This window comes from Cyprinodon tularosa, unplaced genomic scaffold, assembly GCF_016077235.1.
Source record: "Cyprinodon tularosa strain WSP-4 unplaced genomic scaffold, ASM1607723v1 ctg683, whole genome shotgun sequence".
Classification (NCBI taxonomy): domain Eukaryota; kingdom Metazoa; phylum Chordata; class Actinopteri; order Cyprinodontiformes; family Cyprinodontidae; genus Cyprinodon; species Cyprinodon tularosa.
Genome location: NW_024039433.1, coordinates 105,217 through 171,180, shown reverse-complemented (window position 1 = coordinate 171,180; position 65,964 = coordinate 105,217). Strand labels below are relative to the sequence as shown.

The 65,964-nt window shown below is 39.0% G+C and overlaps 1 protein-coding gene across 2 annotated transcripts; it reads left to right on the top strand.

The window, feature by feature from the left end:
• Positions 1-42,836: 42,836 nt before the first annotated feature.
• fgf17 (fibroblast growth factor 17) lies at positions 42,837-53,891 on the top strand. Of its 2 annotated transcripts, none has more exons than XM_038267762.1 (5): positions 42,837-43,210; positions 43,357-43,393; positions 43,604-43,748; positions 49,656-49,762; positions 53,482-53,891. In XM_038267762.1, exons 1-5 carry the CDS (start codon positions 43,179-43,181, stop codon positions 53,767-53,769), a joined length of 609 nt encoding a protein of 202 aa, XP_038123690.1. In that variant the 5' UTR covers positions 42,837-43,178; the 3' UTR covers positions 53,770-53,891. The 2 variants fall into 2 exon arrangements, with proteins under 2 accessions (XP_038123690.1, XP_038123689.1); XM_038267761.1 differs by having other exon boundaries at positions 43,571-43,748.
• Positions 53,892-65,964: the final 12,073 nt, after the last annotated feature.

Here is a 65,964-nt window from a genome sequence, read left to right as displayed (position 1 = left end):
AGGAGTGCCTTGGTATTCCTTCAGCAGAGCTGGAGGATGTGTCAGTGTAGAGGGAAGCCTAAGAGTCTTGGTTGAGACTGCTTCCCGCATGTCCTTATCCGGTTCTGGGTAAAGACTAGAAGAACAATATGTGTGAATTAAACTACAATAACAGCATCATTAGCTCAACTGGATACAGGATTGAACCTCTGCCATCGACGGGATCGCTCCACTGAGGTCACCATCTTCTTCATTCTTCATGTGAGTGAAGGCTGTTCCTGGACTTCAGTTCAGCTTTCATCTTCCCATAGAATCTGATAGTAAAGTTGGAACATCTAGGTTTAGCATAACCCATTGCAACTGGCTGCGTGACTTCCTCACTAACCGATGCCCAGTCAGTCTGGGTCAAACACAACACCACTGATGTCATCATTCTAAGCACAAGCTCCACTCAGGGCTGTGTCCTGAGCTCCCTGCTGTTCACTGTAATGACACATGACTGTGTCCCCAGGTTCATCACCAATCATGTCATGAAGTTTGCAGATGACATTATCTCGGTGGGCCTCTTTAGAGAGGACAAAGACCGCAACTACAGAGAGGAGGTGGAGCAGCTGGTGGGCTGGTGCAGAGACAAAAGCCCAATCCTGAACGTGGAAAAGACGAAGAAAATCATCGTCGACTTCAGAAAGAACCGGTCTAACCATGCTCCACTGCTCATCAACCGCTCAGCTGTATGGTCAGCAGCACCAAATTTCTGGGGATGCACATCACAGACACCCTCACCTTGACTGTGAACACCAGCTCACAGGTAAAAAGGGCTATAGAAGTGATTGTACTTCCTGTGGGGGATGAGGAGAGCCCACCTGCCCCTGCCCATCCTCACAACCTTCTACAGAAGCACCATAGAGAGCATTCTGATCAGCTGTCTCACTGTGTGGTGTGGAGGCTGCAGCACTTCAGATTGCAAGAACGTGACAAGAGTGGTGAGAACAGCAGAGAAGATCATTGGGGCTCCTCTTCCCTTCATTAAAGACATTTCATCCCAGCAGTGCATGTCCCAAGCATCATCAGTGACCCCTTACAGCCCCTACCATGGACTGTTCTCCTTGCTGCCCTCTGGGAAGAGGCTTTCCAGCATCCCCTGCAGGTTCAGCAGGTTCTGCAACTGCTTTTCCCCTACTGCCACTGTAGAACTGATGAAACTCTAATCTAGACTCAGCATCATACTCGCAACATCATATTTAAAAGGCAGCTCCCTAAGGAAGTCTAAAGTTTGTCTAAGTCTAGAAGTACGAAATGTTCTGTAATATAATCCGCTTACTATGTGGATGACATAGGGTAAATAGGGGGAGGTTAGTAAATCCACTGATCCACTAGTTTATCATGATTTATTCAATGAATCATTTCAGCCCTAAAATTAAAACACATTAAAGCATAAGGAAATTGTTGAAGGGAAAAGTGAACCAGCAACAGGGGAAAACTGCAGACTTGAGATTATAAAATAAAATGTTGGGTACTCTCACAAGGCAAAGACTGATACTGCATTCCTACACACTCATGAGGCTCTCTCTCACATGGGAGAGATGTTGTATTGGCAGGGTTTGTAGTGTGACATCTTTGGATGGTTATGTCTGGATATGTCAGAAGTGGCATATACTGTAGACATCTTCCCTGTGTTATTACAAATGTACCATGGCTTATCAATTCAGCAATCTTGGGATGTGTCAAGATCATCACTGGATAACCCATAGTGATAGTGGCAGCTTTTTCATAGGCATGATAAACTGCTGTTAGTCTCTGATAACATGGTGGTCATCCTTGTACCACATTGTCCAGTTTAGTGATATAGTAGGCAATCACCTGTTTACGATTACCCTCATAGCTCTCCTGCATTAGCACTGCTGAAAAATACAGTTGTTGTCTGTTAGCCACATAAAGGCAAAATGGTTTTTTGTGGTCTTCAATACCAGCATTGATGCTGTCTGCATGTCTTGTTTTAGTGTTTTAAATGCCATTTTTTGATTCTGGTGTCCATTTCAGTAAAGATTTTAGTGATTGGTTACCTGACTCCTTCATGAGTTCTCTAAGTGGTGCAGTTTTCTCTGCATAACCATCTATCCAGTCTGCATTGAAACCTGTCATTCCCAGGAACGTCATCATCTCACCGACCGTTCGTGGGCATCAGGCTTTACTCACACCTTACAGCTTCCAGCTGTCTTCATCATTGAGGTGTCATGTGTTTGAAATATTAGTGGGTTTTCTGTCTCTCCCATTTTAACTCAGATGTGTTTTTCATCATAGCTCCCAGATCTTTTGCATGACGATTTTTATTTACGAACAGTGTGATATGTGGTACAGAATCTGGTACCTGGTACCATTCATACCAATGTAGCAGGATGAAGCCTGCTTCAGGATTGAAGACACCTGGCACCTAATCACCTGAGTGGGTGGGAGCATAAAGGCAGACTCCCTAGCCTTCTCTCTTCATGCCTGCATTTGGTCACATTTCAGTTGAATGTCTTCTTGGTTAATTTGCAGTGGTCAAACTCAAAATCTGAAATAAAGCTGCCTGAAGCCTCCTGACTATACTGGGTTATGGCAGTAATTTACCCTTCCCAATGCTACTTGGCAACATAAAAAGATTACAAGATTACAATTATTTGTACATAGCTTGTATTGACAAGTGGATCCTCCTGCTGTGGGGCCGGAAGAGGCTCTCTGGTTGAGGTGGAGTCATCCAGCTCTGGTGGGTGACAATGGTTTCCTCTGCCTTGCGCCATGTTCCTGAAAATACCTATTAATCTAACTTAATTTCAGGTCTGAAGCTGCTGCAGCTCGCTGGAAGCCCTGCTGCTTTGTTTTTGCTTTGTTTTTGCCTCCAGCTTGGCTGGGTGTGACTGCTGTGGTTGTTTTAGACATTTGATCAAACTGCTGATTTTAATAACTGGCTGTATCAGAGGGTAACCTCATTTTAGCACCCATGTGTAAATTGTAGTTTCTTTCTTTCTGTTTCGTATTTGCTTTGTTCAACCCCACCCTTTTGTTTCCAGGCTGGGAGCTGAAGGCAGTGGGGGGGGGGGGGGGGGGGGGGGGGGGCATTCAGAGGGACTGGACCAGTGTGCTGTGCGAGTGACCGGTGTTGGGGTTTCTTCACGGATTGAGTGTTTATTCACAAGTGTTTGGGGTGAATTATTTTGATTTATTAATTTGTTTATGCCCAGTTTCCACATTTGGATTGCCCTCCCCCCTTGCTGGTAGGCCCCAGCACTGCACTCCCTTTCCTATTGTGCTCCTTGAATTTTACTGGTTGTTTTTAAAGAGAGAAAACAATTATTAATTATTATAAAAAATTAATTATTTTTTTGCATTAAAAGTGTTGTTCTCCTTGGGTACAAACCAATCTATTTCCTTGGGCGCAATTCCCAAGGTGGCGCTGTGACACCCGCTGGCTACCCTGCTTTGAAGGGCAGAGTAGCAGCTTCACCCTCTCTTGCTGCCACACCAAGTTATTTGGTGCAACACTGTCACCGTCTCCTGATTACTTCTTCAGTAAATCTGGAAAGGGGGCCCCAGCAGCTCACTCCTGCCGGCTGGAAACGTCCTCATGACAAGGTCTTGATTCTTTTCAAATAGTCCAATGTACCACTTTGTTGGAGGCTCAAATGGTAGAATTCTCAAAAATCAAGACGCCTTCAGCGGAATATCTCATTTGCCCACAGAACGGGGGAAAAGCTTTTATTTTGACAGATCAAATTCACATGCTGTCTTCAGTAGACCACTGCGATTCACATCACAACAGGTGATCCCAGCTATTTTCCAACTGTCTTTTAATTTCAAGCTACCTGTATAGTATTGATATTGCACTATGTAGATGCAAATGCACAACCGGATGTTCTTTCAAGAACTTACTGAAATGTATGTGTGGTGGTCAAGGCCAGAGTTGGCTCCGACACTTAAACAGGAAAAAAATGTTCTCTGTTTATCCCAAAATCTCTTTCTTTAACCTGAGTATGTGTGAATCAGCAATTATGCATCTTGTTTTTGCCAAGATTCATACGTGACCTCAAGCATGTACTGTTTCTGTGTGCTAGGGTTCAGACACCCTGTCCACTGCATTCTCTGTGTTGTTAAGTAAGTATAAGGCCATAAATAAGGCTATATGAGGCAGTACAATTGCTTCTATATTACAACATCTATAAACAAATGTGTTGATGGCAGCAGCACAGCTGATATTTATCTCCAGGATGGTGTAACAGCCAAACAGGAACAGACCAGATGAAGCTACTTTGATGAGAAAAGGCAAAGAGAGCATAAAGTTAGAGATTTAAATAAATGCGGCAGAATAAGAGAAGAGAGATAAAATGAATCCGAATAACGAAAAGGTCTCCCTATGTTCTTAAGCATTCTAAACCTATAGCAGCATAACTATGCAAAGGTTTTAAGCTTTGCCTTAAAAGTAGACGAATGAATGAAAACTGGTAAGTAGTTTCATAGGAGAGGAGCCTGATAATTAAAAGATCTGCCTCCCATTCAACTTTTAGAAATTCTGGGACCCACTAGTAAACCATAAGGAGCAATCATATCTCTGCTATAAGATGGAGCTTGGCCATTTAAGGCTTCATATGTGAGAAGGAAGAGTTTAAATTCTATTCTGGATTTAACAGGAAGCCAATGAAGAGAAGCTAAGATAAGAGAAATATGACCTCTATGTAGGCGCCATATGCCTGTTTTATGTATAGTTTGAAATTATTTGTATTATGAGAATTTGATATTTCATTTACATTAATGAGTGACAATAATAATTTGATTTAAAAATACATACAAGTTAAAAAATGTTAATTTAAAATATTTACAGGACGTTGCTTAGTGTGCCTTTTGATGACATCATTTTTCTGCGCCAGGTGCCCAGTAAGGTAACCGTTGTAAACAGACACGGGAGGAGGAAGGTTGGTGGCTCACGGTTTTCTGACCGTGTTTTGCTTGAGCCATGCACATATTATTACTCTGTGGAACCTCAGATTTTAGTTTTGTAAAAGTTTAAGAGGTATATTTTTGTACACGTTCGTTTTTTTTTGTTATCGCCTTTGATTTAAAATAAAAAAGGCAAAACGTGACGTCAGTGGAGGCTATTGTTTTTTTTTGGATCCTGGAACACGCGTCAGCCACAAAACTCCAACCTAACACGGATTTAATTGAAACTCTTGGATTTACCCTACATTTGTCAGAAAACCTTGGCTCTGTTTCGCGTTGAAAAGGACTAAGGAAACTTTGGAAACCGTGGACAACGATTATCAAGGTCGGACTTTTACCACAAACACATGGATGTAAGGTAGCTAACCACAGGAAGAGTGGATGATCATTCTGGTAAGCTGCAATTTGTTTGGATATTACGGAAGCTGCCATTATGGAAGAAGTTACTGAACAATTAACTAGTGGAAAAAGAGAATCTAAAATGACTGAGAAAGCCTATGAAGATAAGCTACATCGCTTAAGACAGTCAAGAAAAGCTAAGCTAGGACAATTAACTAGCCAGCTTAAACAGATTGAAACACTAATGGAATTCGACAATAACGTGGATGCAGTTAAAAGGAAATTACGTGTGGGTTTTCAAGATTCATTTGGAGAGTTGTGTAAGATAAATGAATGTCTGCAACAATTCATGGATGAGGAAGAGTTTGAGAGGGATCAAAACTCGTGGTTTATTCCCAATGCGAAGCGAATGCAGGGCTTCGTTGATCACGTGGAAATGTGGATTAAAATAGTAGCGGCTCGCGCTGAAAAAGCTAGACGCTGTGACGCCGAAATTAACCCTTCGGACAGTGCATCCGCTGTATCTGTTGCCTCGAGTAAGAGGAGTAAATCACAAGAGACAGTATTTGGAAGTAGGCTGTCGACCACTTCCTCAAAGCTTAGACTTAAAGCAGAGATGGAGAAAGCTGCATTGCAGGCAGAGGCAATAGCTTTGCAGCAAAAACAGGAATTAAAACGCCAGGAAGCTGAAATAAAGGCAAAAAAGGAATTGGATTTGCAAACGCTCATTGCAGCTTCAGAGGCAAAATTACAAGTGTTGAAAAATTATGAAAATGAATGTTCTTCTCAAATGAGCCAGTCATCACGTCATTCATCATGCCGCTCAATGACACTTGAGTCAGGACTTATTCAACTGCCTGTAAGTCGAAATCTAGTCACTGACAATAACAGTACTCATGGTTATTTCATGCCACTGCAGCCTCAGCCTATTGCTGCACAGCAAATTCTATCTATTGGTGCACAGCAGCCTCAGCTTACTGGCAAATGGCAGCCTAAAGCTACAACTGTAGCAGATAACCATACAGTTGAAACACTCTGTAGTGTTATGACTCGTCAGAATACAATAACCGAGTTGATGGTGAAGCAACAAAAAATGATGACACTGCCACCATTAGATATTCCCACTTTTAGTGGTGACCCCCTAGATTACAACACATTTGTACGGGCATTTGAACATGGTGTAGAATCACGCACCGAAAGCCCTAAGGATCGTCTCTATTTCTTAGAGCAATATACTAGTGGGCAGCCTAAAGAGCTAATAAAGAGCTGCCTTCAAATGAAGCCAGAAGAAGGCTACCAGAAAGCAAAGGGGTTGTTAAAAGAACACTTTGGCAATGATTATAAGATTGCTGTTGCCTACACGAACAAAGTGGTAAACTGGACGCCTATCTAGCCAGAGGATGCTGAAGGGCTGAATGCCTTCTCACTCTTTCTGACAGCATGCCTTAACACCATGACAGAAGTCAGTTACATGGAGGAGCTTGACAATGTGGCGAATTTGAAGGCTATTGTTATGAAGCTTCCATACAAGCTACGTGAAAGGTGGAGAGGTGTTGTATTTGGTGTGCAAGAGCAGCCTGACAAGAGAATCAAATTTAAAGATTTGGTTGAGTTTATTAACAAACAAGCCAAAATTGCACTGCACCCAATCTTTGGAGACATAAAAGATAATACATCTGTTAAAGCACCTCCACCCAAGCAAAACATTAGCAAAGAGCAGAAGAAAAGCATAATTAAGAAGTCATTCACAACAAGTGCTATACAGTTGGAAAAACAGCAGGCAAACACAAAGCCAAAGGAAAACATAAATTCAGAAAAGAGTGCAACAAAGACGTGTCTCTTCTGTGATGGTGAACACAACTTGGACATGTGCTTCAAGCTTAAAAGCAAGTCGCACAATGAGAAGATCGACTTTCTGAAGGGAAAAGGATGTTGTTTTGGTTGCTTAAAGCAAGGCCACATGAGTAAATTCTGCAAGGCAAAGGTCAGCTGTCAGGTGTGTTCATTAACGCATCCAACGTTGCTGCACATCAAGAAAAAAGACACCGTTGCTGAAACAGAAAAGGAGACACAGAGTTGTGAGACACAAACTATCCTCAGCGCCTTCATTGCTGCAGAGTCCGATGGTGGTGAGCTGACTGGGGCCGGGGAAGACGACTGTACGTTGGCGATCGTTCCTGTTCAGGTTAAAGCCAAGAAGGGAAACGCGGTGGTACAGACATACGCCTTCTTGGACCCAGGAAGCTCGGCCACTTTCTGTACAGAGGCATTGATGAAGGAGTTGAAGCTCACTGGAAGAAAGACCGACATACTCCTCAGAACCATGAACGAAGAGAAACCAGTTCGAACTTATGTCGTGTCAGGCTTAGAAATCAGCAGTTTGTCTAGTGAGGAGTTCATTGATCTACCAGACGTCTTCACACAGAAATCCATACCTGTGGGCAAAGAAAACATACCAAAACAAAAGGATCTTGAAAGGTGGACCTACCTTAAAGAAATACACTTACCTCATATCGAATCCGACATTGGATTGCTCATAGGAGCAAACGTACCTAGAGCTATGGAGCTATGGAGTGTTGGTAATGGGCCATATGCTGTGCGAACCAAGCTAGGCTGGACTGTGAATGGACCTTTGAGGGAAACAAACAGCCACGAAGACAAAGGAGGGCCAAAGAGGAAAACTGCAAACCGCATATCAGTCAGCAGTTTGGAGAACCTGTGGTTACAACAGTTCAAGGTGGATTTTCCAGAAAGTGGAAAACATGAAGAAGTGGAGATGTCCAGGGAAGACCACCAGTTCATGGATATGGTCACGGAATCTGCTGCACTGATTGATGGTCACTACTCCTTATGTCTACCCCTTAAGAACAGATCGGTTCATTTGCCAAACAATCGACCAATTGCTGAGCAGCGCGCACAAAACCTAAAACGGAAGTTTCTCAGGAACAAGATCTACAGACAGGAGTATACAGACTTTATGGAAGAACTGCTAAAGAAGGGCTACGCGGTGCAACTCTCAGAGGATGAAAAGATGCACAAAGAAGGGAAGGTATGGTATTTACCACACCACGCTGTATACCACCCTGTCAAACAGAAGCTAAGGGTTGTGTTTGATTGTGCTGCGTCCTATCAAGGCACATCCCTGAATGACCAACTCCTTCAGGGTCCAGACTTGACCAGCAGTCTGATTGGTGTCGTGATTCGGTTCAGACAAGAGCCTGTCGTGATCATGGCCGATGTGGAAGCAATGTTCCATCAAGTTAAGGTGTCTGAAGAAGACTCTGATCTGCTCAGGTTCCTCTGGTGGGAAGGCGGTGACTGCAACCAGGCGCTGACGGAGCACAAGATGGCCGTGCACATATTTGGGGCCACATCCTCACCCAATTGTGCCAGCTTCGCTTTGAGGAGGTGTGCGGAAGATCAGAGTGGGCAGTTCAGACCTGAAGTGGTTCAGACCGTCCTACAGAACTTTTATGTAGACGACTGCCTTAAGTCCGTCGCTACTGAAGAGTTAGCTGTTTCAATGTGTCAAGACCTGATAAAGATCTGTGCTAAAGGAGGCTTTCGCCTCACCAAATGGGTGAGCAACCGACGGAAAGTGCTTGACTCCATTCCCAAGTCTGAATTGGCAACAGAAATGAAAACCTTGGATCTGGATCATGACGAACTACCTCTGGAAAGGGCTCTTGGTGTCAACTGGTGTGTTGAGTCAGACACATTCAAATTCAAGATCACCATAAGAGATCGCCCATTCACCAGGAGAGGACTTCTCTCAGTCATCGGTTCAGTCTATGATCCATTAGGCATTTTGACACCCGTAGTTTTGCCAGCTAAAGCTATCCTGCAAGAACTATGTAGATTGAAAATTGGGTGGGACGAAGACTTACCGGAGCATGTGAAGAAGCAGTGGACAGACTGGCTAACTAGTCTTCCTGCTTTGGAGCACTTCTCAGTGGCCGGATGTCTCAAGCCTGAAGAATTTGGAAGTTGCATATTTGCACAACTACATCACTGCGCAGACGCGAGCGAGGATGCGTATGGATCGGTCAGCCACCTTCTCCTGCGCAACACAGAGAACAAGACACACTGCATGTTCATGATGGGCAAGTCCAGAGTAGCACCTCTCAGGCCTCCTACTATTCCACGGATGGAGTTGATCGCGGCTACGGTGGCCATTAAGATGGATGGTGTCCTGAGAAGAGAGCTACAACTGGAACTTGCAGAGTCAATTTTTTGGACTGACAGTACGGTGGTGCTTAGGTATCTACAGAATGAGACCACACGTTTCCGCACATTTGTGGCAAACAGAGTCTCCACTATCTTGAAGAACTCTGATGTTGAGCAGTGGAGACATGTCAGCACTGACGTGAATCCAGCCGACTGCGCCTCTAGAGGACAAAGAGTGGATCAATTCCTAAAGAACACCCCATGGGTGTCTGGGCCTGAGTTTCTACATGGTCCTGAAGATAGTTGGCCCAACACTCTGTTGAGCTACACACAACTTACATCAGACGATCCAGAGAACAAAAGGGTCACAGTGAATCGAGTGGAAGTGGAAGAGAATGTCACTCCATTCAAAGGACTAATCAACCACTTCTCATCCTGGATCAAATTGAAAAGAATAATGGCGTGGTTCCTGAAGTTGAAGGCCATACTGAGAAGCCTCTGTCAAAAGCACAAAGAGCTGTGTGCAGCCAAGACCGGAGACAGTGCAGTTCATAGTGAACAGCTGATCCAAACCCAGATTGACAGCTTCAAGGCAAGCATTAGACCTACTCAGCTTTCAGTAGAAGACCTGGAGCAAGCAGAACTCGACATAATCAAATTCTGTCAGAAAGAGAAATACTCAGAGGAGATTGCGGCTTTGCACAAGGCACAGAGTGTGAAGCGCAGAAGTCACTTGTACAAGCTAAACCCAGTACTTCAAGATGACCTGTTGCGAGTCAGCGGAAGGCTGAGTCGGGCAGCTATGCCAGAAAGTAGCAAGCAGCCAGTCATTCTGTCCAGAGACTTTCACGTAACAGACTTGATCCTTCAACAGATTCACTTAAAGACAGGGCACGGAGGGCGCAATCACATGCTCTCTGAACTGCGCCAAAGATTTTGGGTTCCAAGTGCCAACATGGCCATTAGGAAAGTTATTGGAAAGTACATGACGTGTCGCCGACTGCACGGGAAAGTTGGAACCCAACGTATGGCTGATCTTCCACAAGATCGTGTAATCCCAGATGATCCGCCTTTCACTCGAGTTGGCGTGGATTATTTCGGACCACTGGAGGACAAGCGTGGAAGAACCATTTTGAAGAAGTACGGAGTCATATTCACTTGTTTGGCCATTCGCGCAGTGCACATAGAGGTAGCCTCATCATTGGACACTGATTCGTGCATTAACGCGATTCGGCGCTTCATATCACGAAGAGGACAAGTGAAAGAGATTCGCTCGGATAATGGGACGAATTTCGTTGCTGCCAATCGCAAGCTGAAGGATGCCATTGCTGATTGGAACTCATCACCATTTGTGCATCTGTTCCTCCAGCATGGTATCAAGTGGACGTTTAACCCCCCCCACCGCATCGCATCACGGTGGAGCATGGGAGAGGTTGATACGATCAGTACGAAAGGTGCTGAATTCAACTGTGAGAGAACAGATCCTTGATGAGGAAGGCCTTCATACGGTCCTGTGCGAGGCAGAGTCGATAATCAACAGCCGTCCGATCACTAGGGCATCCAACGATCTGAATGATTTAGAGGCTCTGACGCCTAATCATTTACTGCTGCTCAAGACGACACCCTCGTTGCCTCCAGGATTGTTTGACCGAAACGACCTCTACTCAAGGCGCAGGTGGAAACAGGTACAATACCTGTCCAACTTATTTTGGAAGAGATGGACCAAGGAGTACCTGCCTCAATTACAAGAGCGCCAGCGCTGGGTCACAGCATCCAGGAACTTTGCAGTAGGAGACATCGTTCTTCTCGTGGACGACTGTGCACCGAGAAACTCCTGGATTATGGGCAAGATCATTGAAGCTGTTCCAGATAAGAATGGTCTGGTCCGCAGAGTCAAGATAAAGACAAAGACCAATGTTTTGGACAGACCCATTACGAAGATCTGCCTGCTTGTGGAGTACGACCGGGCTAGTGGTAAAGACTAAGCCCCATCGATGAGACATGTGCTAGCAACCTCTGGCTCTGCTCTCTCTTTATTTCTTTACCTATTTTCTCTCTGTCTTTCTTTCTTCATTGCAGATGGAGTGATTAAGGACTTTAAAGTTTGGACGAAGAACAATGGACATTTTAGCATACTTAATTCATGGCATCCTGGTCATGCAACAGTGATTTGCATATTTCTTGGTTTGGGATATGATTCATATTTTATTTAGTGAAAGAAGTTTGGTAATTGTTCTTTGTTACTCTGTTATTAGAACAATTAGGGGCCGGTAATGTAGGCGCCATATGCCTGTTTTATGTATAGTTTGAAATTATTTGTATTATGAGAATTTGATATTTCATTTACATTAATGAGTGACAATAATAATTTGATTTAAAAATACATACAAGTTAAAAAATGTTAATTTAAAATATTTACAGGACGTTGCTTAGTGTGCCTTTTGATGACATAATTTTTCTGCGCCAGGTGCCCAGTAAGGTAACCGTTGTAAACAGACACGGGAGGAGGAAGGTTGGTGGCTCACGGTTTTCTGACCGTGTTTTGCTTGAGCCATGCACATATTATTACTCACTGGAACCTCAGATTTTAGTTTTGTAAAAGTTTAAGAGGTATATTTTTGTACACGTTCGGTTTTTTTTGTTATCGCCTTTGTTTTAAAATAAAAAAGGCAAAACGTGACGTCAGTGGAGGCTATTGTTTTTTTTTGGATCCTGGAACACGCGTCAGCCACAAAACTCCAACCTAACACGGATTTAATTGAAACTCTTGGATTTACCCTACACTCTATTTCTACATTTTCATAAGACTTTGGGCGGCAGCATTTTGGATCAGCTGAACGCTTTTAACTAGTTTGCTGACCTAATAGTAAGGAAACACATTAGTCCAGCGTTGAAGTAGCAAATTTATGGACTAGTTTCTTAGCATCGCCCCTGGAAATATTTGAAAATTTTTGCAATATTACGGAGATGAAAGACGGAAACTCTAGAAACCTCTTTTATATGGGATTTCAATGACAAGTGCTGATCAAAAATAACATCAAGATTTTATAAATATACACAAATTTATATCTATATATATTTATAAATATATATAATATTTACCATAAACAAGAGCAAGCTGAAATCTGTCACATAAGTAAGATTTCAACCGGCCTATTGCTGCTCCCTTAATTCCTAAGTCTTTCTAAAAGGATATTATAATTAACTCTATCAAATGCAGCTCTGAGATCTAATAGGACAAGTACAGATACAAGTCCATTATCTGAGGGCATGAGAATATCAGTTGTGACTTTGTCTGGAATTGTTTTGGGGGGGTTTTCACTGAAGAAGATCGCAAACCTTTGCAGGCTTTAATATACCGAATTCAGCTGCTTTAGTCATAACAGGGTTTGTTAACCTGTCGGTTGTGGCAAATAAGCCATGAGCGTCCAGAAAGATTAGAAGACAGATTATACAGCCAAGAGTCCCTGAACTGAACCTTGAACACAGTACGGTGAAGCACCAGGACATTGACTTTACATCAGCTACAAGTAAACTAGTTAAAGTCTGGACTCAGAGAAGCAGTGGTTTGACATTAAACAGTGTGCTTATGCCATAAAATACTTAATCTAAGTTAGTTAAGTTTAAAAGTATTACAAAAAAAAAAAAAAAAAAAGCAAATTGAAATAATTCAATCACAATTTGAATTCAGTAAGTTGCATGAAGGTTAACAAGAAAGCAGTTTTGCATTTTTGACAAAGTCCCATCTATGTGCTGGATATTGGTTTGAACATATTCTGGATTCTCAGATCTGGCTGCAGTTACAGCTTCCAGGGATTGCTTCACCTTTGTTTTGAAATACATTTCCATGTTTTTGCTGTGCATGCCAAAGTGCAGTTAACTGCAAAAAGGAAGGCATAGCAAGGTGATTAAAGGAACATAAGCCAGGTGATACTTAGGGGTAGAGGGGGAGTTGGTATGTGAGAATGGACTTATTGAGACAAATAGGGTGAGTGGTGAAATCCCAGATCTGCAAAGAAAAGTATGAGGCTCAAACAAGACTCGGAAGAGGCACCTGTAATCCTGTACCTCTATGTCATTGTTTTGCATGCTTGGTTTTCAGTTATTTGTGTCAACCACCTATCACTCACACATACTTAGATCAGAGTAAGGATCTAGGTTATTGTGGCTCCTGTAAGAATCTTGTAGTAAAAGACTGTTATGATCCTGTTTTGATTCAAACTTACTGATATTTGCAGGAAAAGAAACACTGCACACCTCCATCCATCCATCTTATTCATTAGGGTTGCGGTGGGGCTGGTGCCTATCTCCAGCAGTCTACGGGCAAACGGAGGGATACACCCTGTACGGGTCGGCAGTCTGTTGCTGGGCAATACCAATCACATAACCATTCACACACACTCATGCCTGAGGACAATCTTAGAGACACCATTAAAAAAATATTTTGGACTGTCTGAGTAAGCTGTAGGACATGAAGAGAACCCATGAATGCATGGGGAGAACATGCAAACTCAATGAAGAAATTGAGCGCAGGATCTTCTTGCTGCAAGACAATAGTGCCAGAAACTGCACCATCATGCAGCCACAGTGCACATTTTTCTTTTAAATATCTTAACTGAATATCATTTAAGGCAAAAAAAACAAGAATGACAGCATAGGTCTAAATAGAAAAAAAGGATTGATGAAGAAATACCATCCATGATTAAAATGTACATATGTGTAGGTGTGGGTTGTTTTGGTTTTTGCCTCACCGCTTCCTTTACCATGTTGTTGTTGGTAAGTTTATCAAGAGGAGACTTGAAAAAGAAGTTGAAACCTTGGAATGGATGCTATACTGTTTGTTCACCTCAGCAATAATTATCTCCAGCTTCAGATTTGTTTTTTGTTTTTTTTTTCCTCATCTGGATTTTTGAATTGTTTTTGTCCTTCTTGGATTCTCCCACTGGAAACGCTGCTGTTTGTTTTCTTACACTCAGCTTTGTGTGTTTAGCTTCAGTTGATTGTGAGTATACCACCTTCTGTCTGTAAGCAATTTTGTGATTGTCCTGGTTCAACGGCATCCTTCAGGAATTTTTCAGATGGTTCTTCTGTGTGTCAAACATTTGTGACAGAGAAAAGTGGAGTGGGGAGCGAAAACACCTGTGAACAGGGTGCTGGTATTAGTGTTTCTTGAGTTAAAGACGATGCCCCCCTAACTCGCTAATAGCTGCCAGTCAATGAGAAAGCTTATGATCCACTGAAAGGTAAAGGCTGGCTGGGCTCTGTAGGCTTTAAACAGCCATCGTTGCATTAGGTGAGGGTAAATTCTTTATTTTCTACTTTGTAGTTGTTGACGTGTGATAATGTTTTTGATTTTAACCATGCTATTGCCCCCCCGACACAACACACACACACACACACACTGTTGTGGACCCCCACTCAGTCTGTTGACCTGCAAGGGCTGAAGAGAGATACAGGTTGACATTTTCTCAGGAATGCTGTGAGCTATCAGAAGTGACATGTAACCGTATCCGCTGTCAGATCTCTGGCTTTATCTCTGCTCTGCTGTTGATTGCTCCTGCTGATGTCTCCTGTCTGAACCTAAGAGCCCCACTGGAAGCTGATGCTCCTGCCTTCAACCCACAGAAAGATTTTGAAAAGCTCATTTGGATGAATAAACATTTGTCAGAACCCCTGTAGTTTCACTATAAAGGGTGGGTGGATATGCTAGAGAATTTCCCTGGTGATCTTTCTGAAAAAGAAATGTTTATTTTCATTGCATGTTATCTATGCAGCTAGGCTGCAATTAGGTGTCAAAAAGAGAATAAGTGACCAACCTTTTACAATTCAAATAAAATAGTCCAGAAAAAAAAAAAAACATCATAAATGTAGATTAAATAAATGTTACAAGCACCCATTAGTGCTGTGATATTGTACAGCATAGTGTAGCACTGGGATAATAAGATGTAAACTCTTAATGGGGTTAATAAACGGTAGTAACGGAGTACCAACAATCAAATACTAAGAAACTGTTCAACTCTTCAACACGTTATATAAGCAAGCAGTTATATTAGACACTGAACGTAGGGTCCTTAGTTTCCACTGGGGCGTTCCCGTTGTGTTATCTGCTTAGAATGCTAGAAATCTAACTTTTGACAATGAACAAAAAAATACAAGAACATATAATACAATTAACCCATGTAATTTGTGTCACATTTACAATTCTGTTTTCTTCCCAAGCTCTTCAGGTAATATTTACTTATATTCTATGTTGTTTCTTTTTATGCTATGATGCTAGTTTGCTGTAAACATGGCTTGGGGCTCTGTGCTCATTAGGAGTGGTTTTTGTGGTTTTCAGTTCCTGTATTTTCTTCGGTGATCTTCTCGTCTTCTGTGTGCTGTGATTATTGATTTTCTGTGTAACTGTTCTTACGGTTTCTGAGTTCCTTTAGCATGTTTTGGTTATGTTTCTCGAGCTACTTTTGTTCTGCTTCGTGACAGTTTAGTTAATTTGTTTTCTTGTAAGCCCTTGTTAGTCCCATGCCTATTGTATAAACAAATTGTATATCATATATTAATTTTACATTTCACCAAGTGTGTGTCAGGTACCATTCAAATCCCTCCTCCCTTCCCAGAAAACCCATGCCTAAATATATTTTATGAAGTACTTGTACAAATTTACATCGGATCAAACACACAAGTTTACCGAAACTACCAAATTAATAACAAATTACCTGAAGTTTGCTTGTTTTTTCTACCAAAAAATGTTTGATTAATTAATTTTCAATGTGATTTATTTGTTAAATTCAGCAATATAGTTATGTAGGAGCTGTCATAGCTGAACAGCTGTCATGGCTGCAAACGCTTCTCCAGCAACAAACATGTTCATCTTGGACAACAGCTTCACTTAAAAGCCAATGATTCCATCATATATCTGTTGGGTGTTATTTTGCTAATGCTTGTTTGAGGCTCCGCTGCCATAGTCCTATAAGTTGTTAAGGTGTTAGTACTGCAAATGCATTCAACCCTGCAACCCCCACCCCTACACCCCTGTTGTTTGCTTTAACCTCAAACAAAGAAGATGAAATGCTGTTATCAGATTAGTCTTGGTACCACTTTACCACCCATATCTCAAACAGAGAGATCTGCTCTTCAGAAGACCAATTAAGATCTATTGGAGACAGTTTGTTGATGAATTGGCATCCATTAACTATTGGAAATTGGTGGGGTCTATTCTGAGCTTGTTGAGACCCTTGGCAGCTTGCTTGAGCTCCATGCTGGGGCTTAGCACTCAATGGGTGTGGTGAGGGAGTTGGGTGTATAAGTGTCTTTGAAAGTGTCCTGTTACATTGCTCCTTTTTTGACCGCCTGATCCCATCCCAGCCTCCTTCATGCACAGGTGAGAGATTTCTTCCCAAGAACTTCAAACTACAAATGCTCAGTTTCTTAGTGTTTCTGAAAACCATTTGATCTGTTTTTGTCTTAGAAGTTCAAAAATTGTGGCCAAGGCGCATCAAGGTCATCAAACACTTGGGAGGTTTAACTCAGAAAAAAAAAGAAAGATGTTTCATGCAACTGAGTCTTTAAGGATAATTTCAAGAAAAATGTATGCAAAATCTCACCTTTTTAAGAATCACATTTTCAGATAGATATGACAGATATGATGAGGCACTAAATATTGATTAATTTCTATGTTCCTATGCACTTGAACTCCTAAAAGTGCCAGCAAACCATAGAACTTCTGACAGAGAGCAGATTTACTAAGCATCTGCATCTATTGATCTCCATGTCATCACTATTAACACACTATGGCAGTTTTCCCTCCTCTTACTTGACGTAACGCCAGGCCCTGTTTGTTTAGCTCAGTTTGTGTGAAACTTGTGACTGATAGCCGTCTGAGTCACTTTCAGTAGTTAACATGACAACTGAGACCTTGCTGCCAGGAGAAGGAGTCACTGACAGATCAAGCTGGTTGTACAGGGTCACTATGTGTGCATACTGAGAAAAATCACACACCAAAAGCTGTGTAGAAATTAGAAGTTGTTTGGTTTTGTTCGTGATGGCTCTGACGTCAGTAGTTTTTTTCTCTCCCTATCCATATAATCAAATATGGCTACCATATGCATAAAACAAAGAGAAAGTGAGAGAATAGTAACTAGGTGCACTCTTCATTGTTGTATGTCTCACTGATTAAGTGGCACACAATGTATATTTGCTAAAAAGAATGTCAGGGTCAGTAAATCCCACATTGTTCCAATTTTGTCTTAAACTTTTTATATTTTGTATTCCGGTATCTAAGTAAGTTTGTCAGAATAAGTTATTTTTTTCTCTTTATGCTCATAGCATAGCAGTCTGTTAGCTATATACAGTATGTATCTGTTTCCATACAACATTTGGCCTTTTTTGCAAATTGAACCACTTTGACCATTTAACAGATGTGCTTTTTACAGTGGAGAAGTTCTTTCAAAACTTCTTTGGTCTTTAAAGATCCTCCACATATGAAGTATAAAGCCAGCTTTTGAAGATAAGTTTATGCCCATTGTTTCTACATTTCCATGGCATTCGTATGCACATTGGGTTCTTTTTTCAGTTTTGTGGTTGCATTGTTTCATTAGCAAGAGAGAAGAGAAGAACTCAAGCTGCTAAGTTTATAGCAGTCCTGAAATACCAGGCATGCTGCTGTATCTCTCACTGGTGTGAGTGATGTTGACACCATTGACCAATTTGTAAAGTACCCCTTGTCTATCACTCTGTTAGTTCTTTAGGGGCAGAGATGGGGGAAGGAAGAGCCTTGTAGTGTGACAGAAAATAGAAAATGGAAAATTCCTGTTTGAAGTGCATTCATTGCTGATTAAGTGTGAACTGCAAAGCAGCTGCTGCTGAAGTTGAAACCCCTCCACAACATCACCCTAACATAGACTGGGCGCTAGGGCTGTTCGAAGGTTCCTTAAGACTCTTACCAGGATAGACAATTATTCCTGTCTTCCAGAGAATAAAGTAAATTTGGTACAACAAGAGGCAGAATATTAATCTAATAACTAAATTGTTATTATTTGATCCTAAAGTGTATTCCACAATATTCCTCATCAGATGAGGCTCCCTGATTTTATGAAAAAGTGCCCATTTTGACCTATTATATTATCACAAACAAAAGTAGTTATACAGATTGAATGTTTAACCGAATATTCAGATTTAAATGTATGTTGTTTATTTATGATAATTATTTTCTCAAGGTCAGTGTCCTTTAAGTGCCTTTTGACTAACTCCAGACAGGCTGTCATGTGCCCTTTAAAAAGTAAAAATGGTAAATGTACTTATATAGCGCTTTTTCAAGTCAGGAGACTACAACTACATTGTAGCCACAGCTACCCTGGGACTCACTGACAGATGTTTTTGGAGTTTTTTTTTTACATCCAAAAACATCTCTGCCCACACAATGACTTTAATGGGCCCTGTTCTGTGTTTAGCCTCATCAGTCAAGTTTTTACCATATGCTAGAAAAACAATCAGTTTGCCCAACAAGGACTTTAGATCTGCCTTACCTCCTCTTTTTGCTGACCTGTTTGCGCCTCCTCCTGGTTTCTCTCCTTTAACGCTTTACCACTTCATTAAAAAGTATATGATTTCTCATTTATCATGGCGGCACCTGGCGGCAGCGACCAGTTACAGCTCTTGAAAATTTCACAAAATATGCCGTTCAAAAAAACTACAAACCAGGCATCGGCCCTGCATCTACGACCTCCAACACCTTCTGGAGCTACGGTCACAAAAAGCTTTAAGTACAGCCACTCTTAACCGTTTCAAGAGATTTGGAGTGCTGCGGACGGATGTCAACAAAACAGCTGGCAAGCTGAGCAGGCCAGGCCAGAGGAGGCAATGTGCGAGATGGCGCAATTGAGGCAGCAAAGGGGGCTAATGGCAAAGTTAACAAGGAATCCCCACAGACCACCGTTACCATCAATTCTGCTCTCCAACGTCCACTCACTGCATAACGAAATGGATCATCGCTGGCTCAAACTCTCTTCAAAAAAGCAGATTAGTAACTGCTGCGCCTTCATTCTGCATCATTCTCACTGAGACTTGACTTTATTCATCTCTACAGGAAAATACTATTAGCCTGGAGGAGCTCATTCTATACCACACCGATAGTACAATGAACTCAGCGGTAAGACAACAGTGTTGTTAATGTAAAAAAAGTGGTGTAAAAATGCTAGATCGGTCACCAGTTTCTCCAAGTGTGGTTAGTGTGTGTTTAGTGTGGTTAGCATTACTGCTGTTTATGTACCCTCCAGCAATAATACAAAAGAGGCCATTAAGATTCTATATAAGGCTATCTCTGAGCTTCAATCTCCACACACAGAGGGCATTTTCTTCATTGCTCGGGATTTTAACCAGGCTTACTTGAAGACTGTGCACCCTACGGACGAAACCGCTCCCCTGAACATGCCATCTCCACCGCGCTTCACCTGAGCCTAGCACACCTGGAGCAGAACACCCATGAGCGGATGCTGTTCCTGGATTTCAGTTCAGCTTTCAACACCATTACCCAACAGCATCTGAAAGGAAAACTGGAACAGCCGGACTTCAATACACCACTCTGCAATTTGCTGTTAAAATTTCTCACAAACAGACCTCAGTCAGTCCGGGTTGGAAAGAACACCTTCTAATTCATCACCCTAAGCACAGGCTCTCCTCAGGGCTGTGTCCTGAGCCCCCTGCCATTCACCCTGATGACACATGACTGCGTCCCCAGGTTCACCCCCAATGTGACACCATGTTGGTGTACCTCATTAGAGACAATAACGACCAGGACTACAGAGAGGATGTGGAGCAGCTGGTGGACTGGTGCAGAGACAAAAACCTGATCCTCAATGTGGAGAAAAAAAGGAGATATTGCTGACTTCAGGAAAAATCTAACTAACCACGCTCTACTTCTCGTCAACAGCTTAGCTGTAGAGATGGTGAGCAGCACCAAATTCCTGGGGGTGCTCATCACAGACAACCTCACCTGGACTGTAAAAACCACCTCACTGGTCAAAAGGGCTTGTACTTCCTGTGGAGGATGAGGAGAGCCCACGTGTCCACACCCACCCTCAAGACCTTCTTCAGAAGCACCATAGAGAATGTTCTGCCAGCTGTGTTACTGTGTAGTGTGGCGCATGCAGCGCTGCAGTTTTGAAGAAGGTGAGAAGAGTAGTGAGAACTGCAGAGAAGATCATCAGGGCTCCTCTTCCCTCCATAAAAGACATTTCATCCCAGCACTGCGTGTCCCAAGCCTGTAACATTATCAACGACCCTTTACACCCCCACCATGTTCCCAACTGTTCTCCCAGTTGCCCTCTGGTAAGAGAGGCTTCACAGCATTCAATGCAGGTCCAGCAGTTTACGAAACACCTTCTTCCCCACAGCCATCAGACAGCTGAATGTTGAAAAATCTCTAAATCATGTCACAGACTCTGAACCAAACTGACCATTTCTTTGTTTGTTTTTTTGCACCATGTTTTTTTTTCTCCCACAATGTTTACATTTGATCACTGCTGCACTTTAAGAAACTGGAAATGTAGTGAGAGCTCTTCAAAATGAAATTTCATTTTGTATTGTGTTTATCACAGGTGTCAAGTAACGAAGTACAAATACTTCGTTACTGTACCTAAGTACACTTTTTAGGTATCTATACTTTACTCCATTACTTATTTTTCCGCCTACTTTTGACTTCTACTCATTACATTTTCACACAAGTATCTTTACTTTCTATTCCTTACATTTTTTAAACAAACGTTACTCGTTACTCTTGGCTTCGGTTTAATGCAAAGGTCACGGATTAGCGGACTGCGATGTTATGAACAACATTAAATCCAAAGATTTTGTCCGAGGTAAAGCTGATTTATTTGTTGTATTCTCTTGTTATTCACACACAACAATAAACAGCGATTAGCCGACATGGGTTTTAAAACTGCAAAGCTTTGTCTTTAGCTGAAAATCAAATGCGCATCTACACAGACCAGCGTGATGCATTCGCGAGCGTCAGATAGCTATGGTGCATTCAGGAGCATGGGACATTTCATACTTACAAGGAAAGAGACATAAAAGGAACAGAACATAACTCATACAATAATGTATTTATTCAGAAACAGTGTGGGCTTTCTTATAATACTAAATGCTCTATAATTGTATTTCTGTTATTTTTTGATTATGCTCATCTGCTAGCTTTTTATTCTAAAAAATATATAATATTACAGCAGCAAATTATCAAAGTTTTTCAAAAGCCTGTTTAAAAGCTCCAAATGAGGCTTCAGATCATACAGCAACAATTGCGCTGTCATTGTTTTACAGGGCAGAATTTGCATTTGCTGACTCTTGTCCTTTAACTACTGATGGATATACAGGAATACAGTCATACAAGTGTCAACTCCTCTCAGATAGCACGGGATGCACTATTTGACAATTTCTATTTTTATTTTTTTATCTTTTTTTTATTCAATGCATAACATGAATGCATAAATACGTCATTTTATTTCAGTGTTAAATTCTGTTTAAAGTAACAGATCATTAAAAATGTCTCCGGACATTTACTGGTTGATTTTCTTTATTCAGACCCCACTGATTTTTTATTAGTTACCCCTGGTTTAATGTTTATAAATATATATTTCATGCCATGGATGAGTCATATAATGCAAACACTCATTGGTTAGCTAAAGGAAATCATCAGAAGCAAGCAGGTGTTCTTCAAACTGCAAACGTGAATTGTCTATGCCATGCTACAATGCTGGATTCAGAAAAACATGTCTAAATGTCTGAAAGGTCGGACACAGGCAAGAGCGTATCTAGATATGGAGTCAGAGACCAACAAGACCTCCCTCATCCTTGGCCCTATCTCAAAGAATTTTTTGAAATAGTCGAAAAATTGAGCTTTCAATTCATATAGTGGCATCTGGCGTTTTCTTAAAGGTTACTTTATACTTTTATACTTTAAGTAGTTTTTTGGAGCACATACTTTTTCACTTTTACTTGAGTAAAGAGGTCAACTTGATACTTCAACTTTTACCAGAGTGTTTTTATACTGCAGTATCTATACTTCTACTTACGTAACAAATGTGTGTACTTTTGACACCACTGATGTTTATACAAAATGACAATAAATGTTGTCGAAGTCTGTGATTTACAGTGAATTAACAGTACCTTTTTGTCATGATCTTGGCACTGATATCTGGTCTGATTACTCATTTCAATCACCTGCTTATCTCCACTCAATTCTTAGTATTGCTCATCTGATCCACCTGCTTCAGTCTCTGGTTTAATGAGTCTTCAGACCATTCATCAGTGCCAGATTATTTGAGCCTGTGGTGAGAGTTCTCTAGCGTACCTGTGTTTTCTGATTATCTGATCCTGATCCGTTTTGCCTCTGGACCACTGAACCTCCTGATCTGACTGCCTGACCTGCCTTCAAACATCTGCCGGATTTCTGCCTGTCTGTGAACCAAACCTGGAACTGTTTCCCGACTCCGTTCTGGATTTCCCTTCGGCTCCTATTCTGACCTCTGATCTTCTGGCTCTGACTACCGAGCATGTTTTGCCCCGCTGGATTATCCTGCATACCTTCATCTTCCAGGCTCTGATGGATCCCCTTCCTGTCCTCCGACTTATGAGACATCAGCATCTGGGAATCTCTGGGGGGCGTCCGCCGCTTCTTGTTGGCAGGCAACCGGCTTTTATCAACCTCATCCTCTGGGCTCGGACTGAACTAGAAGACCAGGTTAGTGACTCACAAGTTAATTATGATCCCTCGCCATACAGTCATGGTCACTAACCTATTGTCTCCTCCTGTAGAGGTTCCTGCCTTAGACACCAAAGCCGTTCTCTGCAGTTCAATTTCTAATACATGTTTTGGGAAATCTATCTGTCCACCTTGAATACTGGGTCCTATAGTTCTAAGCCTGACACCCTTTTTCCTGATTTCACATTATAATGTTGCAGCATGCTGCTCACCACAGTTACAACATTTTAAAGTGGAATTGTCTTCACATTCCTTTACCCTGTGTTCCCCACTTTGTTCAAGTGGAGAGAGAACATACCTTTTCACAGCAAACTGAGACAACAATCGTTGACTCTTTTAGGAAGTATTGTTTCTTTAAACTCCAGCAGCACCGACATACTGGACACTATTTCACCCTCAATTCGTCTCATCCTTCTTTTAATTGCAATCACTCCTGCTCCCAAATATTCCCTGAACCTTTAAGTCTTTGTCCAACTTGATGGCTTTCTTGACCCATGGCTTTCAGAAGGCTCAGAACTTTGGACCCAGAATTCAGGCAAGACAGACAGTGGTATATTTAAAAACAGGTTTTTCATCAAGGTGTGCGGCACGCTCACTGGAAACTCTGCAGGAGTAGAGGCTCAGGTCAGTGACTTCTAAACTCAAATGGCGAACAACAATGAGCATGAAAGCAACTACCCTCGCAAAGTTCAGTCTTAGCCCAGAAGAAGGAGTGTAATCCAGATGAGCGGAACTCTGAGGAGCAGCGTGTTGCAGCAGCCAGTGCACACAGAGGAACCAGGAGGATAAGGCAAGCAGTTGTCAGAAGACAGGTCTAAGGTCAACAACAGGTAGAATCCAGGTAACAGCCTTGAAACACAGGAAAGGCAAACAGAGAAACCAGGGGCAGCCAGAACTCAGAAGACTGGGGGCAGCAACAGGTCAGAAACAGACAGAACATTATACAAACAGCAACACCAGAATTAGGTTGACTCGGAGCTTCAATTAGCAGGCACCAATGCCTGTAAACCGGACGTATTGATAGCAGCAGGAACAAATGGATCTAGTAGGAGATAATGATCGAACAGCGGAGCAAAGCAGATAAGAGAAAAAGGGGCAAAACCCAGCCTCTGGTGCCAAGATCATGACAGTGGCAGCCTGCTTCTCATCTTGTAATCCCACCTCACAGAACACACATGTTCACAAAACCATTTTGATACTCTGCTAATTTTGAAAATAGGGGAACCAATCTTGCAAGTTGGAATCCCCACGTCTTTGGCATTCTTCTAAATCAAGTCTAGTACTAGTCTCAGGAGTGTGTAAGCTGACCGACACAATTTAATCCTGTCCCATAAATCCCCTCTTCAAACTCTTCTAGCTGGCCAATCCTCCTCTGACTTTGCTTTCCCATTTTACCATTCTAGCTGTCCTCATGTTTAACAATGAAACCTGAACCTCTCTGTTTTCATTGACTTTGGCTTTGGACTAAATCTTATTGACCATTCTCTTCTAACTTAAGGAAGGATTAAGACCATACTTCCATCCACCAAAATGTAATTATTAATTCATTAATCTAGACTGAGGTTGGAAACAGGCAAGAGCAAGTATACCAATTTCACATCACTGAAACTTCAGATTTTAATGCTGAATTTAAAGAGAAAATGGAAAACGTGTTTAAAAGAAATAGAAACGGCACTATGATCGATTCAATATGGAAATTCCTATGTAGTCTGTTTTGGCCGAAAGTTTTGACATTTCTTAAAACTGCTCTGCTCTCCGTTGTTTCATCTACACAAGATAGGATTCGTCCTGGTCAAAATCACAATCCCAGCCAAAATTGTAATAATAGATTTCCTAGATTAATTTTGTGCAAACTGAATTTTAGGATGGCAAAAACAAAGTTGTACTAATATGTTTCATATACCTAGAAATTTTTTTTTCACAGATTGACTGCATATGTATTTCTGATTTCTGAAACACATTTTTCCCTATGACTAGTAACTTTAGGAATATGTCAGTGTTTTTTAGAACATCTAGAGAGGAGATCAGCAATTTTGTTTATAGTTCAGCATAACTTGTGAAATATTGCAGTAATTTTGCCTCAAGTACCAGTTTTGAAGTGTACATTTTCAAAAAAATGATTACTTGACTCAGGTGAATCATTTGACTTTAGACGACACTCACCTAAAGAGCCTTTTACACTTAATTCCCAGCAATTCACCTTGACCACCATCCCAAGCCAAACTGAAATTAGCACCATTCACACATACAAACTAGCCCCAGTTAATTACCAAGTCAGCTTTTTTCCCACCTAACCCTCAGGAACGGTGGAATGAAGTACTACCATTAGGTGGCAGTAATGCAAAAGGATAGCTTTAAATGATTAAGACAATTATTAAAGATGTCCATAATCTTTGTTATCTGATCTAGTGTAGTGGCAAATTGCTTGGCAAAAGAGAAGCCCTAAAGGGTAAGCTGTGACTTCTGTCTCACTACCTTCCTGCTTATTGCCTCACTGTGTGTTCCTGCCCAAACCGAATGTGCAGGCTGAAAATCTTGAATAAAAAAAACCCCACCCAAATCCCAACCTTTCTTGAAAAACACCTAAAAAGCACAGAACTATCACATTAATAAAGAACAGATGAGCACAAATCAGATTTTTTTTTTTTTTACAAAAAATGGTGGAAGGGCTATTCCACTTATTATTCATTTACCACTTCCATTATGTGTATTTACTCTTATTTGCAGTACTTTCTCAGAAGATTTAAGATAATCAAGAACTTGAATTTTGCAGAAATTAACAACATGTAGCAGAAGTCAACGCTGATGTCAGGAAATACATCCCTTCAAAATATTTTTTTTAGACATTAAGTTGTGTGCCTTATCCAGCAGTGTAAAGGCTTTATGAAACAACGTCTTGACCTGGTTAATTAGCAGCTTCACTTTACCCGTTAAGTTATTTACGGCTTTTTTCACACACAGTGTAACAATGGCTTAAAAGTTGCGAGACACCGGCCCCTGGGGGCTGGAGTTTGACACTTGTGATTTAAGTTGTTGCAGTTTTTTTTTTTTTTTTTCTCAGAGATTTGGGTTATTTTCAAGCTATAGAGTAAAAAATGCTTAAAGTGAATGCAATCTTATTAATGTTGCAGCACAGCTATTCACACATTTTGATATCTCTTTCAAATTGAGTTCCTCTGGTTTTAAGTATTTGGGGATTTATGTAACGAGATTGATAAATTCTCTATTATTTGCTAACTTTGTGAATTTAATTTACAAAATAAAATTTTAAATTACAATTTTCCCTAATTTCCTTTTTTCCCTACTGTCTCCCACTCTTTCTGCCAAAGCGTTTCTGTAAAACAACAAATTATTTATTTCAAGATCCGTACAGTAACACTTCATAGATACAAGTTTGGGCAGACTGCTGCCTCCTAAGTAGTAATTATATTATTGGGCAAGTTATAACTATAAAATATGAGTTTGTTTAGATCTTGCCTTGAATGATTTAGGGGCACAGTCTAACCCTCTCTAAATGCTTTAGTAACCTCCCTTATTCTCTACAGTCCCCTTGTTTTCACTAAGATAACGTAGTGATACGATTATTCTTTATTATCATGTTTGCAGAAGTAGATAGGCTATAATGAAAAAAATAAGCTAAATGCTTTTTGCATATTCTTAATTATATTTAGTTACTTTAACACAATTGTATATGATAATATACACTCACCGGCCACTTTATTAGGTACACCTGTCCAACTGCTCGTTAACACTTAATTTCTAAGCAGCCAATCACATGGCGGCAACTCAGTGCATTTAGGCATGTAGACTGTGACTTTGAACGTGGCATGATTGTTGGTGCCAGAAGGACTGGTCTGAGTATTTCAGAAACTGCTGATCTACTGGGATTTTCACGCACAACCATCTCTAGGGTTTACAGAGAATGGTCCGAAAAAGAAAAAACATCCAGTGAGCGGCAGTTCTGTGGGCGGAAATGCCTTGTTGATGCCAGAGGTCAGAGGAGAATGGCCAGACTGGTTCGAGCCGATAGAAGGGCAACAGTGACTCAAATAACCACCCGTTACAACCACGGTGGGCAGAAGAGCATCTCTAAATTCACAGTTCGTTAACCTTTGAGGCAGATGGGCTACAGCAGCAGAAGACCACACCGGGTGCCACTCCTTTCAGCTAAGAACAGGAAACTGAGGCTACAATTTGCACAAGCTCATCGAAATTGGACAATAGAAGATTGGAAAAACGTTGCCTGGTCTGATGAGTCTCGATTTCTGCTGCGACATTCGGATGGTAGGGTCAGAATTTGGCGTCTACAAAATGAAAGCATGGATCCATCCTGCCTTGTATCAACAGTTCAGGCTGGTGGTGGTGGTGTTATGGTGTGGGGAATATTATCTTGGCACTCTTTGGGCCCCTTGGTACCAATTGAGCATCGTTGCAACGCCACAGCCTACCTGAGTATTGTTGCCGACCATGTCCATCCCTTTATGACCATAATGTACCCAACTTCTGATGGCGACTTTCAGCAGGATAATGTGCCATGTCATAAAGCTGGAATCATCTCAGACTGGCTTCTTGAACATGACAATGAGTTCACTGTACTCAAATGGCCTCCACAGTCACCAGTCAATCCAATAGAGCATCTTTGGGATGTGGTGGAACGGGAGATTCGCATCATGGATGTGCAGTCGACAAATCTGCGGCAACTGTGTGATGCCATCATCATGTCAATATGGACCAAACTCCCTGAGGAATGCTTCCAGCACCTTGTTGAATCTATGCCACGAAGAATTGAGGCAGTTCTGAAGGCAAAAGGGGGTCCAACCCATTACTAGCATGGGGTACCTAATAAAGTGGCCGGTGAGTGTATGAAATATGATTAAGTAAATGCCCCAAAAAAGTTGCACTGTTTTTTCAGTTGTCCTCCCTCACATATTGTGACACTGTGTGACTAAAGAGGCTATCTAATTAGAACTGTCTTTCTGTCGGAACAATAAACACAAATAATGGATACATCCCAGTCGACAGATTGATAAAAAAGACCACGTCTGTAATTCTGAGGCCAAGATGCGGCAGGTTAATAAGGCAGGGATTTGATGGCTGAGCATCCACCTAATGCAACACAAAGACTCATGAGCTATAAGAAACAGGAGGTTACCTTGTTTGGCATTCATTGTCTGGACGCCACTGCATGCTGACGACTTGAAGGAGATGAAAAACAAAAAGTTTTTAATAGGCCTGTGTGTGCCCTAAATGTTGAAATCAGAACTATTGCTCCACACGTTTACGTTCTTACTTTGACTTTTAGATTAAGCCCATTAATACAGTGTGTTGCGAAAATATTTGCCCCCCTTGAACAAATAGATATAAAATTATTTTTTGAAGAAGAAGAAGAATCCACAAGTGGGACTCAATCATGAAGTGGAATAAAGTTTATTGGGCATTTTAAATGTTAGATTTTGATACAAAAAATATTTCCCGAGCTTTAAATATCCCAAGGAGCACTGTGCAAACAATAATATTGACGTAGATTGAATCTACGAATACCCGCCCATCCCTCTAAACTTTCAGCTTAAACAAGAAACCTGATCAGAGATGCATCTTAGAGGCCCACGATCACTCTGGATGAACTGCAGAGACCTACAGCTGAGGTGGGAGACTCTGTCGGTAGGACAAAAATCAGCTTTTTACTGCACAAATCTAGCCTTAATGAAAGAAAGCAGTTTCTTAAAGATGTGCGTTAAAAGTCAGGTTTAAAGTTTAAAGCCACCAGGGAGACACATCAAACATGTGTGAGAAGGTACTATGGTCAGATGAAACCAAAATCTCACTTTTTGAAAACAATGCAAAATGTTATGTTTGGCGTAAGAAAGCAACAATGCTCATTAACCTGAACACACCATCACCACTGTCATGCATGGTGGTGCAATCATCATGTTTCGGACAGGGAAAATGGTTAAAACTGATGGGAAGATGAATGGAGCCAAATAACTAATGTTTATTATTCTGTCAGAAACAACCAAGCTAAATGGCAGCAAAAACTGTGATTATTGCATTCCAGTGTTACACTGTAATGCCAGTTTAACCTTGGACAAGTCATCGGATGAGGATCTGTGACTGTGGTTGGAGAGCCAGGAGTCAACTTTATCTCATTTTTTACATAAGCCCCAAAGACTGAGAAAATAAGTGATGATGATAAATCTTGTCAAATGTTCTTGTAAAGATTGCAGCTGTATTAATCCATATTGAATGAATATTAACATAATCTCCCTCTATATAAAGCAATATCTGTTAAATGATTTTAAAAAGTTGTATAATTTGTGCAGGAAATGATATGTGGTACTTTGGATTTGTTACTTTGTTTATCCAGTTTGTTAACTGTTCATATTCTTAGGGTTTACAGACTCTGGTTTGGGATTTTTTATTCACCCCTTTAAAAATCCTGCTATGTGATTTTATATTCCCCGCTCTGATGATTTTCCCTGTATTGCCATAGTTTAGCTGCATTGCATTCTGTACTGAGACTCACCAGTGTAACATTCCAGTAATCAACCCCCCAACCTTTATGTCTACCTTTTCAGTTGCCTCTTTGTTAGATCCTTCTGCTACCATGCCAGCTCTGTCATCACCTCTGCGTTACAAAGTCTGCTCCTCTAATTGTATCCTTCCTATTTTAAACTCCTTTCATCGTCAGTCAGTCACTGCAATAGGGTTCTATAGCCCCACAATAGAGTAAGTGCAGAATCACCTGATCAATGGGCACTAGCATAGACCTACTAGTAAACGGAAAACTGCTTTGATAAAAGTGATAATGTGCTTGCTGATGATAAATTAAGTCAATGCATTTTAACAGCAGCATTGGCTATTCTGCCTCTTGAATCTTATGGAAGCAGTAAATATTTACTTATTTATTTCACATACTTTTAAAAAAATATTAATTCTAATTGGCGATTAGGACCAAAAACATTTAAATGTTTGCGGATATTTCTAAAAAGATGTAGTGTATGTTATTTTGACACCCTACTATGATAATAACTAGAAGTCTTCGTAATTACATCTTTGGAGACAGAACATCCTTCCTAGTTTATTTTTTTCTTGAACATTTATTTATATTTATTTTTATATTTTGATAGGTTTTTATGATATAATCCTTAAGGGGGCTAGGTGAGGGCCAGTGTGTGTCTTCACTAGTAAGCTTTCATCTCATTACAGAATTAATCTTGAAAATGGCTACCAATAAGTCACTGAATTCCCAAGCAAGTCAGATATAATGGTCCGATGTGTCCCTGGGGATCAGAAGGTCACGTTTTTTCCCAACCATAACTAATTTCTAATAAATGAGCCCTTTCCCATTGCTGGTGTTCAGAGGTCAAATTGTTTGCATGCTTTTTTTCTGTCCCTTGCCACACATAGTGGAAAACATGTTTTGGTAATTCTGAGTCCTGGTCAGACAGCCTGCAGATGTCAAACATTCATCTAAACTAGTTTTGTTGTTCATTTAAACATTATTCTGCTAGTATTTTGTAATGGTAAAATTTAGAAGATGCCAGATAGGAGAGCTTACTCGTTTTCCTTTCTCAGATTAGAATGAAGCCTAACAACATTAAGTAGCATGCACACTTTTGAGTAATAAACCTGGGAACATTTGCTCTCCCAGGGTAATCCAAGTGTGGAGTAGAGCCTAAACCCTGAAGTGGTTAACCAGGTGTGAGGAAATTAATCTAAGTCTGCTGGCTCTGTGTTGTACAAATTTCTAAAGGTAAAAAACAGTTTTTGCCACCATTATATTACCAAGATGAGGGCCAAAGGACTCAGGATAATCTCTGGTTACCCACATTTTCTTAGAAACAAAGAAATCTGATGTAATTAAGCTGTATGCATGCTTTGAATAACATTAATGTGATAAGATCATCAAATCTATCTTCTGCCAAAATTGGTCCCATAGAAAGTATCATCCTCTTTGAAATTAAAGTAAAACAGAAACAATGATTCAATTTTCACCCCATTAGACATCTATGCACTTGGACATCAGCCAAGTGGTTTTTTTAATAATTTCTACATCATTGAATTCCAGTATTTCAAAAATGATTAGATTGCTAAAAACCTGATAGCTTTTGTCTTTATTTCACTGTGGACTTGCTTTTAGAATAAAATATCTGCTCTAATTTCCTATAAATGAAGAACACTGAATGGTTAATTTGTCTTAGACCACTTTTAGCCAATTTACCACCACTAAATAAAATATTTTACAAACTGTACACTACCACAAGACAGCCTCAAATTAGAAGAAAGTTTTGTTCAGTTTTTCTAAACACTTTCTGACACCTATCTTTAGGATTTGTCAAATTCCTCTGCTGTTTCTAGTGTGAAGCAACAGAACTGACAAAGACACCTCTATAGGTGTCAAAACGTCATCCGAAAATCTAAGTGAGAGTTCACTTACCTCCAATTTAGGTCGTTTGGTGGTTGCAAGTACCCAGGCGCCTGAGAATTTACACAATTATTGTACAGTGTGTTGCAGCCAGACTGAACATATTCAAATAAGCGTGCTTATATCATTCCTGATATATATTCATTAAACTGTTTTCCTGTTTAGTTTAAAATGTATTTGTATGTGTCTGCGTCGATCCAGCATAATTTTTCTTCCATATTTCCACCAGAAACACATCACCTCCACATTGCCAAATATCAATGACTTCTTCCACTCAAGAGTACTACATTTCATTGGTAATCTTTTTGCTATTTCACTACATCTTACATTTTCATTGATCAGCAAATATTTTAACTGGTCAGCTAAATTCAAAGAAAAGGGCTTAGAAAAAAGCTTTAATTGACAAAGTAATAGTGTTTAAAAATATTGAGGTTATTCTTTGGAAACTTTTGTATTCAACTGCGCTAAATAATAATTTGGAGATGTTACTATATCAGCGATAAATAGTATTTATTTGATCAAAAGGAGTCTAAGTAATTTTATAATGAACAATTTTAGACTTTTTTAAAGCTGTAAAGTACAATAACAGAAAAGCAATTACATCTAACTGACGTTCTTGGTAGCTTCAAGTATGGATGCAAACTAGTGGCATCTGTGTCTGTTTTCAGGGGCAATCTGACAGTGGCTTGACCTTCCATTTAACCCTGTTAGGTATGTGCCTTGAGCATGCTCATTGCTCATTGACATTTTGCTCCTTAAACATAACACAAATGTCTGGACTTTGTCTGACTGACCCAAACACAAGAGGACTGCTACCAACTGGTTTCTAACAGTAAGAATCACTAAGTGGGAATCAATAAATCACTTATCACAAATATTGCCACTGCTTTTTCCCTAAATAAAGCAGCCATCTGCAGCTCTGTGGTGTTGATTATGAAGAAGATTGAGCTTCATTTGCTGATTAATCTGTCTGGTTATCCAACACCCTTTAGCACTTTGCATCTCCTTAAGTCTGTCATAATCATTTCACCAAGACCGTTGGTACGGTAAAATGAAAGTGTTAGTGTTCAGAAACCTTGTAGAGCAGCTTAGTATGCATAAAGGGGGTGGGAAACTAGTTCAAATTTATTGCCTGAGTCAGCTGTGTCGAATTTGGCCAGCTCAAATGGTCAGCTTACAAATGGCATGGTGATACCTCAGGGTCAGCAGTCTTTGTAACAAAGAGTTGTACATTTTCATGCCTCTTTTCATATAAAGCAAAGTGCTTAGGACAAGAAAGTCCAACATACAGTCAGATATGACTGCCTGCTCACATCACAAACTGCTCCATCATTAAACATGAAGTCGAAATGACAAAAGCGACTTCATATCCATATCTATATTCATATCAACACATGAATAGCCCAGCTGGTGACGAACACACTGGTTTTTAAGAGACTTATCTTTTAATTCCCTTTATAAAACCCATTCTTGCATTTTGGTTGTCCATAGAAGGGACCACCCAGCTGCTGAACCTTTGCCTTTATTTTTTGAGGGTCAGTGTGAGGGGCCAGTTGTTCTTTATGGCAGTGATTTTTACGATGTGGTCAAAGCTGTTTGAAGACCACCAGCTCTCCTTTCACTTGTCACTGCTACTGTAGCCCTGGGGACATCGGCAGTCGACATTACTGCTTTGAAGTCAGGCCATGAGTAAATAGTGTAGAATTGTCCTCCTGTTATTCAGAAATGAAGTGTGTGTTTGTGTTTATCAAAATTTTAAAATGTATTTACAGTTACTGAGAGAGTTCAGCCAGTAAGTCGGGTCCCAGCAAACAGACTGACATACAGACCAGAATTAAAATATATTTTAATTGGTTTATTTAACTAGTTTATTTTTGAAAATATATATAGTTTTCGAAATAACTAGCATAATACCATGTTTGACGGTATTAAGGCCCAATTGCAATGAGATGTCATTTTAAAAACAGACTTTTTAATAGTATTGGTGGGGGAAATACCTTTCATTGGGATATACAGGTGAAGAAGCATAGACTTGATTCAAATAAGCAGTATCTGAAGACAAAACTGGAGGAAGGGCTTTCATTTAACAGGACAATCAACACACTGGTTTTATTCAGACAGACATCCTTGGTACTGTTAATACAAATTTAAAACTTTTCATTTACATTTAATTTGCTTCAAGTTTTGAGCCTGACTTTGTCATGTGGGTTTGAATTTTTTATTTTAATTTTTTTTACCTACATGCAGAATCACATGGAGAGGCAGTGAGTTTTAACATTCTATTACAACAAGCAACAATAATCTTTGCAGACTGTGCGCCAGAGGTCCATGAGAGTTTTAGGCCTCGTCCACACGATGTCAAAACGAACACGAAACGCTAATATTTTCCAGAACGTTTGTCGTAAAGACGGAGACGTAAAATAAATGTGATCAACAACACGAATACATGAAAACGCTGCAAAATGTATGCCAGGCCTGTAAGTGGCGCTGTGGTGCCAAAGCAAAAATAGGCAAAAACATGCAACGAAATGTTGGGCATGCGCAGTAATATTTATACAACAACCAAACCGGAAAACCGGAAAATGGCCCTGCAGGTCCATTTTCGTGGTTCAGTCAAATTGAGGTGATGAACTATGTCGTCTATATTGCTCTGTTCTTCCTGGAGATATTCTAGAAGAAGATTTTGTTGTAAGCCCGACAGCAGGGTGAGTAGCATGAGCAGCAACCATTCAACACAGTATGGCGCCATTGTTGTTGTGATACTGTGTCGCGCATGCATGTTTAGAGGCGACGCTATGACGCATGCGTGTAAGAAAAAAAATGCATTTAGAGCTTAAAGATGGAAACGCGAAAACGGCGTTTCAAAATCTTCCCACTCTGAAGGCTTATTAAAAAAAATATCGTGTACAGACCCCCGAAACGCCGGCTTCGTATGGATGAAAGGCTGGTTTGGTGAAAAATGCGTGCGTTTAGGCCAGGGTTTGACTTCGTGTGGACGGGGCCTAAGTGAGATCCGAGGGCATTGGTACTTGCAAGAAATGTGCTGAAGAGTGGGCAGGCAGGGGATGAAGACAAAGAACTGATTCACACAGGTAAGGTTTCCATGCAGATTGGAGATGAACTGAGGTTCACTGGTAAGCTACTGACCATTGTCTGGATTTCAAATGAACAGTTGAATCTGGGAGAAATTTTGCAATTAGAAGGCTTTAGGTTGATGACAGCAGGTGAAAGCCAAACCTTTTGTCCAGGTGAGTACTAGGGAGCAAGAATCTTTCTTCGATCGTACAGATGTCAGTGTGTTTCCACTTACTGATTTAAGGCAGAAACACTCAGGTTCAGGACCTGTCTGCAGCACTCAGTGTGGTATTTGGAGGTTGGTATCCTGGTGAGGACTCAAATGGAGACAGACCAGTAGCAGAAGAAATGGTAAATGGTAAATGGCATGTACTTATATAGCGCCTTTTTTCAAGACTTGACCAAAGCACTTTACACTACATTCATTCATGAAGTGTGACAATGATGTGCATATTCTACCCAAGGCATCTGAGTACTCCATGATGATGGGTGTGATGGACAGAGGCAGTGGAGAGATGCCTCAAGCTCATGGTTTGTGTGTTTGGATAAGGTCCTGCTGACAATCAGAGTGTCATCAAGTTTTATGAATACAAATTAATACAAATCTCTAAGGATGTGATTCACATGGGACTGGAAAACTGCAGCTGCATTCTTAAGACCAAAAGGCATTACTAGATATTCAAAATGACCTAGGGGGTCTTGAATACATTCTCCTTCTCAGATTCTGAGAAGGTGAAAAGCTTTTTGGAGATCACATTTGGTGAATAACTGTGAGCTATGAACTGATTCAAAAGCTGCTGAGAGAAGTGAATATTTATTTTTCAAAGAAATCTGGTTAAGGCCCCTGTAATCAATGCAAGGTCTTAGTTATCCATCCTTTTTCCCAACAAAGAGGCGGATAATTCCAGCATATAGCGACTCATTTATGTAACAGACTTGCACCATCTCCTCCATTGAATCACCACCCTAACATTGTGGAGGGATGTGTATATCCCTATAATCCTGAAGACTGTTTTATTAGAAGTCTCAGCTACTGATAGGGTCTCTTTTGACAAAACAGCCTCAGCAGAAGCATCTGACTAATAGCAAACTGGTGATTTCAATGAAAAAGCAAAGCACTGAAGAAGTGTACTGCACCCAGATTAGGGAGGCTGAGGCACCCTCCTGGGTGCAGGCCTGGGGAGGGGAGCTCTTGGGGCTCAGTCTGAAGAACCTACAGAAATTAGGGTCCATTGCCAAAAGAGAGGAATAGTTGGTGTGATGCAACCCACGTGGCAGGCAAGCATAACCTTTTTTAGAGGGTTATTGAGCAGACTCTCTGAGTCTGTCCTGGCCCAGGGAAACAGGTGTCGGAAGAATGCGTACAAGCCTTTGCTAGGATAGTATGATATTACAGTTATTCCTGGTTAGCAGATTGATTGCCACTTTTTACCTGTAGCTTGTAAAAATGTAGGATTGTTTTCTTGTCAATAAATTACCTTTCCTCTCTTGGAGTCTTTGAGAAAATAGTCCTTCTAAATTGCTTGCAAGGAGGAGTTATCTATGGCCCTTTTAACAATCTTGAATAGACTCTTGTTCACATTTTAGCTGCACAAAGAGATTCCCTTAGCATTCTGAGATGCTATACTCAATGATACTTTCCAGTACAGACTTAGAATACAATCATAAACTTCTTATCAATCCATAATACCAAACATCTACATAATAAAAATAGTTTTAGTTTTATTAGAGAGTATATTAACATGAGGTTCCCATCTGTCTTTATTATTGAAGTGAAAAGAATAAACCTGATACGTTTTCTGATATTGTATTAAAAGCAGGAAGTTGTGTTCTTTTTACTTTGTTTCAATCAACATATATAATTTTTTCTTAACAATGATAATGAAGTGGTGCTTATCATCACATCAACAAACAAAACATTGAAGAGAAGCAGTCATTCGAGAACTGAAAAACATGATTCCCACGTAGCTGCTAATAACCCAATTTCTGTAGCTAGTGAAGAGGCTGCACAGAGTTAGAAGTTAAAGTAAAATTAATAAAGAAAAGATGGATGTTGGACTTGGGGTTTTCTGAAGGTATTTCATAGTGAGCAAGGGCACAGAGGGCATCATGTGTGCCTAAATCGTGTCTGAAAACATGCTGGAAACAGTCTACGTGTTTTCTTAGTGATCAGGATATAGTCAATCTTTTCTTAAGGGCAGGGACAGTATGTTGATTGAGAGACTACTGTATTACAGGGTGCCAGACTGAGTTAAGCTCTTCAGCACTGCAGGCAATGAAGAAAAGCAGTGAGCTTGCTATCCTGCGGCCTTAAGGTAAAGGCTAGTGACTGACTTTGTAATCATACCATCTGACCTGTGGTGTTACGTCATGGACATTCAGGTAAAGACCCCTTTTTTACCGGAAAGGGGCTGCCATCACCTGGTTAGGAGCTGGATGTGATGACTGGTAAATATGTAGTAAAGATTAGCTAGGATCTCTGTCCTAGCTGATTAGCTAGGACATTTGATAGATCGGGACTGTGATCCCAGACTGGGCATATTGTTTATCTAAATCTGGTTTAATGTTTCTTTGTTATGATGGCAGAGGTCACTGAGATAGTAAAATAATGTTCCAACAACAGTGTACCAACTGTGGAGGAGATTTTTCCTCAGAAGTTGATAGTGCGCCTTTTCCTGTTAACAATGTTCAAAGAAAGAAAGGTGAAAGGTGTCAGAGTGGAGATGAGAAAGAACAGATACAGGAACATCACCAAAGGTAAACATCCTCTATACTTGTCAAGGTAAGATGAAGATCCTGATATCTTCAGTGGAAGCACGAGATAAGAACCTCAGATGTTTCTATAAAGCACAAGGTGAGTAGCTGTAGCACAGAGAATTAGCATGAGGAGAATATCTAATGACCAAGTACTAAATTAATGTCTACCAACCTTACAATGTACCATGCTTGATAAGGTTGATTTGCAGCATATTGCCAGTTAGTTGTTTTTTTTTTTGTTTTTTTTTTTTTACCAAGGTAAGAGAGTCAGATTTGTTAAATAATTAGTTTTTAGTGTTAATTTCAAATTCAAGTGTCCAACCTTACACACATAATACTGAATCCAGGAAGCCTTGTCAAATGAAATTATCGTGTTAGATGGGGAGATATTTTTACTTGTCTTGAGTTTGCCTTCACTGGGAATCTTTGACACCCCTTTTCAGTATGTCTGGCTCACAGATATAGCCACACAAGTGCAGCAATGAGTGTAACAACACTCATCAAAACAGCCACAGCATTTTTGTGAGTCAAGTCAAGTTGTTCAAACTAAAAACTGATGCTAAGCACTGGTTATTGAAATAGAGAAAACAGGGTGCTATGTAATAGAATTATAGCAAACGTTTGTTTATTTGAACTGTGTGCAGGTGTGTTTTTCAATGTTTTTCTCCAAATATGTCAAAGTGGAGAAGACTTGGAAACTCTGAAAATTTTAAAATATCTGTGTTATGAAGCTGGTTTGTAATTGCCTCTCTACTTAAGGCTAAAGTTAGTGTTGCTTAAATAACTAAAAAAGAAGGTGTGCCATCTAATCTATTCAGATCATGTCATGAAGAGGGATGATCAATCCGCAGCCAAATAGGTTTGAGCACACCAACAACCAGCTTTACCAATGATGTTTGCAGTAATACGAAGTCTTTGAGTCTACCTGTAGATTGAATGATAAAAGATGGAAGTATTTTAAAAGGTAAATACTCAGGTAAACTTGCCTTTTGCTCAGATTATTGGCAAACAGCTTTCCCTAATAAAGAAAAGATCCATGGTACTGTTTTAGTTCTCATTCAGAGCTATGTGTGTTTTCTTAAAATGTCTCCAAGTATCAATGCTTTTTTTTTTCATTTTTCTAAATAAGGTAAAGGTATTAATGCTATCTTAGAATCAGCTGACAAGCACTGCACAGACACAGATGGAGGATGTGAACATCTCACTTTGTTTATTTCAACTGTTTTCCACCAAATGGGCGTTAGGTGATGGTGGCTCAGGATGTAGAGGTTGTTTCCCTTGTAATGGGTGGGTGCTCTTTCAGTCCCTGCTCTGTTAGGGTGTCCTTCTCCTGCCTTGCCTGCTGTTGGTGGTCCAACTGTATGGCAGCCTCACTTACGTTAGAGTGCCCCAGGGCAGCTGCAGATAACATTTAGCTTACCTCTATCGGTGTGTGGATGTGTGTGTCTGACTAAATATTGTGTGAAGTGCTTTGGGGTCCTTGAACTTGATAGAGCACCATACAAGTACCAGTCATATATTATTTGAGCAGCAATTTTATTGACCAGAAAACAGCAGTCCCAGAATTCAACCAGATGCAAAAACTGACGTTTAAATGGTTTATTAAGATATGAAACTGGTGCAGGTCAGCAGGGATTCACCAGAGTCAGTAACCGGAAATCTGAAAGGAGGTGACAGTAGAGTGACCTGGCAGAAACAGAGGGCAATGTTTCTAATGTTTGCATTCTGATTCATTAACTTTCTCAGTGTTTGAGCTGTGAGAGCTTCTGAAGAAGCTAGGTGACGTGTGAGATCACTGATGAATTTCTGTGTCGAATCCGTCCAGGTTGGTTTGGAGGAATCCTTCTTTCACAGTTACTTGTTGGTCCAGGGGAATGCACAGGGTCAAATCCATGAGAGTAGAAACAGGCAGCATGATCAAGGTGACAAACCAAAGTACAGAATCCAAAAGTCAGTCTAGAGTCAGAGCCAAGTGATCCTAGATCCAGACGGGGGGGATTTACCATTAGGCAATACTAGGCAGTTACCTAGGGCCCCAAGTTCCTGGTGGTCCCATAAAACTCTGTTTACGTGTATGGTTAATACAACTATTCCTTATTTGTGCACATTAAATATGTTTTTGATAAGAATCCTTTCGCTAAAATGCCATCAGAACACGTATAATATTAAATATGTCTCAGTGTTAGCTTAGTGCTTGGAAAAAATCTTTCATTCCTTTTGAGACAGAATGAAAAGTAAGCGAAGTACAAAAAATAAAGAGGAAAACAACAAGAAAAGTGAGAAGAAGAGAGGGGCAAAACATAAAACAAATAACATATGTCTATTCTATTAAAGTTTCTGTATCTGTATTATGCATATGTTTTATGTGTTATGTGTCTTCCCAATTCAGAGGGCCCTATTCCTGTCTTTGCCTAGGGCCCCAGATTTCCTAAATCAAAACTCACCGATGGATCGTAATAATCCTGCACTAGTGTCTGGTCTGAGAGGTGTATATATAATCAGGTGAGCAGGTGAATCTGATGTAGGCTGATTGGGAACAGGTTGGAGATAGAATGATGAATTAAACTAGCACTAGTGCCAAGAATCATGAAAACAATTTGACAGATAATACATTCTCAGTACTGGTAGTGAACCAGTGTCTGCATTGCATAATCAACATGTTTAATCCATGTTACAAAAAAATGCTCCGAATATGAATATTTTCTATGCATTGCATTTCATTGCAAACTGATAATATTTTCTCACAAAACACAAAAACAAGATAATTATCAGGGTTTCAAAGTGCACTATTTGTGTATGTCTTTGTATCTCATTACATTTGAAAGCATTTTTTTGTTTTTTGGAGTAATGTGTCTACTGCGCAGTGTAATGCTGATTTCTAGCTGTCCTAATACATTGGGTGAGACATAAGTGAAATAGTGGAGCTAAGTAGGCAGAATCTCATAAACTCCTTTGCTTTCCTTTTCCTCCGTCTGTATCATGTTACCGAAACATCTTGCTGACAACACTGCATAACTGCCTCACAGTGATGACAGCAGGTTATGCAAAGCAAGTCATACCAGCAGGTTAAAAGAATGATCCCAGTTGGCTCCTGCAACCACAGAGGAAATAATTCATTTGTAGAAAACATACAAGGCAAATTATTTGTATTGGCTATGATTTACTTTCAGTCATTCAATTCAAAATCTTTAAGAGCATTTCAAAAACATTATTGAAACAAGAAGTCACATATCTGGTCATTTAAGGTTGATACAACCAAACACATCACACTCAGCTCAGGCATCAAACCAATTCCTGTCTGAAAGATAATTTTTAAAGAACATTTTTAAATTGGTTTAGTCATGAGGCTTGAACCCAGAGGAAGATAGAAATGAGATTAAACCCCAAGGTCATCAATGAATAAGTGCACATATACTTACAAATCCTTAATTTATCTGTCAAACTAAGGAATATTCTGACCTAGCACCAATTGCTTAACAAATAATATAACATTTTCTGATAAGGTCAGACTTTCTATAATAATTAGTTTAGCAAAAGAGTTGGTAGTCCGAAAAATTTATAAACATACAATTAAGTAGTTTTCTTTATATTTTTCCAAGATGTTCACTGCTGTGTTTTAATTCTTGGCAAATGGTTTTATCTGCAACATTAGCTGAATAAAAATAATAAGCCATCTAGTACCAAATTTTAGGTTTCTTTTGTTTTGTTTTTGTTTAAAAAATATGGTTTAAATACGGGGCAGTTGCTTTTTGTATCTCTGCTTCTGTCTCCTTGAACACCACTCAGCAGACGGCCACTCACACCTAGCCTGGTTCTGCTAGAAGTTTCTTCCTGTTAAAAGGGAGTTTTTTTTCTCTCCACTGGTGCTACAAGCATGCTTAGTGTGAGTGATTGGCTTTGATAAATGAGTCGATGCAATCAACTGGTTATCCTTAGATAGAAAGTTTGAATCCATTTGACTGGATGATCTGGTGAATTGTAAAGTGCCTTGAGATGACATGTGTTGTGAATTGGCGCTATATAAATAAACTGAATTGAATTGAAATACAGCCTGGAAATATGTGGACCTTGAAGAGGTTGTGTTTAAATGAAAAGGACTTCATAACAACATTTTTTTTTATTGTTTCTAAATTCATTTATGATTTCAATTAAGTCAAAAAATTGAAACAGAGATTTCTGTGATAAGCATGAACTTCTTATGATCTTTTTGGCGAAGTCATCAGTATTTCCAGACCAGAAATGCAGCAGACATTTTGAAAAATGTGCCCTTTAATGCTGTAATCAATTAGTTTTTTGTTTGTTTTTTTTTCCAGCAAACAACTCTACTGTGGTTCAGCCACTGTTATTACTATGTCTCCTAACTCTTATAGCTGTCTATGAAAGTCATTATGTTGTACATTTTATTTTGTGATACTCTTGATTCTAACCTGGTACTGAATTACCCCCTATTTGACCCTAGAATGGGATGACAAAATTGTCCAAATGAAGTTGTTTATAGGCCAGCAGTTTTCAAAGCTTCTGCAGTCTGCTGTTTTATTGCTCTTTCTGAGCTAGGCTAACAGTAAGGGTGGGGTCAAGAAAACATGAGAAGGGCATAATGTGAAGGCACTTAAAGCTTCATGTTACAATGCTGTGACAAGCTGAAGTTAGTTAGTAGTTTGTATCATTCATTTAACCAGAATTAACTCAATTATTTTGTTTGTCAAAAATGACATGCCATCAACGTAAAAAAACAAACAAACAAAAAAACATGCATCATGACACACAGAAACAACAATTTCACGATTCATAGAAATACTCCTTAAGGAATCCAGGTAGCATTAAATATTTGGGCATTTGCAGGAGCCAAGTACAGACAGTATCTGTCCTTTAAAGTTGGCATACCTTCCCTGAATCATAAGAGACTTCAGTTTGAAACCCTCTGGCTTCATATTCCAGGTAGCAGGAAAAGGAACATCATTTTTACCCAATCCAGTTCTGGCCTTTGGGACCTGGATCAAGATAATGTCCAGCCAGCAAAAACTATAAAGGTAGAGTTAAATCTGCCTCACCTGGAAAAACAGGTCAGCTTTTCTCCTGTGGGAAATCACTCCGTTTCAGAGATAAAGGAGTGACCCTCTCCTTAGTTCATTTCATTGCTTTAAAGACAAAAATATAATTTCTGTATAATGATTTTTTTATTAATTAAAAATATTTGCAAGACAACATGAAAAATTTTTTTGATTTGCACCCAGCTGCCACGTTTTTCTTTCTTCTTCATTGTAAATGTAATTCAGTCGTTAATAGTTTTAAATAAATCAGCAGGTGGGAGGTTAAGCCTAATGGTTAAGGGAGGGACTTCGCCATTGTACCATTCCACCCGTGGGCAGCCCAGATTCCACTCAGGACAGATCTTTTCAGAGGCTGGATTCTGTCCAAACAGATGAACATCCCTCCCCAGATGCAGACCTCCTATCATGGATCTCATTGTTACAGATGCCTTTGATAGATCTATCAAAGATCTAGTGGCTGTTCGATTCTCGGAGTAATTTCTTTTCGGAATCTGATTTTTTTTAATTATTATTATTCATTATTTAGGGACACTTTGTTGGATGGATGGACATCAAAAGTACAAATACGACTTTATGGAAGCTTATGGATTTATTCACTTCATCCTTTTGGCATCTAGGCCTAAGGAATCTCTAGATTGATTGGAGGAAAAATTAAACAAGAATGTATGGAATGAACCAACGTTGTTTTTACATGTAAGTTGACTGAGTCTTTAAATGTGTGACTGTGTAAATTCCTGGATAGGTGTCGAAAAGTCTTCAGAAAAACAAACAAACAACGAAAGTCCGGAATTTGTCGCTCTAACTAATTTATTATTGTTTTGTTTGTTTGTTTTTTGCAGATCTTTTAATATTTTTGTTCTTTGGTGCCACGCTCAGGTGAGAAAGCTTAAAATGTTTGAAAAATATATTGTTAGAATTGTAACAGAAAGACATGACGAGTTTGATATTTTGGCTAATTTAGAAAACCAAGGGCAATAAGATTAACAGCGCATTGCATCCCAGATTAGAGACAGACGCAATTATGGATTTTATTTTTCCCTTTGCATAAAAAAGGGGGAGAATCACTCGTCTCCTAATTTTAACCAGTATGTGAGGACGCAGGGCGCATTGACGGACCAACTCAGCCGCAGGCAGGTCCGGGTTTACCAGCTCTACAGCCGCACCAGCGGGAAACACGTCCAGATCCAAGGGAAGAGAGTCAGCGCGACGGCAGAGGATGGAAACCTGTACGGTAAGAACTGAACCCAAAAAGGCTGATGTCCTCATATTTCAAAAACCTCCTCAAGTCTCCCGAGGTAATGATCCTAAAGTTGAAATGTGCATTTTCACCAGGGAGTTATAAATATTTCCCTTTCGTGTAAAGATCTAAGTGTTTATTATTTAATTGTAAAATGCCAGAATAGATCATGTGAATTGTTTTGGTTTGTCCAAAATGAATTTGATTTTTCAGATTCAAGCCAGACATCCTGGGGAAATCAAATTATGACATTTGAATCAAGAGTTGCTCTCCAGAAAGTAAATAAAGTAGCAAAAAAAACAATTGATAGCCATATTTATATTATAAATATAATTTAAAAAAAAAACGGTAGTCTAGTGATAAACCGATAAAAGCAATTAATGGACTGTTAAGGCTGTTCGTTTAATCAAGTTGCTTCCAAAGGTATTTTGTTTTGAAGCTAAAAGGAACCACTGATTCGTTCAGGACTCACCTGTTAGTTTAGTTTAACAATAATACCTCATTCAATTGTGCCATTGGCAGCAGCATTCTGGCTTTATAGCTTGTTTGAATTCGGTGTGGTAGCTGACACTAAACTTTATTACTGTTAAGAAGTTTCCTCTGAGGACTAAGGTGATAAGCTCAGGTTTTTTTGTGGGACAAAGCCTCTGCTGGGGACTACTGTCCTCTGACAAAACCTGTAGTTTCTGCATGTCCCTCCCTCTGAAAGCTGTTTTTAGGATTTTATGTTAATTTGGCCCCTGTCCTGTATCCATGAGGACATGTCTGGCGAATTAGCAGCTGATTAGGAAAAGTCCTTTGTCTCTGTAGTCCCAATACACAGAGTTGTTGTAATGCCCAATAGCCATAATTAACAGCAGGATAAAGTCAATTGCAAATGTATATTCTGCTTCCAGAACAGTAATGGTCAGAGATAAGAGTTGTTTAATCAAGGGACCTGACATTTAAATGTATGTCTGCTCAGTTTCTTTGACAAAGATCATCAGAAGCCGCTCGTGACAGGAACAGATATAAAACTACATTCTCCTATAATACAACAAGTTATCTAACACTATGTAATTAGATGATACTACCATACTAACATTGCTTTTCCTTAATTAAGTGGACATGCCAGAAATCTGAAGCTTCAAAGGCCACTTTTGAAAAGAATATATTAAAAGTAGGCTATGGTTTATTGTCCCACAGTGGGAAAAATCTGGTGTTTCTATGAAAAAGCAAGAAGCCAATGAAAGCATATGGACAAGACTATAAATATGAAGAAATATAAGACATAAAAAAAGCCAAAACACAAAAAACTTTTAAGCACGACAACATTTAACAGTTGTTTGAAGAGATGCCCTCCTTCGACCGAATGTATCACAGTAATCAAATTTAAGTTAATAAAAAAACAAAAACAAAGTCTTAAGAAAATGTGGAAATACCTGAAATGGTGTATTAAACACTGACAGAGCACATAAAACCTATGCACCAAACATGGTCGTGAACACAGGTTTTGCCTGTCAGGAGTACTGAATATTAGTCTGAAGCAGTTGGGTGCAGGGATCTCTGATAATGGTCCTTAATGCATTTTGGGTTTAGTATTCTTTCAGTAAGAAGTGTTCCAGCTCTCCAACAGCTTCATGCATGGGGTGTGAGACATCACCCCACAGTGATGTTACTGTGTTCAGGGGGGCATCTCAGAACAGAGCTGGTATCCCTAATGAGCTTATCCAACCACCCAGTGTACACAAACAAGGAATGTAACACTGGTTTCAAATACTTAAAGGACAGACCTTTGGTAAAAATACAGTATTTAAGCTTTAGAGGAGATAAGGGAACAATATGCCTGTTTGTGTACAGTTATTTTTCATATAAAGAAGAGTAAAAAGAAAGGCAGGTTGTGCAAATTTGCATATTTTGTTTAACAGCAGTGTAGCTGACTAACCAGAAACTAAAATAAATAGATTTTTTCAAATAGCCCCATAGCACAAACCTGAATAGATTGTGTCCAGGATGTCGGTAGAGATTCTTGATACTGGACTTTCTAAACCTATACTATCCAACTCCACTATTAATTACTGACAACGTAAATTGCAATTAGAGCACATAGCATTGAGCCTTTTATTATTCTTTGTGTAAGAAAAACATATTTTTTAGTTTTTAATATCAAAGTTATGTCCTGTCCCTCATTTTTCTCATTTGTATAGAAAAACACAAGTACGAATACTTTGAATGGGTTATTACATCTGGGACTTTGTACATTAATAGCAGTGCCGCATATATACTACTGTATGTCTAAAACTGAGGATATCATAAGAGGGTCTATGATATCATATAATGGAGGCAGTGTAAACTAAATGCATTCCATTTAAAACTAAGCATATACCGGGAGACTTCATCAAAATTGTCTGACTCTGAGTTAGATTGTGCAAAAAAATAAAAAATTATATCGGCTCACTGATGTTTTTAATATATAACAAAGAACTATAAGTAAACAAAATGCAAAGTTATTTTATGATTTTAAACGATGGGTTACAAATAGACAATTTCCACATGGAATTATTGAGTAGAATCAAGTTTAATTCCTTTTTTTAATTTTTTACTTTATCTATAAAGTGCCAATTCAGAAGACATGTCATATAAAGGCTCTTTACAGAGACAATTCAGTCAGCTGATACATTCAAATTGGTTCAGAGTTTTTATTTATTACACTAAATGAAAAAACTAATGAAAAATAAATAAAGATCAATGAATAATAATAACAGCAACAACAGCATCATTTAAATAATTATATTAAGGTTGACAATTTGTTTTATTCCTTTAAATTCTTTATGCTAGTTTTGATTATTAGAGTTGTATCTAAATACACAAGAATTATAGATGCATTACTCAAATCAACAATCTCTCTTTAATTTAACATCTGATAGACAGCGAAGAAACAAATTATATTTTATTCGGTAAGCGGTTGATGAGCTTAAAGGATGAGCTTAAAGGAGGTGCATCAAAATATTAAGAAAAATATTGTACATTCTATATAAATTAACACTTAACAAGATGACCACTTATGGAGTTCATAAAAGATTCAATATCATTTGCCAGATTTTTAGTAAAAAAAAAAAAAAAAGAATTATAACAATGAGCCCCCCAGAGCAGGTTTTACAAATTTTTTGCAGGATGAGCTGTTTTGGCTTTCCACACCCAGTCCTCTCAAAAGCCATGCTACCACAACTTGCAACCAGACTAAGGCTGGTGCTTGGTTGATGGGCTGCATCAGACCTTTTCAGAGAGCTTATTTCCCCTGATGACATCATAAGGGAAATGCTTTTCAAACAGCATTTTGAGCACATCTTAGGTGGTGAAAGGCAATTAGAAAGATGAAAGGGTTTTTTTCATTTGTGAATCTCATATACAGGCTTCAGGACACATATGGCAGTAACAAAATGTTTAGAATGTGAATTTTATGGGACCTTTAAATAATAAACAATATAAAAGGAGATGCTGACATCATGGCAAATGTAAAGTCCCTGTCCTGAAACAGCAGAAAACTAAGGGTGTACAGTGGAACTCAGATAGCTAGGGAAAAATGACAAGTGCTATATCATATCTAACAAGTTTATATGCACTCTAAATTTCAGATGTTTTGCCATGACAACTTCCAGTCCACTATAGCATTTCCTGGTTGTTTGGTATAAAGAGTGGTAGGAAACAGTTATGCATAAAGAATTTTCCACCTACATGAAAAGAAAACATCATGATGTCTCTGTGAGCATTCATCTAACTTTACCAGCTGATGAAGAATATTACAAGTCCTAATTAGATGCATTCTATCCCTCATTGCCTTTGGATATTTTTCTTTTTTTTTAGAGTGAAAAAGCAACTTTACCTGGTTTGGATGGAGGAGGCAGATTCTCAGAGAGAACCATCCTACCTGTAGCAATTTCCCACTTCACACCCAAACGTGACCTATTTCAACTGCAAATAACACTGTTCCTTATTCATCCCTTCATTTTTTTTCTTTTGCTGATTATTTTTCTTTCTATATGTGCTGATTTTTAACAATCAATTAAGTTGAACAGCCGTGTTTAGATGCATGAGGTATTCACAATACTGTGAGAAATCCTGCAATGGTAATGCAGTTTAAGAAAATCTGAGAATCGGCAATCTCAGATATTACCTATTGCCTTCTGCTGTTTACAAAATCACTTTTATTAATTAGATTAGATTAGATGAGCTTTATTGATCTCACAGCGGAGAAATTCACTTGTCACATATTGGCATAGAAGTCAAAGAAGGTGCAAACAAGGAGGAAAAAGGTGCATTAAGAATAAACAATAAACAATATATATACAGTATATCCAGGTATATACAGTATATTAAGACAAATAAGGATTAAGGTGCAAGTGTACATGTATCACACACAATGAAAAACAAAATAAAACAAAGAAATAAGAAATAAAAGAAATTATGCAACTCCAGAAATCTGAGTCTATTTGTGTTTGTTGCTGCATGTTATACTCTTGATCAAAAAGCATCTTTACTGTTACAGGAGCTCTTCAAAAGTCAAATAGATACACTATATTGCCAAAAGTATTTGCTCACCTGCCTTGACTCACATATGAGCTTAAGTGACATCCCGTTCCTAATCCATAGGGTTCAATATGACGTCGGTCCACCCTTTGCAGCTAGAACAGCTTCAACTCTTCTGGGAAGGCTGTCCACAAGGTTTAGGAGTGTGTTTATGGGAATTTTTGACCATTCTTCCAGAAGCGCATTTGTGAGGTCGCACACTGATGTTGGACGAGAAGGCCTGGCTCTCAGTCTCCGCTCTAATTCATCCCAAAGGTGTTCTATCGGGTTGAGGTCAGGACTCTGTGCAGGCCAGTCAAGTTCATCCACACCAGACTCTGTCATCCATGTCTTTATGGACCTTGCTTTGTGCACTGGTGCACAGTCATGTTGGAAGAGGAAGGGGCCAGCTCCAAACTGTTCCCACAAAGTTGGGAGCATGGAATTGTCCAAAATGTCTTGGTATGCTGAAGCATTCAGAGTTCCTTTCACTGGAACTAAGGGGCCAAGCCCAGCTCCTGAAAAACAACCTCACACCATAATCCCCCCTCCACCAAACTTTACACTTGGCACAATGCAGTCAGACAAGTACCGTTTTCCTGGCAACCGCCAAACCCAGACCCATCCATCAGATTGCCAGATGGAGAAGCGCGATTCGTCACTCCAGAGAACGCGTCTCCACTGCTCTAGAGTCCAGTGGCGGCGTGCTTTACACCACCGCATCCAACGCTTTGCATTGCACTTGGTGATGTATGGCTTGGATGCAGCTGCTCGACCATGGAAACCCATTCCATGAAGCTCTCTGCGCACTGTTCTTGAGCTAATCTGAAGGCCACATGAAGTTTGGAGGTCTGTAGTGATTGACTGCAGAAAGTTGGCGACCTCTTCGCACTATGCGCGTCAGCATCCGCTGACCCCGCTCCGTCAGTTTACGTGGCCTACCTCTTCGTGGCTGAGTTGCTGTCGTTCCCAAACACTTCCATTTTCTTATAATACAGCTGACAGTTGACTGTGGAATATTTAGGAGCGAGGAAATTTCACGACTGGATTTGTTGCACAGGTGGCATCCTATCACAGTTCCACGCTGGAATTCACTGAGCTCCTGAGAGCGACCCATTCTTTCACAAATGTTTGTAAAAACAGTCTGCATGCCTAGGTGCTTGAATTTATACACCTGTGGCCATGGAAGTGATTGGAACACCTGATTCCAATAATTTGGATGGGTGAGCAAATACTTTTGGCAATATAGTGTACCTTACTTGTTAGACTATAAATCCATGTGCCACAAAATCCCCCACAATTTCCTAATGTGTTGGTCCTGCTAAAAAGTGTTCTCTGTTTTTCTTTTTATTGCAGCTCGCCTGTTTGTTGAGACTGACACATTTGGCAGTCGTGTGAGGATACGAGGTGCAGAAAGTGGGCTTTATCTCTGCATGAACCGGAAGGGCAAACTTGTTGGAAAGGTAAAGGACAGCTTTCCGATTTATTTGTGTTGTGTTAAAAGCCACAGCGATTATCTTGTCATAAAAAAAATTACAAAAAGACAGATTTTGTAAAAGCTGATTTCGACTGAAACAGAAGGAAAAACAAAAAACTCAAAACAACAAACCTTAATTTAATTACTAAGTATATTAAATAATTTCTTTTTTGTTTAACCATCTATAAGCAAACAAGATTTCTGTTTTTCATTTAAAAAAGTAGAGATGCATCAACCGTTGGTTCTAACCTTCTTTAACAATGTAAGACTTACCTCTTAAAATCTATTTGGAAATACCACTTCAAACCTTTTTGAATCTATTGTCGCTATAGTGACTTAAGTTATGTGTAGAACAATGCTAAACATCAGTACTTCAGATACCAGAATTTTAGGCTCTAAAATAAATTTTTTATTTTTGTAATTAGGGCTGGGTATTTTCGCCAAAGTCCTGAATCGATTCGATTTTGATTCTAACAGTTCTAAATTTGATTAATTTTGCTTCGATCTGTTTTTACAATAATGAAAGCGTTTCAACTATTTTTCAAAATACTCATGTATTTTGTGTTTCCTGTCACATTAACCACAAAGTGCAAACTTGTAAATCAGACAGTTTAAACATGAGATGTTAACAAAACTGTCTCAAAAGTGCAAACTTGTTTGTGAAAAGTGAAAAATTGAAGCCTCACTTGAGCAAGCAGATGTGACACAGCAAACATGCATGAGCTGCATTATCTTCACTGCACAAACCATATTTGCAGTGTTGTCTGTAAGAACTACAGGGTGTTTTCCGGTCAGCCCCCATTTGTTAATGTCTTCAGTCAACCTATTGGGGATATATGAGTGTATCTCTCCTTCTTTTCTGAAAAAGTTTTTCTTTGCATTTTTTATTATTTTTTTTTTTTCCGCCGGTGTGTCATGTCATAGACGTGACAGACAAAAAAAAAATGCTTTATGATAACCTGTGGGTAGGACAGTGCGAGACTTGTGGCTATTTATGCCAATGAACTTATAGCACTGGCCTAAACTTGTTTATCTAACAGGGAGAAGGAGAACAGTAAAACTGCCATCAGTTTGAAGGCACTAAAACTTGCATGAGTGCTTTTCCAACCAGAGCCAGTACAGGGAGATGACAGACCACTCAATTGTCTCATAAATACGCTCATAAACACTGACAAAATCACAGGTCTTACAAGTGGATTTATTAAGGTAAAAATGTTACTTAGAGCTGCCTTAGATCATAATGAGGAGAACAGAACAGGGGAGTGTTGCTGCTGTTAGGACAAGACGGACACTTCTAGGGGACTCTTTTTGAGCTTGAAAAGCTTGAGCTTTTTCCTTTTACAACAATTCTAATGAAGTTTCAGTTTTTGTTTGGGGTTAGCTCCCCCCAGTGTACAAAAGCTGTATTGTTTAGCCTGATGTCCCCATTTCTGTTTCCAGTGGCTGTGTGAAAGATGAACAGCAATGAGGTACTGAGTTTAAGTGTGGCAAAACATTGTCATATGATGATGTTGAAAATAAGAAATATTTAACTTTGGTTTTGTACCATATTCCTGCAGCACTGGCAACTGGTTACTGCCACCCTTTTTTAAAGTTACTCAGTGCCAGTGATATTAGTACAGGTGATATTAGTACAGATGCCCTCGGGTCATGACAGAGGGGTCATTCAACTAGTTGTAAATTGACTTATGATATGAAAATATTTTATGTAGAATGAAAAGTTTCTTATAAGTAAAAAACGTAGAATCTATTACTGTGGTCATCTTACATAGAATAGAATAGAATAGAATAGAATAAAATAGAATAGAATAGAATAGGAAATCCCTTTATTGTCCTACGATGGGGAAATTCTGGTGTTTACAGCAGCAAAAAGATTATAGAAAAAAATGTCACAAGTGTGGACCTTAGAAAAATGAATAAGAATAACATAATAGGGAAGAGTTAAAGATAAACAATAAAATAATGTACTGTAAAGTGTTTTAACATTATAAAACTATGCACCTGGAGAATAACTAACCAATATACAGCTATGGACATTTTTACAGTAATGAATATTTGAAAATAACAGCAACATGGTGCATTTAGGGTGCAGCAGTCTGTCACTGAAGGAGCTGTCCTGTTCAGCAACATCTTCATGCATGGGGTGAGAAACATTATCTAACAAGAATGTTAATTTAGATAGGATCCGTTTGTTTCCCACCTCCTGCACTGAGTCCAGGGGGCATCCAGTCACAGAGCTGGCAGAGAGAATTGGCAGAAAGGCTTTATTTAAGTAAGATTTTTAAAAAGAATCAATAATTTTAAGTGGATTAAATATAATAGGTGTCATTAAATTAAACCAGTCTGGTTTGATGTAACTGTTACATGTTACATTTCAAAGTGTAGGTATTGCCAAGTGGTGGTATTGAACATCTGTAGATATTAGAGTTTCAGTAATTCCATGTTACAGTATTGTGCCTCAGGAGATTACAGTAGCTCAACCTTATTTAACAAGTCTCACAAGTCTGAGGGTTAAGTCCTTTAATCTCACTTTAGCTTTTTAACATGTTTCAGCTCTTCCCTTTACTTAAGTGGAATTATAACCAATGTGTTTATATTGTGTGATTTGAAAGGACATAAATCTGTTTATGTCATGTATAGGAGGATATGCCAGAGTTATGTTTGAATTTGTTATCAGAGAGGGTGTGGACAATCATTGTTTACCTGCTGCATTTTGTTTTTCTCATTCAGAAATTAGAACCCTGATCTTAACTGATAAGTCAGAAAACTACTACCCTGCAAGCTACAGGAATTCATAAACTCCCAAAAACACATCTTGCCAGCAGATATGTTTTCCTCAATATAGCAACGTTTCGATCTAGTGAAATGCAGTGACATGTATGATATCACCACGTCACCCAGAGGCGGAAGGCCAAAGCAAAACAAACATGGCTGCGCCTGTTCTGGCTGTGATACCTTTTTTTTTTTTTTAAACATACAAAAGGATGTGATTCCTTGCCTTTGTGGATGGGAAGAAGGTTGAAAACAATTCTGTATGATTCAACCCTTAATGTGAGAGGAAATGCATTGCATTTTGTGTATATTCCTTGCAGTATTCAGACAGTCACTAAGAAGATCAATTTGGGAAAGAAACAATGTTAAATTGAAGATGACCCACATTCTGAGTTATAGGGCTAATCTCAAACCAGCCCCTAAACAATACCCCTATGCACTAACACTCTTGAGGGCTATCCTAAAGCATTTTTTGAGTAGGGGAAGTTGACCATCCAGTACTTGAATAGCAAGTCTGCATCAGTGCAGTTCGGCTGGCATATACTTCTTCTCAATTAGCATATGCCATTTTTCAAAAATGTCACATTCCACTTTTGGCTTTCGCTGTCTCTCAATTATTGACTAAGCAGAGAAAATACAGCTTGCCAAACTTGGTATTTGTAAAGAAAAAAGAAAACCATGAACCATTTTTACTTTTTACACAACCTTTCTAATTATGGTATTGCATAAGGTCCAAAGAAGGTGTACATCCTGTATCACTTCATCTAATGGTACATCTTTGTTTTATGTTTCAGATCTCTTTGTGCTTATGTAGCTGCTAGTAATTTTCTCAATTACTGTGAGAATTGCTTGATGCATATTTTTCTGAACATGTTCTTAATAGATCTTTTAAACATCATCATTAACAAAAATATTCTCTACTTGCTCACACAGCCCAACGGCCGCAGCAGGGACTGCATCTTCACTGAAATAGTTCTGGAGAACAATTACACAGCATTGCAGAATGCAAAGTATGAAGGCTGGTACATGGCTTTCACCAGGAAAGGGAGGCCCATCAAAGCCTACAAGACAAGGGAGAACCAAAGGGAGGTCCATTTCATCAAAAGGCTCCACACCGGCCCACCACACTTCCCCAACACAGACCAAAGCAAGTTTGAATTTATCCGATTTCCAGCTATGGGTCGAGCAAAGCGAAATTGGAAATCACGTGGCTCTGTCTAACAACAAACCAAAACCTTGGATGGGTAAAAGTTGTGGAAAATGAAAAAAAAAAAATAATAATTATGACAAAATAAAAGCAAAAAACAAAAAACAGATGCAATTATTTTTGTATAATTTTGGAAGCAAAGTTGTGACATCAACGTCATAAATCTGAAATGATAACGCTGTAAAATGATTGTGTAAATACAGACAGAGAATAAAGAAAATGAATTATATTTATGCATTGATCACTGTGAAAATTTGTGTAATTGTAATTTTGACAGCTTTCGAGTCAAATCAGGTTTTTTCTTTTGAAGCCAAAGTTTAAGATACAAATGATGAGTCAGTGGTTAATGGAAAAGAAATCAGCATAAATGTGAATTTTGGTTGTTGTTGGTCTGTTTTTTTTTTATAAACTTCAAAACATGGATGTAAATGCTCATCGAGTGGTTTTTTTGATTTATAAATAATTCCAGCTACCTCTGGGTTAAGGCCAGATTATATTTTAAAGGTATTTCTCAGGTCTGGGTTAAACTTGGTTTAAAAGAGTGTGCTAATATTATAGGAAATAATTCTGCAGTCATTGCTGAGAAAATAAGCTATGAGTAAATCAGACCAGCTTTCAAAAACTCCAGCTAAAGTATACGAATGAGAAGAAACTCATGAAATGGTCAAAGTTACGTATTTCTATTCATATAGAAAGCGAATTCTAAGGCTTTGGGACAACAGCTAATCACAGTAAGAACCATTATCAAATGGTAGAGAAATATTAAACACTAAAAAACCTCATCAATTCATTCAGGAGGTAGCACAATGGTCGGAGTACTTCGAAGACCTCGTTTATCCCATCAACAAGTCTTCCATTGAGGAAGGAGAGCCTGGGGTCTCTGGGTCTGGTTCCTCCATCTCTGGTGCTAAGATCACCGAGGTGGTCAAAAAGCTCCTTGGTGTCAAGGCCCCAGGGGTGGATGAGATTCACCCTGAGTACCTTAAGGCACTGGATATTGTTGGGCTGTGTTGGTTAACGTGACTCTGCACATTGCATGGACATTGGGGACAGTTCCCCTGGATTGGCAGACTGGGGTGGTTGCCCCCCTGTTTAAAAAAGGGGACCGGAGGCTGTGTTACAACTACAGAGGAATCACACTCTTAATCCTCCCTGGTAAGGTTTATTCCGGGGTTCTGGAAAGGAGGGTAAATCGGATAGTTAAATCTCAGATTCAGGAGGAAAAGTGTGCTTTTTATCCTGGCCGTGGAACACTGGATCAGCCCTACACCCTCAGCAGGATCCTGGAGGGTGCAGGGGATTTTGCCCATCCAGTCTACATGTGTGGTGATATGGTTCTATTGGCCTCATCAGGGCGTGATCTACAGCTCTCACCACAGCGGTTCGCACCCGAGCATGAAGCAGCATGTGAGGATCAGTGCCTCCAAATCCAAGACCATAGTCTTGAGCCGGAAAAGGGTAGAGTGCCTTCTCCAGGTTGTACAGGATGTACTGCCCATAGTGGAGAAGTTTAGGTATCTTGGGGTCTTGTTCACGAATGAGGGTAAGATGGAGTGGGAGATCGACAGGCGGACTAGTGCAACATCCGCCGTGAATAAGTGTGCACTGTACCGGTCTATTAAGGTGAAGAGAGAGCTAAACCAAAAGGCAAAGCTCTCCGTTTACCGGTCAATCTACGTTCCTACCCTGGGATCTCGTTCTTTCTGTCATGACCCAAAGTTTGTGAACGAACAAACTAGAACCCAGATACAAGCCGCTGAAATGAGTTTTCTCCGTAGTGTCACTTTGCTCTCCCTTAGAGATAGAGTGAGGAGCTCAGTCATCCAGGAAGGACTCAGAGTAGAACTGCTACTCCTCCACGTCAAGACGAGCCAGGTGAGGTGGCTCAGGCATCTGGTTAAGAAGACTCCTTGACGTGTCCCTGGTGAGGTGTTTCAGGCACGTCCCACCGGGAGGAGGCCCAGATGGCGACACCGGACACAAAGGAGGGAGTATGTTTCTCGGCTGGCCTGCGAGCGCCTGGAGGAGCTGGCCCAAGTGGCTGAGGAGAGGGACGTCTGGGCCTCCCTACTGAAATTGCTACCCCTGCAACCCGATCCCGGATAATCGGAAGAAGATGGATGGATGGATGGATGGATGGATGGATGGATGGATGGATGGATGGATGGATGGATGGATGGATGGATGGATGGATGGAGATTACTGTTTTATATTAAAATCGATCCATCCACCCATTTTTACCACTGTTACCTGTCATGTCCCGCACTTTATGTCAGTTTTTAAATGTCAGTCTTGTATATTTCTTGTATATTTGTATACTGCAGAGAGTAAACGTAATTTCATTTCCCTTGTATGTCTTGTACATATGTAGAAAATGACAATAAAAGCTGACTTGACTTGACTTGATTTTCTGTCACGCTTTATCCCATCTGGGTTTACGAGGGGTGCTGGTGCATATTCCAGCTGTCTATGCACGAGAGGCCTTGTATGAAAAGTGCAGTGCACCCCATGAAAATAAGTACCATGTCCTCGATACAATGCACACGTTTGCAGACTAGCAAACTGCTAATACTCCTGCTTTTACAGTGGAAATCATATTGATAAACAATCAACAAGTTAATTTCCCTTTAGGACTAAAAGAGTATTTTTGATTTATTTTTATTACATTGATTTAAACAATATATACTGGATGAGTTTTTCAACTTTAGAAGGAGCGAGGGTATACTTAATTAGCCTCATCTGGTTTCTATGTTTCACTGAAACTCAGGACTACAATTTGTCCAGGACGACTGAACAAGTCCCTCTACAAAATAATTGAAGTGTGTGGAGAGCATAAAGTTCCTGAGCATTCACTTTTCTTTTGACTTAGAACACACCCCACATGGTTAAGAAGGCCACTTTATTTACACAATTCAAACATATAAACAATTGACGTAAAACAAGTGTCAGTTAAAAATCACTATTAAAGTAAAAACAAGTGTCAGTTAAAATCATTGAATGAGGAGCTTGTTAAAATGCAGTTCTCTATCATCTGACGCAGAACATAAAATGTTTTTAAAACCTTACAACTGAATAAAATCCTCCATGTTTTGTGTGGCTCTGTGGAAGTGAAACTCCAGCCTGATCCTGGCTTTAACGTTGCACCTTCACAGGGCCACGGCGTCAAGGTGAGGTCTCTCCTGCAGTCTGTCTCTACGGGACAAATAAATAGTCATTTTAGCTTCACTGATTAAGAAGTTTAAAAGTCTGGTCTTTGAATTGTTGCTTTTGTTTTGACAGACTCCTCCAACAAATAGAGAAGTTGCAAAACTGCCAAAAAGACTAAAAATATTTGTTGAAAGGCTAAAAATTGTCTTTAGTCTGACGCAGTCCATAAAAACATGAAAAATTGAGACATCTTGAGACAGACTGCAGAAGGGACAGTCGTTTAAAACACCTCAATTGATGACGGATAAAAATGAGTTTGTGGCAATGGCGCCGTGTAGAAACCTCCACTGGAGATGGCCAGTTCTTTTTTTAATCGGAGGCTTATATAAAGTCCTCCACTGGGGTGCTCTGCAGGGGCAGAGCTAGAAGGGGGGCCGGGGGTGGCCATTGCCACCCTAAGCCAATCATTGGCCACCCCTGTGGCCACCCATACCACTTTTTCCCTCTAATACAGACAGTGGCAACAGTAGTACTCTCAAATGGAATATTCAAACCGTTTTAATTTTTCATATATTAGCATTTACTTGACAACAAAAACAAAGTGGTTAATTATGCACATAATATACTGAAATTAAAGATAAGTACAGAATTCATGCTCTTTTCAGAACTAGATTTTATGTTATTTGGGGTAAAGAGAAAATGATGTGTCTCTGCTCATCATCTAGGAGTCCTCAGTGAAATCATAGATAAATAACTATTTTAATAAAAACGTATTAAATAATCAATTTATGTAGATATTTTTACTTTCAAATATCATTTATTTGCAGAAGGATTATTGATATAAACAAATAATGACAATGGAAAAGATTTTTGCCCCAGAATTTAAACCTGAAAGAATTGTATCCACTATATATGCGTCTATTTGTTAGTAAAGGCTGTAAAGGATAGTTTGTCTTCATTTAGAAAATATGGATGTTGTGCTCATTAATTTTCCTGTTGGAACAGTGTAGCTTAACCCTGAGGTTCTATCGCCTATCCACTTTTGGCCACCCCTCAACGTACAGTGGTTATTGCCTGGCCACCCCTATAAAAAATCTTAGGCTACGCCTCTGGTGCTCTGCCAGCAATTTTATCCGTCCATAAGTAGACTGCATGGTTCTCCAGGTGTCTTTGAGTCATTATTTTTGAGCCGGCTCGATAAACAGTTTTTTGGTCCATGCCTAATAAAACCATCTTCTGTGCGTCCAGGCTGGAGAGCAGAGGTGCGCTTTGCTCCGGGAGCTGGGTGTACAGGGTCAGGCCAGGAAAGGAGTCCGTTGGGTCTGGTTGGCTCTGTCCTTTATAGTAAGCGCAGAGAAGGCTCCTCTCCTTGGCCGACAGCTTTCCCCTCAGGAGGTCCAGGAAGCACCGCACCAGCCTGGCGGACCGTACCCCCATCACGGAAGAGCGGCAAGTTAGTGAAGAGAGCAGATGCGTAGTTTTGAGCTCTGGGTAGCAAACTTCTTGAATAACAGTAGAACAGTTATGAAGCCCTGAATTTACACATAAAAAAAAGGAATCTCGTCGTAACTAACAATAATAATAACTTAAAGCCTCATGTGAAAACGAGAAAGAAAACTACAAGCAAGAGGAAAACACTGACAGCAATGAATAACAACAAAGCTAACACCAAAACCAACAAGGCTCTGCTAACTCACGACTACTGCATGGACACCGATACCAGAGGGACGAAAAATACCCTTACATCACCATGCAAAACTGCTGTACCACACAAAAAGACGAAAGGAGACGATAAGGTCAGTTCCAATGCATCCAATGCCAAGATTTTAGAAGCTGTTGAAAATCTACAGAAAATGATGCTGAACTTTGGAGAAGAAATGAAACAGAACACGCTCTCCATTGCAAATATTGCCAAAGTGGTGGAGTTCAATAGTGCTGAAATTCAAGATTGTAAGAAAAAAAAACGAATGGATGGAAAGTGAAATTGCTCATCTTAAAACCACGAACGCCGAGCTGACAAAGAAGGTCCAGGATTGTGAAAGAAAAGCGACAGAATCAGAGCGCTATAAAAGAAGATGGAATCTGCGCATCAAAGGCTTAAAAGAGCGAAAGGACGAAGATACAAGACAGGAAGTCGCAAACCTCATCAGACAGATTATGCCGCATTGGAAAGAAAAGATGGACTCTATCCTGGACACTGTACATTGTCTTGGCCCAAACAACACCAACCACTGAGGGCAGATTATTGTACAGTTTTCAGGATAGTTATTCAAACGAACTCTGGCGATCCACTAAACAACATCTCGTCTGCAGGGAGCTCAACATCCGTTTCGCTGAAGACAGAGAAGCACAGCTGGCCCTGTGGCCCAAAGTAGAGCAAGCACGGAAAGCTGGAATAAAGGCGGTATTTAAAAGTCCATATGCCTTTATCAACGGTCAACGAGTTACTCCTTAGAGACACAATAGTTCTACACAACACTTCTAACTTTAAATAACCTTATCAGTTCAGGAGTTATGTTACCTACAGTTCAATTTGTTCTCAGGTAAAACCCATTTAAATACTATTCAACCTTATTTTATTTATTTTATTTCTGTTAATGCAAGGGGACAAAGATTTGACTAAAAGGATAAGTTTCTTTTTATTTTTTAAAGGGAAAAATGCTAATGTAATATTCTTAAAAGAAACTCACTCAAAACATGATGATAGCCAGTGGCACGGGAAGGGGGGTGCTGTGGGGGCTGCAGCCTCCCTCGTCATAGCATCAGCCCCCCATGGTGGGGGGCTGTGGGGTAACATAATATTGTACTTAAAAACATGAAATTATTTATGTATTTATTTTTTAAAAGACTGTTTGATATGGGATTAAAATGATGGGCTGTGTATAAGATATAAACTAATGATTCATTATTTTAATATTTCATAAAAAACTAGGCTACTCCCCCTGAAGTGCTTCCGCCACCTTACATTCGTTTAGGCATGGGTAGCAATAGGCAGCAGAAACGTATTTCTGACTATTTCGAGGTGAGAAATGGTTTTAATTCCCCTATACGCTAGAATAAGGCTGCATATCACTAAATATTAGTCTGTATTAAGCTATTAAGTGATAAAATATGAAAATATTATTTATTTTTTTGTGTGTGTTTTTTGTTTCAGATATGAAATCATTCCCCATATCCATAGTCGAATGGACTTTCAAGATGTTCAATGCTCAGTTTAGGCTATATTTAGGCTATGTTTCATTCAAGTATTCCTGTTCCTGTTGATTGCAAGCTGTTGTTTGTTTTCAATTCAATTCAATTCAGTTTATTTATATAGCGCCAAATTCACAACACATGTCATCTCAGAGCACTTTACAGTTCAACCAGATCATCCAGTCAAATTGATACAAAGTTTTCTGTCTAAGGAAAACCAGTTGATTGCATCGACTCATTGACTCAAATACAATCCCTCACACTAAGCATGCTTGTAGTGACAGTGGAGAGGAAAAACTCCCTTTTAACAGGAAGAAACCTCCAGCAGAACCAGGCTCAGTGTGAGCGGCCATTTGCTGAGGCCGACTGGGGTTCAAGAAGACAGAAGCAGAGACATAAAAAGCAGCTTTAAAAGGCGGCCCCGTCCAGGAAACACACAGCCAGGCAGACGATCAATTTTGAATGATTAAGGGAGAAGATATAAAGTTTAAAATGTTCATGCTTTGTTCCGATGCATTTTAAATGGCAGTTTTTGGCGACAAATGTAGGCCTACAATATTATGTTAAAAACGTCAGCCACAGCCCTCAACATAATGACGTCACGTGTTTTCCAACCCAGCCATCAGCCCCGCTAGCTTGAAACAGCTTCCAGCGCGCCTGATGATAGCAACTTTTGGATTAAACAATGGAGGGGATGAAGCTTATTTTTGTCATGGTTCTTCAAGGTCAGCAGGGGTCGCTATTCTGCTAAAAAACTTCCAAAGTCAGGTAATCTCAAGTAAAATGGATGAAAAAGGTCACTGGTTATTCCTCACTGACTGTTTGGATAACCTAACTTTTATTTTGTTAAATATATATGGTTATAATAGTCAAAACCAGAACAAATTATTGCTAGAGGAAATAACCCTAAACTTAGACCACCTAAAATTACTTTACTTAACAAACAAGGTTGTAATTGGTGGTGATCTCAACCTTGTTCAAGATGAATATTATGATAAAATTTAGTAGACGTGTGGCGTCATATAAAATATTCATGGTTTAGTTCAAATAGCAAATCAAGACTTGATTACTGGGTTACAACAAATTAATTATTAATCAATGACATCAACTCAGACATTTCTGCTGCACCGTTAACTGACCAAAGTCTTATTTCCTTACAAATGAAACCTCAAAACTGGAAACCGTTCGCAAATAAATATTGGAAATTTAACTACAGTCTTCCAAAAGAATTAATCCAGAATATAAAGCATTCTAAAGAATTAAATTACCCTGTTCAAAAATGGGAATTCCTAAAGTACAAGATCAGCCAATTTTCTATCTCATTCAGTAAACAAATTAAAAAAGAACTCCAAAGAAAAGAACTTGATATTGTACAACAACTAAATATATATTGCAATAAACCCAACCCATCAAGTAAAGACAAACAAAAAATGCGAATCCTCCAAAATAAACTGGATGAAATGTATATTCAAAAGGCCAAAGGAGCCTTTGTTAGATCAAGAGCGAAATGGATCGAGGAAGGAGAAAAAAACACGGCCTACTTTTTTCATTTGGAAAAAAGAAGACAACAACAAAATTCTATCCAATCCTTAATAATAAACAATGTTGAAGCAATTTATATACTTCCAAATTCTCAGAATCAAAATCTCACACCTTTCTTAATCAAATTGAAACATTTATCCCCAAAATAGATGATAACTACAAAAAAATCTGCGACAACATTATTACAATGGAAGAACTTGATAAGGCTTTTAATCGTGTATCATTAAACAAAGCACCAGGTCCCGATGGACTTAATGGGAACTTTTATAAACACTTTTGGAAAGACATCAAAATATTAATGCATCAAGTTTTTACAGACATCTTTAAAAGTCATACTATACCTACCACAATGAAACAAGGAATTACTATTATTATTATGTATCCCAAAACCAGACAAGGACCCCAGAATTATTGAAAATAGAAGACCCATTACACTCAGAAATTCAGATTATGAATTATTAACATACATATTTACCATAAGTCTACAATCCGGAATCTCAAACATAATTGCAGAATCTCAATCTAGTTTCCCAAAAGGAAGATCAATTCACAACAATATTAGACTGGTAAAAGACCTAATTGAATATAGCAACATGATCCAAGATGATGGCTTTATTCTTTTTCTTGACTTTTATAAGGCTTTTGACTCAGTGGAACACAAATTCTTATTCGCAGTTCTTGAACATGTAGGTTTTGGGGCAAACTTTGTTAACTTAATCAGAGATCTGTATCAAGGCATTAATAGTTGTGTAATACTTCCTAAAGGCACCACAGCTAGATTTAACATTAATTTAATTAAATCTGAAATTAAATACTTGGGAACTATTGTAACCAAAAATCAAAACTCAACCTTAACTATTAGAAACAAAATTAAAGAATGTAAATCCAAATTTAACTCATGGCTCCAAAGAGACCTCTCTATTTTAGGACGAATTTACTTATCCAAAATGGAATGTTTGTCAAGGTTAATTTATTCAACTTATAGTACTGCCATCCCAAATAGCATAACCAAAACTATTTACCAAATTAACATGAACTTTATTTGGAAAAATAGGCCACACTACTTACGAAAAAGTCATATGGTCAAAGAAATTAAAGATGGCGGTCTGAAAGTAATTAACTTTGAATGTCTTAACGAAACCCTTAAGATTAACTGGTTGACATCCTGGATTAAAAATTCTCATTTATTCTGGTATTGTGTTCCTAATTATATATTTAAATAAATAGGTGGTCCAAAACTAGTACTCTTAGCTGACTAAAATATACATAAATTACCCATTAAACTATCAGAGTTCCATCAACAAGTATTACTATACTGGAAAATGATATATGTTCATAACTACTCGCCACACTCCTCTATCATATGGAATAATAGATTTATTCTACATCGCAATAAATCATTATTCTACATAGATTGGATGGAGAAGAATATTTGGTCTATTATACACTTAATGGACACTAATGGTTGCATATTAAATTACGAAAAATTCTGTACAAAATATCAGTTCCTCCCTCCAAAAGATGAATTTACAAGATTACTTAACGCCTTGCCAAAACAATTTATTAATCAGATTCAAAATATAATAATATATCATCCAATTACCCCAAAACTACCCAATTTATCTATTAATGGAATATCAATCACTGACCAAAAATTCAATAACCACACAATTAGAAACTGTCTAAACAAAACTTTGTTCCCTGGGAAAATAAATAAAAATAATATTCTTTGCAAATCTGAACAAAAATCAATTGAAATACTAAGAACTTTTTTTTAAACTTCCCATACAACCAAAAGCTAAAGAAACTCACTTTAAATGTTCAAATGCAATCTACCCCTCAAAAGAACTACTAAGAATTGGTTTTAATATTGATGACAATAAATGCTCATCCTGTGAAAGTGATGTAGAAACTATAGACCATGTCTTCTATGAATGCAGCCAGACTAAAACATTTTGGAATTGCTTAGAAAGATGGATCAAATCAAAAATTGCACTCCCTAACTCTATCTCTACAAATATGGTCGTTTTTGGAATATTATTGAACGACAAAACAATAGAACTCTGTTGTAACCTAATTTTATGTTTAGCAAAATTCTATATTCATAAACAGAGAGTCTTGAGATCATCCCCAATCTTTAGTATTTTTTTATCTGAATTTAAGTTATATTTGACATCCTTTGAATGTATCAAATCTTACAAATACCTAAATGAAATACTAATGGAACTGCCCACTGATGCACATTAATCCTAGCATATAAATCCCCTTGTTGTTATATTAATTATTGTTTCATTCTCATTACTCATTCATTCTTTATTTTCCTTATCAATGTTACTTTGTATTTCCATTTTGAAATCTGCCTCTACTATGCCTTCCATAGAATTGTAATGTTGTTATTGCCTTACTTGTTTGTCCTTACTTTGTTTAAATAAAGTTCATAAAAAAGAAAAATGAAATACATTACTGAACCCATGGCTTCGACGTGAAGAAGAAGAAGGCATGTTTGGTTTTGGTCATTTTTTCTGCAGTACTTTTAAAACATTATATAATAATGTAAATAGTTCAGTCAAATTGAAAAACGGAACATCCACAAGATTCGACTTAAAATGTGGTATACGGCAAGGTTGTCCCATTTCCCGTTATTTATTTCTGTTATCAACTCAACTATTGGCTAGTCACATAATAAATAGTCAATTGGGTGGAATGTCAGTTCTGGACAAAAGAATTATCATCAGCCAATTGGTTGATGATACAACAATGTTCTTAAAAGACTCTTCTGAAGTATCTCTAGCATTTGAATTGATAAAAGTATTTTCTGAGGCCTCTGGTCTTTACTTAAATGTGAACAAATGTGAATTAATTGCTGTTAATAAATGTGAACTCTCTCATCTCTGCAATATTCCAATTAAAGAAACCATTAATTACTTAGGAATAACGTTAACCAAAACACAGAACACTAGATGTGACCTAAACTTTAGCCCAATTTTAGAAAGAACAAAGAAAAGATTTAATTCATGGCTCCAAAGAGATTTATCCCTTCGGGGCAGAATATTACTTTCTAAAGCTGAAGGAATATCCAGACTAACCCATGCGGCTGTTTCTCTGGCTGTTGACCAAAAGATGTGCAAAGAAATTGATAGGACACTATGTAACTTTATTTGGAAAAACAAAACTCATTACATAAAAAATTCTGTTTCAATGAATAGTTATGATGCAGGAGGTCTTAACTTTCTCGACTTTACAACAATCAGCAATACATTCAAAGTGAACTGGATTAAAAATTGCCTTAAAACTCTTCCTCTAAGATAGATGGTCTTAAGTTTGTTTTGCAGTGTAATTATAACATTGATGGAATTCCTGTCGCTCTAACTTTCATAAACAAGCCCTTCTGGCCTGGTCACTGATCTTCAAACATAATCCTCTTTGGAATAACAAAGATATATGTTACGGTATAAGAAAAAAAAATCTCTGTTTTTTGAAAACTGGTTTAGAAATGGTATCACACTTGTAAGTCAACTTTTCAATGAAAAAGGAAACCTCTTTAATTACCGGTATCAAGAATTTTTTGTATCATTTTAGATTCCTATAAGCCCAAAACAGTTTGCTATTGTTTTTGATGCTATTCCACCAGGTGTTATAATGTTATTCAAAGGTCTGACTTCTCTATTCTCCAAAGGCCCGAGACCTCAGCTAAACTAACTGACACCTATGTAGGTAAATTGTGTTTTCAACCTAAATCTCCTAAAAATAACAAACATATTCGTACTTTATTCCAAGCAAACTGCATTCAGTTCCTTACGTAATTTCAGTCTGGTCTGGACTGGCCACAGAGGTATGCTGGAACAAAACTTGGTCTTTACCTAATAAATATTTACTAGTAAACAAGGTTAAAGAGGTTTCCTTTAAGACCGTTCACCGCTGTTATCACAAAATATAAAAAAGAACTTTCTGAACATTTCTTCTTATGTAATCTTTTGTTACTGTTAGACAAGTTTTATATCCACAAATGTAAAATTATTGTGACTAAACCCTCCTGTATTTCTTTTCTAAAGGAAGCAACTACTTATTTTTCTACATTGTCCTCCTCCAATAATAACAAAGCTGCTAAAACTATAACTTTATGCTCTAAATTTAAAGTATTTATATAATCCCTTTAGATGCTTCTATTTACTATTACTTTTTCTTTACTTTTATTTAATTACTTTTTATTTTATTTATTTATTTATTTTTGTTTTGTTTTGCTCAAACCCCTGGTGACTGTTCACTGTAAATTGTATTTTTTCTGTATTACAAAATTTAATAAAGTTTATAAAAAAAAAAAAAGAAGA

Excerpts from the sequence above, each read along its gene's own strand:
- fgf17 (XM_038267761.1), top strand. The coding sequence starts at position 43,179 with ATGTATGGAATGAACCAACGTTGTTTTTACAT. Across the intron at positions 43,394-43,570 it reads TTCTTTGGTGCCACGCTCAG|GGGGAGAATCACTCGTCTCC; the intron begins GTGAGAAAGCTT and ends TGCATAAAAAAG. Across the intron at positions 49,763-53,481 it reads AGGGCAAACTTGTTGGAAAG|CCCAACGGCCGCAGCAGGGA; the intron begins GTAAAGGACAGC and ends TTGCTCACACAG.